The sequence below is a fragment of the Felis catus genome, chromosome B2, assembly GCF_018350175.1.
Source record: "Felis catus isolate Fca126 chromosome B2, F.catus_Fca126_mat1.0, whole genome shotgun sequence".
NCBI lineage: Eukaryota > Metazoa > Chordata > Mammalia > Carnivora > Felidae > Felis > Felis catus.
Window position 1 is genome coordinate 112476583 of NC_058372.1, and position 72089 is coordinate 112548671.

General features: G+C 40.9%; 1 protein-coding gene, 1 long non-coding RNA gene and 1 other non-coding gene across 4 annotated transcripts; 1 reads left to right on the forward strand and 2 right to left on the reverse strand.

Annotated features, from left to right (window-relative positions):
* Positions 1-1853: 1853 nt before the first annotated feature.
* Positions 1854-27416, reverse strand: HDDC2 (HD domain containing 2). Of its 2 annotated transcripts, none has more exons than XM_023254322.2 (6): positions 27274-27416; positions 25907-26028; positions 24041-24143; positions 18538-18606; positions 5803-5941; positions 1854-2219 (listed from the first exon to the last, which is right to left on the reverse strand). In XM_023254322.2, exons 1-6 carry the CDS (start codon positions 27340-27342, stop codon positions 2122-2124), a joined length of 600 nt encoding a protein of 199 aa, XP_023110090.2. In that variant the 5' UTR covers positions 27343-27416; the 3' UTR covers positions 1854-2121. The 2 variants fall into 2 exon arrangements, with proteins under 2 accessions (XP_023110090.2, XP_023110089.2); XM_023254321.2 differs by having other exon boundaries at positions 27259-27416.
* On the forward strand, positions 27405-42266 carry LOC123385537. The gene is made up of 3 exons (XR_006598256.1): positions 27405-32137; positions 35758-35868; positions 39672-42266. It is a non-coding gene; the product is annotated as an uncharacterized LOC123385537 (long non-coding RNA).
* LOC111560642 lies at positions 37975-38080 on the reverse strand. The gene has a single exon (XR_002742645.2). It is a non-coding gene; the product is annotated as a U6 spliceosomal RNA (small nuclear RNA).
* Positions 42267-72089: the final 29823 nt, after the last annotated feature.

Sequence of the window (72089 nt, forward strand, 5' to 3'; positions counted from 1 at the left end):
TCAATCATAAATCTCCCCCCCAGAAATCATCCCAATGTCACTTTGAGTATGAAGACTGGCAAATTACTCAGGTAGAAATGCTGGGTACAGAGGATGCTCTTCCACAAGGCACTTTATCAGCCATGCATCTCCAAGCACACATCACCACGAGACTGAGATGAACAGGTTGGACATTCTGGTAGAACTGACAGTTTTCAAATAGAATTATGTAACAGCTGGTGAAATTCCAGTCCACCAGGGAAAAACAAAGGAACTATTTTTGAAAAAAGCCCCCCTCACCCACGCCTCCACGCCCCCAGGATCTAGGTAGGGAGAGCCAGGCTGAGAAGAGCCCCGTCTGTCTTCCCCTGCAGCCCTGCCTTTCCACCCTGTCCTCCTTTTGAGTGGGGGTAGTCTCTCTTCCTAATTACAAGGAGGTAACAAATTCTCTTTTGTTGAATTCAACTCAACAATAATTTTTTGGTACCACATTTTAATTATAGGTTCTCTTATTCAGAAGATCGATTACAGTTCTAAGAGAAAAAAAAAATTAAGCAATGATGCCCAAATATTTGTAGAGTTGGCTGATGAATTCAATAGCTATCTCTTCCTATTGATCTTCGTTGTGTTCTTTATTAAATGATATTTATAGCTCTCTTTTTAAACCCGTTACTCCAGCGAGTAAGGTTTAGGACAAGTGTGAACTTGGTAGGTAGATGGGAAACTGAAATAATGATTAGGTGACCAGTATGAAGTCTGACCCAATACAGGCTGGATTTATGAAAATTGCAGCAGGCAAAAAACATCACAAGTAAAACTTCATGACCACAGAAAATCTTCTGGTTATAAATATTTGAACTTTTATCTGTGATTATTTTATGTGCATATTTTCATGCCAGGAGAAAAAACTCCAAAATACTGATAGATGGAGTTCTGTTTTCCTACTAACCATATCTCTAGTAACGAGCAGACTTGGAATTTTCAACCATTTACCACTTTTTAAATACCGTTGCTATGATGCATCAGTATTTTGAAGCAAACCGCGTTGCTCTTTTCAACGCGGAGCAGTTATATGTACACGTGTGTTGCTTCTGAAGAGATCATGCACTTTGCTTCCTGCAGACTGGGTATCCATGGATACTGCCAAGAGTTTCCAAAGAAACGCTTCCTAGAATACTCTCATCATGCCAGAGTAGCGGGCCTTCTTCAAATGGAAACTGACGTTTGAATTAAAGGGGCAGGCATCATTGCTTCTCACGAAAATACTGGGCAAGTTTGCACAGATGGTCTTCTTTTCCTGACCATTCCATGGTTGTGCCTCATTCAGAGGCAAGCAGGGTAGGTTACTTGTCCAATGAAAGGAAACAGGGGAAGAAACCTGGTCTGATGTGTTCCCAACATAAGGTGCAGTGCCCTCAGTAACATTCTTCTGATTACAGATTTCTTAGCTGGTGATAAATGTTCTCATAATCAAGGTCTGAATATTTATAAATCAGACAGGGAAAAATACACAGAGGAAGACAAGATGGCATTTGAAACCGTATGCCTGAATTTATATCCCCAAATGACAAAAAGGATTAGGGGGAGAGGCAGAACCTGTTAGCCTGTTTACAAGTCTATGATCAGAGGCCTAAGGCAGGTCACAGTGAAATGAACAATGTGGCTCCACGGAGTGATCATCTGAACAAAGCAGCATTTCATAAATGCATTATAATACCTTCCTTTTCTTGGATCCTCACCACTAAGTCAGCTGAAGAATCTGTTCTTAAAAGCAATCGTAACAATTTTCCATCATTGCATGAATCTGGCCTTCAGGGCTGTAGGTTATTAATTTAGAATAAAATGATTCAAAATCTCCAATAAATAGTCCAAAGTTTAAGGTTTTAAAAATTTATTTAGGTTAGTTCATTAAAAAACTCCCCCCACTACCCTCAGGCTTCATCCATGGCATTTTCAGGACCACATCCTGTTCTGTAGCTCCTTTTATTATCCAGATTGTATCAGGTTTCTTACTGGAGTCCAGGCAACGGAAAATAAACAGACTTGCATCTGGGGAATCAACGAAGCAACAGTGGCCAAACAACACCATGAAAGGGAAAAACACAATGTCTGTCACAGGAGTGCAGCAACCCAGAGAGCACATCAGGAGCGGGGCTCACTGGTGGCGGCAGCTATGTTAGCGTTTCTTTCTGCCTCAAGTTCAGAGACAAGTTGGACTATCTCCGGGTGACTGAATTTTCCTGCAAGGCAAGAAGACCGGGAAAGAGGTTGACAAGAGGATACATCAGTTTCTCCAGCTTGATCCTAGGCTTGTCAGGGCCTGGGTTCTGTGATCGACTCCAAGACAGAATACAACTCCAGGTCCCGGACAGAGGACCACTAGGAGCTTATCCTCCATCACCCTGGATGCCACCAAGCATTGGGGATGACAGTCGGGCAAAGAACTGTTCATCAGGCAGAGTTAGGGAAAACTTCACCAGGTAGAGAGCTGGACACAATCTCTGCCCATTCTGAAACCGGAACTCACAGGCACAAAGCACATACATATAAAAAGACTAATAGGAAGAGCAGAAGGTCTAGGCAGTCCCAGGATGCAAATGTGTCTCTTGTACACAACTACACTAAAACCCACTGATCTGTCTTCCCTGCTCCTCAACCCTCCCAGACTTCTGCCCTGGGCAGCAACCTACCTATAAGCTTTCTTAGTTGAAGGTGGTCGGTGTGCAGGATTATCAAACCCACCACTTCTTCCCTGTTTTTTTCTTGCCAGTGCCTTTGTTGTTTACGGTTCAGTCCAAATTTGATTCCATTTATTCCCTATCATCAACCTCTTCTCTGAACGTGCCCTTCACTTTCTGGCCCTGATGTCTGGCTTGTCCTGAGGATATGGCTTTCCCTGTAGCCTTGTCACACGGTGGATGTTTTCTCTCTCACATGGCTCTTTTCACTGGGCCTGGGTCTGCCCTCTATGCTCCCCGTTGCCTCCAGGCCACCGTCTGCCCCACTGTGTAAAGGTCACGCTGTCACACTATTACCGCAATTCCACCAAAACAGCTCTTACTTAGGACACACCAATTAGCAACACGTTGCTGAATCTGATCACTACCCCTCTTGAAGCATTTTCTTCCCGTGGCTTCTGGGACTCCTGACTTTCTCCTTTGAAACCCATCTTTTCCCCACCTTCCCCATCTAGTGGCAACTCCATTCTTCTATGGTTGCTCAGACCAAAGTCCTTGGATTTCTCTCATAAACACCCCTACACAAATTCTGTTGGCCTTTATATTCAGAATATATCCAGAATCTGGCCATTCCTTTCTTTTTCTATCGCTACCAACCTGGCTCAAACCACTATCATTTCTCACTCAGATACTGCAATAGCCACCAGCTGGTCTCCCTGCTTCCAGCCCAAGTGCCCCTTTCAAAACCCAAGACAGATCCCACTCGCCCCACGATCCATCTCCGCGAAGGGGTCCCCATCTTGCTCACAGCACAAGCCAACCTCTTAGGCTGCTCGGTGGGCCTCACCTGCCACCCTCTCCTCTCATCCACCCCCACGAGCCACAATGGCCTTCATGCTGCTCCTCACACACAAAGTTTCAAAAAGAGAAGAGAAAAAGAGAGCCCTAAGTATTGACTGAATTAGAGAAATAAAATTGTAAATGTTATCAAACTAAAGCCTTTAAGTCCCCTTCAAAATCCTAATAAAGGGGGGACTGGCACCCGGCTGGCTCAGTTGGTAAGCATGAGACCCTTAATCTTGGGGTCATGAATTCGAGCCCCACATTCGGGGTACAGTTTACTTAAAATCCTCATGAGGTTTGCCATGTACATCTTCATTGCTCCCGAACTAAGCCTGTTGTTTTCTTTAAGCATTTTTGAGAAAAGAAACCACTCCTTACATCACTTATATTACTTAAAATTCTTAACTTTTTTAAGCGTAGTGCACCAGAGTGGAAAGTGAAGTGAATTTTAATCTCAACTCAGCTGCGGGCACGTCACCCTCTTTCTCACCTCATTTCTTCCTCAGTGAAATCTGGAGTTTAAACTAGATGACCCTTCCAGTTCCCACATTTTTTGATTCTACTAGTAGTCTGATGTTTCATTTTCTACTTTTCATTGTGAGTGTATCAAAATAGAAGATGATAGTGTGAAAATGCAAAGCACTACATAAACATGACTTGTATTTTAGAGTTACGTTATTGGTGACGCAGGCTATCTTGGAGACCGATCATTGCTCACAGCGGGTTGGCAAACCTTTTCCGTAAAGAGTAAGACAGTACATACTTTAGGCTTTGTGAACTATGTGGCTTCTTGCCGACTACTCAATTCTGCCACTGTGGTGTAAAAGCAGTATAGACAATACATAGAGAATGAGTGTGGCTGTTTCAATAAAATTTATTTATACAAACCAGCACCAGTCCAGCTTGGCCGATGAGCCAGAGTTTGCTGATCCCTAGTGTACAATGCTACTCTATTTAGCTGAAGTCAACCATTTCTGAGCACCGTCTATATCAAAGATAGATGAGACAAACCTGGTCTTGGCCCTCACACAGCTTAGTACGGGATAGGCTGAGCAACTGGGGGTTTTGGGACAAGACCCAGTAAGAAACATCCTTAAGGAAAATGCAAATCACACGGTCACAACATTATGGCAAATGCAGACTGAGCAAAAAGAAGGGAATACCTCATGTTGACAGGGAGGATTCAGAAAGGAGACTAGGGATATAAGTGGCCTCAGACTGCAGAGCTCTTTAGGCCACTCCAAAGTGTCAAGATCTTACTTTTTAGGAAGAGGAAAGCCACAAAATTTCAAAAAGGAAGATGCGATAGTATCTAGGTCTACAAAGGAGGAAAACGTTGAGACCTGCAGGATGAACTAGTGAGCCTGGCTGGCCGAGTGAGGAGGCTATGATACAGAAATAACAAGCAGAGAGAGGCAGAGAGAGAGAGGCAGAGAGAGTGGGGCTGGAAAAGAGGAACCAACCTCATGAACACCAGCCATAGCCTATGCAGCTTCACTAAACACTGTTATCAAAATGAAGATAGTGAAGGCTTCTTGCCAGGTATCATTCTAAGCACTTCACTGAACTAACCTGCCATGTCTTCAAGTAGCCCTATAAGGTTGATTTTAAAGACTTAAGTAATCTCTACACCCAACGTGGGGCTCAAACTCACAACTCTGAGATCAAGAGCTGCACACTCTACTGAGTCAGCCAGGCGCTTCTATAATTATCCTTATTTTAAAAATACAGAAACTAAGGCCCAGAGCTACGTTGAGTAATTTGCTGGAGGTTACATGGACTGTAGGTGGCAGAACCAGAACAAATCAAGCTCCCGGCCTGTGCAATGGAGCACTATAATGACACTGGTGACTTCAACTGCCTGGGGTTTCCTATTTTTACATCTCTTTTTCTACCTTCATCTCATATGACTTTACTCCTATGAAGACCTTCAGATTACAATGTACTTTCACATATATTCTCTCTCTTGAATCTCAAAACCCACCTATGACTCAAGCAGGGTCAGTTCTGTGCTTTCCATTTTTCTGGGAGGACACAGAAAAGCCAGGAGACTGCCCGGGGGGGGGGGGGCACACAGGCAGGTGTGGACGTGAACCTGGCTTGGTGCTCAGATCCAAGGCGCCAACGCTCTCCCACAACAGACCACCTCTCACCATGAATCCCACCCTTTCCTATTTACGTGCCCCAGGTGAAAGTGTCAGAAGAAGGTAACAACAGCAGATTTCGCTAACGTCATGTCAGTCACTACGCGAGGGGTAAAAGCCAAACTAAAATGGTGTTTACTGAAAAGAGCACCGAGTACCTGCTGTGGAATCATAGAAGTCCTGCAGCCTCCCCGGTGTGTTCTCAAGGTCTTCATACTCGGATGCCTGAAGAATCATCTCACACTGGTCCAGCTGCTTCACAAATTTGGCTTCTGCACTAGACTGGGTCTCATACTCCTAAGTGAACGGACAATTAAAGCAGCATGATGAGAGCCGCAGGACAGGGTCCTCCAGGAAAATTCAGACTCTGGTACTGACATCAGAGCCACATGTAAAAGCACACTGTGAACTGGCCGCCCTTCTCGACCACGTACAAACCCTTCCCAGAGAGGCTTCGGCTGTAATTTCACGGCTCACCATCAGCACTCCTTTCGAGAAGGGTGTGTGTGCCAGTCCATGCATTGCACCGGAGGCCTCAGGAGGCCCATTCGTTCACATCGACGCTCCAAGCATTTCTCTTCCTGTCTGGTACCCTGTCTGCATGTCAAGATCGTTACTCTTTTTTTTTTTTTTTTTAATTTTTTTTTTTTAGCATTTATTTATTTTTGAGACAGAGAGAGACAGAGCATGAACGGGGGAAGGGCAGAGAGAGAGGGAGACACAGAATCAGAAGCAGGCTCCAGGCTCTGAGCCATCAGCCCAGAGCCCGACGTGGGGCTCGAACTCACGGACCGCGAGATCGTGACCTGAGCCGAAGTCGGACGCTCAACCGACTGAGCCACCCAGGCGCCCCAAGATCGTTACTCTTTAACCCACCCGAGTGCTGGAGGCCTTTTTAACTTCAAGCTAATATTTCATCTCACGTTTCTCAAATGATTTCCCTGCCCATTTAAAAAACAGTCAGCTTCCTTTTCCTTTTTTTTTTTTTTAATTTTTTTTTAATGTTTATTTATTTTTGAGACAGAGAGAGAGCATGAACAGGGGAGGAGCAGAGAGAGAGGGAGACACAGAATCTGAAACAGGCTCCAGGCTCTGAGCTGTCAGCACAGAGCCTGATGCGGGGCTCGAACTCACGGACCGTGAGATCATAACCTGAGCCAAAGTCGGACGCTTAACCGACCAAGCCACCCAGGCGCCCCTTCCTTTTCCTTTTTAAGTGAATTTCTGGCTTTCTCGTTTAATTTTCGCTGTCCCTTTCCAGTGGAAATCTCTGTCCTTGCTATCCATACAGGGAGGATTCAATCGAGTCCCCCTGGGTTATAACTCCTGAGGATACAATCAGGGTCTGGGAGTTCTTCATGCAATGGTGTGTGTGTGGTATTGGTGACAAGGAGGTGGTGAAGGCAGCGGATGGGGAGCAGGGTTTTGTTTTTGTTTTTTCTATCTTCCTCCCTTGGGTCTGTCTCCCTCCTTACTGCAAAACTGAACCAAAAAGCTACAGGAGGGCTGCCTCTTATAGCATGACACATGCCACACAAGTCCTAATTAATACTGTATAGAATCGTTCTTCTATTAAGACCAAAGTGTTCCCAACTGATTTCCCTGCAAAGTTCTCATTTGTAACTCCACCTCAGATGTGTCTGGATAATGAACCTGTCATGCCTTCTTGGCGGGTGATGTGATGTGAATCACTTAAGGTTTCTCAGTTTCTATCAGATGCCTTATTCTTATAAAGGCAGCTATTTGGATTTTGATAGAGCTGAAAATTGTACACGGAAAAACCATTTTAATACGAGACCAAATACATTTTGTTTTAATTCAAAAGCACTTAAAAATAACTCCTTTTACTTAATGCTGATTCACATTTACAATTATATATAAATATAATTATAAATAATTATAAAATATTATAAAATATAATATATATATTTAACAAATTCAAGTTCATTATTTAATGAAAAAGAAATGGAATATACTCAAAGTATAGCAGTCCAGGATTTTTCTCTATTGAAAGTGAGAAGAAAAAGATTTCGAGACCACTAGGAAATACCACATACTGTATAACAAATTCTGGTGAAATTCCATTTCTCTTAAAAATGTAAACTGTTGAGTTTTTTTGGTCAAAAAATAATGGTACAGACATTCTTCAATTTCACTTTCCAACAAGGAGGCAGGGTAAGAACAGTGTGGCCACAAAGCTCTAGAAGTACAGAAGACAAGGCATCTTTGGGAACGTAGTTTCTCACGACAGAATGCAGAATTAATTGCAGGAGGAAGGGAGAGAAGACGCTGAAGGAGGAGGAGGGCCAACTCCCAAAAGGCCTTGTGGTTGTGAGAAGTGGTTTCGGCTTACCCTGCAGCTACTGGACATCACCGAGAGATTTCAGGCCAGAAGGGTCACGATCAGATTTGCGTTTTAGAAAGATCATTCTCCCTGCGGTGTGGAAAATGGCTAGATGGGAAGCAGAGAAATCAGGCTCTGAGACTGTAGTACCAGCAGAGAAGTTTGGAGAATCTGGTCTGGCTTAATCTCATGGCAACGAAGATGGGACAAGAGTGCAAATTTGAGAAATGCTAAGGATGAAGAAGGGAACCAAAATATGAATGTGAACAAAAGACAGAGCTGAGAATGACTTCCTAGTTCCTGGCATGCGTAACTCAAGAGGGTGCAAAAGAGAAGAAACAGACCCAAAAGACTGACAGAACAAAGAAACAGCAAAACCGAAACCTAATGAGCAACATTTATAAAAAAACTAAGGTACATAGCATTACCATGTATCACAAAATATACATAAGTGGGGACAGACAAACCGCCCCCAGCCATAAGCCCCACTTTCTTTTTACATTTTTTAACGTTTATTTATTTTTGAGACAGAGCATGAACGGGGGGGAGGGTCAGAGACAGAGGGAGACACAGAATCTGAAACAGGCTCTGGGCTCTGAGCTGTCAGCACAGAGCCCGATGCGGGACTCGAACTCATGGACCGCGAGATCATGACCTGAGCCGAAGTCGGACACTTAACCGACTGAGCCACCCTACTTTCAATCAGTAGGGCGCCATAAGCCCTACTTTCAATCAGCAAGAGCAACAGGGCATCTGATGCACCTGAGAGCTGGAGAAGCTCAGGACAGCCAACAGGTGTGCTCCAACAGCACCTGACACAATCCCAGCCAAGGTGGATTCACCAGTCTGACCTCCTGGGGATCCTCCAGGACAGGACCCCACATAAACAGAAGCTGCTGGGGTGGAATTAAAACCGAGTGAGGTAAAATGGGGCGCCTGGGTGGCTCAGTCAGTTAAGCCTCTGACTCATGATTTTGGCTCAGGTCATAATCTCACAGTTCCTGGGTTCGAGGCCCACATCGGGCTCTGTGTGGACAGTGCAGAGCCTGTTTGGGATTCTCTCTGCGCCCCACCCCCCCCTTAAAATAAATAAACTTAAAAAAATAATACAATTGAGTTGGGTAAGATAACAAGACGAAGCGAAGAAAAAGTCCAGATAAAAGTGGGGAAAGAGCACAAAGCCAGGGAATATCTGAACATAAGCCACCGAACATTTTAACATCCCATTAAAACACAAACTGAAACAGAAGAGGAAGTTCTGTGAAGTCAAAAAAAAAGTTATCTGGACCAAGTTTCCTTCCAAAAGTTAAGGAAAATGAAGTGCATATCAAAATGAGCAATGTAAAAAACACAGAGATCAAATCCCCTACGAGGCTACCAGAAGATACAGAGAGCAAGGAGCAAAATGACATCTCTACAGATAATTCACCTCAGAAAGACATTCTTCATTTTTTTAAAGGATCAAATCTGTAAGAAACTACTTCAAAAAGAATTAAAAGATGCTAAGAAAATGGTAAGACATGAAAGAACCACATTAAAAAAAATTAGAGATAGAGATGAAAGAAAAAGTCATTTTCTCAGCAAAGGCTAAGCAGCAAACAGGAACACTGGGATATTTTAACACGATAAATAACGCCTTAAGAGAAACAGAAATTGAAAAGGAAGTTAGGCTTAAAAGTCAAAAAGAAACGAACATGATGTAAAGGATCTGAGAGAGAAGGTGACAAATACTGAGTTAAAGAAGAATCAACAGACAGATACGTAGGAGTCTTGGGCGGGGGGGGGGGGGGAAGGAAACTAAAGTAAAAGAAAAATTATATTCAAAAAAACGTTCTTGAAATTAAAAGCCCATACTAAATAGCTAAGGATATTGACCCAGAAGGACCAATACCAAAGCACATTCTAATGAAATTACCATATATATATTTAAAAAAGTCATTTGTACACCTATGCAAAAGGAGCATCTGACACATAAGGAAAATAAAATTATTATCTAACAACAATGCTTTACAACCAAAGAGAATGGAGGAATGTATTTAAGATATTCAAGGAAAGAAACTGGGAACCATGGGATTTTTATATCAAGCAAAACGGACCTTCCAGAGTAAAGAACACAGAGGAACAATTAAAAACAGGCAAGATTTAGAGAATATTGCTCCTGTGAGTCCTTGTTGGAGAACTTACAAGAGAACAAGCTTCAGACACACAAAATGACCAGGAGAAATTGACATAAGGACTGGTGGTGAGCATCAACAGGGACTCATAGAACTTTTTTTTTTTTTTTAAGTAGGTTCCATACTGCTTGTGGAGCCTAACATGGGGCTCAGACTCAGGACCCTGAGATCAAGACCTGAGCTGAGATCAAGAGTCAGACACTTAACGGACTGAGCCACCCAGGCGTCCCAGAACTAAGATTAAATGAGGTGTGAGAGACAGCATGTAATGGTTAAATGTTTTGACAGTCTAGATGGAATTCAACTATAAAAAAATAAAGGGAAAATAAAAACAGCATAGGCAAAACAATTTTTTAAACTGTTTTTAATAATCGGAATTGATGATGGTAGGACATACAATTGTTATTCTGAGACAGGTACATGTGTAGAGAAGGATAAAGCCTGTATAATCAGGGTTTCTTATGTGGAAGAAAGTATAATATAGAAGAGGTTAAGACATAACATAAGAGGTTATGTGAAAACCGTATAGTACTGTATCTGAATTGAAAACATCACCATGAACTCAGGAGGCACACACACATATATATCCTAGCCCTGTCCATTAAAAACATGAAAACCATAACCAACTCAGTAGCAGGAAGCACCCTAGTGCACATATTGTGGTCTTGAAACAACATAACCCATTTAAACAAAACCAAACAAACAAACAAAAAACAGGAAGGAGGTCTAGCTGAAGCGCGTTCGAGATAAGTGAGGCTACAATATCCTGCCATTCCTGCCATCAAGGAAACAACCAAAGTCAAGTGTTAACCCACCTTTCCTTTGTGAACTGCAACCAAAGAGCAGATGAGGAAGAAGCCTCTGCTAATATAATTACTTCAACTACTAAATGAAAATAAAATAAAAACAATAGTGTCTTACAATTCTGCAACCCAAAGGGATTAAGGGATAGAAGCATCAAGAAAAAGGATGGAGGAAGGGCTAGATGGGTGACTTAAGAGGGGCACTTGTGATGATAAGCACTGGGTGTTATAGGTAAGCAATGAATCACTAAATTCTACTCCTGAAACCATTATTACACTATCTGTTAACTGACTAGAATTTAAATAGAATTTTGAAGAAGAAAAAGAGAACCCAGACATCATGCGCCTCGTGATGAAAGAATCCAACACCACCTACAGTTTTGCCAAAAAGATCCAACGTAAGTCTGATCCAGCCTCTGGATCCAGCTGCCACTCTGCAGAAAACAGGAGAACAGAGGAACATGAACTGCATCATGAGTGTGCAACTGGCAAAACCCATGGCAAAACTATGGAAAACTCTGCAAGCCACATGGTCTGAATTCTTCAACAGATAACTTGCAAGAAAAAGAAAGAGACGGGGTGGGGGTCAGGGACAAACTATAGATTAAAGGAGATTTAAAAGACATATTAAGCCTTAAAAAATGCGCAAGATTAAGCTAAAATGTCTAAGGATGAACACTTTGGTGAAAAAAACATAAAGAAATTCGGGTGATCACTGAAAATCAGGACAGTGGGTTCTTTTGGAGGAAGGGAGGGGCTGGCTTCGGTCAGGGCCTAGGACGGGGCTTCTTGCGGTGAAATGGTCAAGTTCCAAATCTTGATGTAGGTGGTAGTTACCAGGATGTCATCCCTCCAGGAACTCATGCTATACAAAGGTTTTTGAATTTTTTTCTGTGTTTTGTTTTTCAATACAATAGTTTTTAAAGTAACAAAAATGGCTGAAGAAAAGGAGGATGCTGTGAACCTGCTGAACAGGATACTTAAGTGGAGCTCCATTAGGCTGTTGGATTTGTATGTTTGGAGCTTCGAAGGAAGATTTTCAGAACATATGGAATAATCAGAATGTGAACACTGAAGCCTTGGAAGAGTGTGCAGAAAGGACAAGCCAAGGACACAGCCCTGGGAAGACAACATCGGCTCTGACAAAGTCGGCTGAAGAAGAGGAACACCTGAAGAAACTCAGAAAGAGCCAGAAAGGTACAAAGAAAATCAGGAGGGAGCCATGTCGCAGACCTGAGGGACGAGAGGCAACATCTTCTAGGCAGCCAAGGTGTCAGGTGGCACCTGGGCAGAGCAGGACTTGTCAGACAGAGTCACACAGAGGCAGTCTGTGGTCGCTGCAAGAGCGGCGCATGGTGAGGCTGAGTCACACTGGCGGGCTGTGGGGAGGCAGAGGCAGGGAGTGGGGACCATGTCCGACCTATTTGGTGGTGAAGGGAAGTAGAGAGATGTAGTATCTAGGAAGTTTATTTCAAAATACGGTGTGTAAACATTATTTACAAGGCTTACAAAAACCTGAAAAAGTTCCCATCTGGAAACTTCTATGTTCTCGGTGAAGGAGGCAAGATTATTTGCTATAAAGTTGGGAGAGAAGTGCAAAGCAGGTGAGCAAAGAGAGGGATGGACAGCTGATGTGGGGCCAGAGACAGAGAGACTGTTGCCAACGAGGAGTCCTGCAGCCCTGAGGCTCAGCAGAGCCTGGAGACCTAGATGGGTTGTGAGTGATCCCGGTCCCCAAGGCAGGGGGGTGGGAAGGTCCCTGCATCAGCACTCTGCAGCCTCCAGGTAGGACTCGGGAAGACAAGTTGACTGAAATGACTCAGACTGGGGTTCTGTGGAGCAACAGAAGAAGTTCAAGAAGGAGTTCAAGCTGCAAAGAGATACAAGTCTAGGTCGTGAAAGGGAAGAGAAGGGGACGAAAGGGGACGAGGCCACAAGTCTCCTCCCTCTTCCTTGGGGAGGGGTCGGCCCCGACTGAAGAGTTACTTGAAGTCTCTCTCTTGCACCTCTGACTCCCTACTTTCTGTGACTCTCCCTCTGGGACCCAGCACACTCATGTTGCTCTGCATCAAACTCCCCAATAAAATACTGCACCTGAACTACAAAGTATCCTTTGTAGGGAGACTTTTTAAAAGGGTACCCATTAACCCACCATGTCTCCAACTGATTGGACTTCCGGCAATGGCAACTGCATGAGGGGCAGCTCCTGTTATGCCTTGGGATTCATGGGGATATTTCTTTAAAGTGAAAGGCAGGTGGTGGGGTGAACATCTTTCGGTGATGCTTTGAGAAAAATGAAAATGTTTGCTCTTGACTTACTGATATTTGGTTTCACACTTCTATGGCAAAGATAAATTATAATCAAGGATGTTGAACTGCATTAAATAGATGTGACCCTCTGGGTTCACAGCTATTTATAGTGGTGAGCAGCTATGATTAACATTTCAGAAATCAATCAACTGGCATTTTCTTTTTTTAATTAAAAAAATTTTTTAATGTTTAATTTATTTTTGAGAGAAAGAGAGAGGCAGAGACAGAGGGAGACACAGAATCCGAAGCAGGATCCAGGCTCTGAGCTGTCAGCACAGAACCCGATGAGGGGCTCAAACCCATGAATCATGAGATCATGACCTGAGCTGAAGTCTGACACTTAATAGACTGGGCCACCCAGGTGCCCCTCAACTGGCATTTTCTATGTAACTGTACTATTCTAAGTTCCCTGGGTACAGAATGACCGTATCTTCTTAAACCAAAATCAGAACACATGAAATGGAGACAGAAGAGAGATAGAGCTTACCGTGTGCCAGGCAATATTCCAAGCACTTTACATATAGTAATTAATCTGATTGCCATACAACACTATAAGATAGGCATTCTACTGTTATTGCCATTTTATAAATAAGGATATTGAAGCACACAGAGGTTCAATAAGTTGCCCAAGATCACAATGCTAGTAAACAGGGCATCTGAACCCTGGAAATTGGATATCGAAATCCATGTACTAACACAGGACATGAATTATAAAAATGCTTAAGTTAACATGAGAGTGTATATGGGTTGCATAGTGTTTTCCAAAAATTCAAGTCTACCTGGAACCTGTGGATGTGACCTTATTTCCAAATAATGGAATATCTGGAAGACTGCAGATGTAATCAAATTGAGATAAAGTCACACTGGATTGGGATGGACCCTAGTCCAATGGCTGGTGTCCTTACAAGAAGAGGGAGATTTGGGCACAGATACAGACCCAGGGAGAACAGCATCTGACTACGGAGGCCTACATTGGAGTGATGTGTCTGTAAGGCAAGGGATGCCAAAAGCTAGAAGCAGCATCTATCAGAAGCCAGGCAGAGTCAAGAAAGGATCCTCCCCTGGAGCCTTCAGAGCACAGCCCTGCCAACACCTTGATTTTGGACTTCCAGCCTCCAGAACCGTGAAACAATACATTTCTGTTGTTTAAAGCCATCCAAATTTCCAGCAATTTGTTACAGCAGCCCTAGGACAGTAACAGAGTATCTTATTACTAGTAAGTAACTGACATGGTGTCCTAAATACAACAGAACTATAAATGCTTGTTCAATCAACCCCTGTGCTGCATCATAACCTAAAGACAATGCTGAACTAGGAGGCAGGCTTTGTCACCCACTAGCTAAGAGACCCTGGGCAACATACTGCTCCTCAGCCCCGTTTTCTTATGCGTAAAATAAAGGAGTTGGGCATGGTTTTTCTTCCAGTTTTAAATTTACAAAATTCTAACATGTACAGTAAAGAGTCATAGAGATGGGATCCAGAAATAATTTTAAAATACGTAAGAATATGGTAAAGTAGCCACTACATAGTACCAAAGGTCTCAGAAGGAGGAAAAACACAGAGAGATACAGAGAAAGAGAGAAAAAGAGAGAGAGAAGGAATGAATTAGTTTCCTAGGGCTGCTATAAAAAGAACCACAAACTGGGGCTTAGGTTACAGAAATTTATGGTCTCATAACTCTGGAGCTAGAAGTTGGAAAGCTAGCTGCTGGCAGGACTGGTTCCTTCGGAGGGCTGTGAGGAAGAATCCACTCCAGGCCCTTCTCCTGGGCTTATAGATGGCCTCTCTCATGTTCACATAGCACTTCCCCAATATGCATCTTTGTGTCCAAGTTCCCCTTTGTATAAGGATAACAGTCATATTGCATGAGGACCCACCTGAATAACCCCATATTAATTTGATTACATCTATAAACATCCCATCTCCCAAAACACTTTTTAAATCCTATCTCAAGGAAAAAAAAAAATCCTCCAGTAATCACTTCCTCTTTGAAGAACACCTGAAATGATATAATTATATTTTGACATGAACAATAAAAATCTGAAATACAATTATAAAAAAAAAAAGACCTCCTTCACACTAACAATAAAAAGTCCTATCAATTCATTCAACAAAAATTCAAATATTCATTGCCCACCATCTATTTTATATTTTACTAGGCACTGAGAATAAACTACTGAATGGAGGAGAAAAAAAATCGTATCTCCAAATAACGTCTTATTTGGAGATACCTCTGAATTTTAGTGGGACACAATTCAATCCATATCAGAAAGAGAAGAGGGGAGAGGAATATCTTCTTCTGATGTACTGCCTAGAGCTAGGTTTTTTTGTCATAAGATCCTGTGAGCTGTGAAGAAACATGTGTTGTGGACGGAAGGACAGTGATACTCTAGTTCCTGAAATACAGGCTTTAATAGACACAGGATGGGGAGAAATAGTCAAAGAAATTAGGAACAATTCTAATGTCTAAAACTCTCTTTAAAGAATAATACTAGATACTAGAGAGGTACGTTTTCCTGCTTTGTTTTCATGATATTTAAATAAACTTAAATGTATCTGTGGCCCCCAGCATCAGCACATACGTACACACTCGCCCCCTTGCACAGAGAATAAACACTGAGACTTAAACATGTATGCCCAGCCTGTACCTCAGGGGCCTCTCTTGACCTGAAGCAGCTACTTCATTCATAGGGGTGTATGAATTGGTTAAGGAAAGTTTAAGAGCCATGAATAATATTCTCTATAAATACATTTCTACAATTCTGTCTGAAAAATTTGTTGCTGCCTATTTCTTTATATGGTCCTCATTTTTTCCCCCTCGGGCTCTTAACAGAAAAACGAGCCCAACCCTTTCATAGCATGCAAAGATGGGGTTCATGTCAGAAAGTAAGAAAGTGCAAATGTTCCTCCTCCACATCCATCAATATCCCACAGTGTCACCAACAAAGTAACCGAATCCCATGTTCTCTTCTTTTAAGCTGTCTGCCGGCACAGCTCCAACAATTCTAAAGAAGGACTGTCACATTCCAAGGTGGCCACTGTGTACCTGTCCTGGGACCTTCTTTAACAAGCTTAATTGATTCAACCACTGACTTTCATGAGATCATAAAACTGTCACCTATTTAGGGGTTATCGAGTCCTTTATGCTCTGTATTTTATATTTTTCCAAACCCAAAGTCTTTATGGTGATGTTTTCATTTGGAACCTACTTAAATAAAAGGAAAATTTCAGTAAATGTAAAGTAATTTTTGTAAGTAAATTTTGCTGTAAGCTTTTTTAGCCAGTAGCTGATGGCTGAGAAAATAATTTAACAGATACTGCCACTGTGTTTATAATAACTAGGAGACACAAGGGTACCAATTCTTATGAAAAGTTTTTTGGTTTTTTTTTGTTGTTGTTTGTTTTTTGTTTTTGTTTTTTAATTTACATCCAAATTAGTTAGCATATAGTGCAACAACGATTTCAGAAGTAGAAAAGTTTTAAATTAAAGGAGTCTTTCCTTTGTAAAAACAATACTTGAGATTAGTTTCATAAGCTCAGGGGCCACTTTTTTTCTCTTTCTATGTATGAAATCTCTTTCTATAATGAACTCTATTCCATTATTCCTCAACTCACAGTGTTCCAGAAGTTCACTTGAAAGGACCTACTTTGGCACAAAGGACTCTTTTTCCTAAAGAAACCCTGTTACACCTAGTGACAGATACCACCCGAGCCAGGCTCCGGCTACATACCATGCATATCTTGCCAGATTGAATTTTCACAATTATTTGGCAAGGTAGGCATTAACAGCCACAATCTTTCACCTTCAATCCCAAGGACAAAACTGTTTCAGTTTTCAGCATATTTTTAACTTAGAAAACAATATGGTATATATATTGTACACATTACAGAAAACCTCTAGTGGGGTCTAGGGCAGACTCAGCTGCTAAACAGATGAATGAATATTCCTACATCAAAGCATATTAATTTTCACATCAAGGGAAATGAGTGAGGACTCTAAACAGCCTCATGTTGATTCAGGTAAATTTTGCCGTATGAGGTGAAGTTAGGTCAGGTTTTTTAAAAACGGGCTCCCTGAACTTTGTAGATTTCCTAACTGAGGATTTAGGGCCTGTGGAGCTGTATTACTTTCACGTTCTAGGAGAAATAGGCCAACTAGAACCAAGTAACTCACCCAAGGGAGGTGGGACTCAAATCCAGGTCTCTGGAGGCAAGCCTTGCTCTCTGCATCATAGTGTACTGCCTCACAAGGGAAGGATGCTCATTTCATCCCATAATCCAGCTAACCCACAGAAATGACATCATACTACAGAACCTGACCACTGAGGAAAATGGCATTTATAGGAGAAACATCTAATCAGGGTTCAACCTGGTCACTTCCCAACCTGACCCCTAGTCTTCCCAAGTCAAGGAAAGACCTGACCCAGCACGCTAGGCAGTGGGCACTGGGAAGGGAAGTCCGCCAGCCCTGAGGCTCCTGGGAGAGCTGGGGGGGGGGGGGGCTGTGGTTGTGAAAGGGGGAAGATCGTCCTCTGACAGTGGGAGAGGGGAGGGGGGCGTCTCAGGGCTCACGCAAGGAAGGGCCAGTACAGACTGCAGGGAAGTGAGAAACTGCAGTAGGCAAGGATTTGTCTGCTGTTGCTTTCTCTTCACAAATGAAAACCAGCACTAGGAGGGGGGAGAAACAGGAGCGCGTGGGCTTTCTTTGCTCTTTCCATTCTTCCTGCCCTATGCCGCCAGCCATTCTGCCTCCCACCTTGCCATCAAGCACCGGGAAGGCAGTGAGCACCTACAGGGCCTCCATTCTGTGCCGGGCATCATGGCACCACTTCACTTTGACCTCACTCAGCCCTTAACAGCCCTTCCAGGTTTCACAGGTGGGCAACAGGCTCAGGGAGGGGAAGAAGCCCAAGGTCAGAGGCAGGAGGTGGTGAGGGCCCACATTCTTTTCAAGGACCAGAAGGCTGGGCGAGTGCAGGCTGGCAGGGTGGGGGTGAGAGCAGCGCAAGAGGAAATCCAGGGGCTGAGTCAAGATCTGCACCAGGCATTATGGTGTCAAGGGAAATGGGGAGATTGGAGGGAAGAAAAATTTCTATTAGCCATGAGAAACCCCTGCAGCAACCAGGAGGTGAGAAACAGACACAAACAAGAAAATAATAAGTTAGAGACAGCTTGTTAAGATAATCTAAGGCAACTACAACATTGAAGATCCATATAAACTCAATCACAGTAAATAAAAAGCAACTCATCACATATACTTACTTCCCAAAGCCCATAAAGTTCCTTCCTGAGATCTTCTGGGAGGAGCTGTGTTAGCTGCTTCATAGCTTCCTGAAATACCAAACTGTTATTTTACTCATGATCACATTTATCTAATTAACAATTCAACTACAAAAGCCAAATAGTGGGCTCAAACTCTTACAAACAACTCCCCAAAGGACAGCCAAATGTTGGACAATATTTATAGATTACAAGGAGGGCAGTTGTATACTTTAAAGAAACATGGGTACTTATTCATATGGGGTTCAGCAAGCACTTATTTTGTGGCCTGAAGCACACCAGACACCAAAAAAAAAAAAAAAAAAAAAAAAAAAAAAAAAGACAATAAGGAAGGTGTGAGATGATTACAGAGATATCAGAAGCGAGGCCAAGGTTTTACATCTTGTGGATGAATCACATCTTGTGATTTCAATCATAAGCATCCTGGAGTTCAAAACTAACCTGAGAACAAGAACAGGAAAGTAACGCTGAATAACAAAGCTCAAAGAAATTTCCTGTGTATTATTATATTCATTTCCCACTGTTAATATTTTTATTGCATAACATAAAGCACTACACACATGGGCAGTTATTGTCATTAACATAAAGGAAACTACAGGATAGTATTTTGTGGGGTCATACGCACAGGATGAAAGAAAGGGATATTAAAGCATAATCAGCCATACCACCCGTGTAGTATCTGAGCCATTCGACAGCATCACCAATCACTTCTTGCCCTCCCTTCATAAACATGTCCAGGCCTGGGACTCTAGCTCCTCCAGAGGCTGCCCAAATGGGCTTTAGGCAGCACTGACAGAAAATACCTTCTTGTACCAAGTTGAAAGCTATCCCTGCAGGTCTTCCACCAGGCCTCACCTCACCCCTCGCAAACACAGCATCGAATACGTGGGCAGTGACCCAGCTGGGCCAGAATCACTGCGGCCAGAGTGACCGGTCCAAGGGAAGGCCATGTACCCAAACCAGCCACTTGAGGGACATCTGCATGATCTGTCCAGCAGAGGGTAGGAGAGAGAAGGCACTACTCTCTGAAGTCCCCGGAGCCACCCTCATTCCTTCCTCCTTCATTTCTGTGTTGTTCCAGTGTCTTTCTAAAACATCATGTCTTGGGACACCTGGGTGGCTCAGTCAGTTGGGCGGCCGACTCTTGATCTGGGCTCAGGTCATGATCCCAGGATCGTGGGATCAAGCCCTCTGTTGGGCTCCACGCTGAGCATGACACCCGCTTTAAGGTGATCTCTCTTGCTCTCTCCCTTTGCCCTTCTCCCCCACTCACGCTCTCTCTAAAATATAAAAAAAAATTAAAAAAAAATCACATCTTGGGGGGCATGAGGTCTACAGCTTACTCTCAAATGGCTTCAGATCCCTTCACCCTCCTCATCCTACACCTCTTAATTCACTTAAGTTCTTCTAACCGGAGGTGAGGGTCCTTGGCCAAGTGGCAAAGGCCCCATATAAAATCAAATAGTGAGCTGGGAAAAAGCATTAAAAATAAAAATGGGAGGAAAATGTTACAGAACACAACCACTGGCAGAGCGAACGGCATATGCCAGTGTCAACAGTGTGCTCTCGTAAGTAACATCACCATCCTGAACGGCCCGTAGCGTCATACCACCCTCAGTGGTATCAAATTTAGGGTATTGTGTATCTGCATCCTCACTTGTTTCTTTTTCATAAACTGCAGAAAATGCCTGAAAAATCTTTGCATTTTCAAAAATTAAAGGCGTCTTTACAAATAGATCACCTTTCTCTACACTATTCCAAAAACACACGTTTGTCCACTGTCTTTGTTTGAAAAGAATGAACTGAGTAATATGTATTTACAGGTATATAAATATCTAAACTCTTGGATTAATATATTCCCTTTATGGTGACATACCCAGCACCGAACATAGTGAATGAGGTGTGGTCTGACCAAGGTGGGAGAGAATGGGGCCATTGCCTCCATCGTGCTGGATGCTGTATTTCTATAAAGGTAGCCTGAGACTGAATCAGCTTTTTGGAGATCAAATCCAATAAACTTCCAGTTGATTAAAATCGCCCTGTCCTTTAAAAAACAAACAGATAACAAATATGTTGTTGCTCGCTTCTTGAAATTGAACAAAGATTTTCTGGATCTAAAACTCATTGATATCATGTTATTACACAATCAAAATCTGTATTTTGAGACCTTTTAGGTGGTCAATATTCCTTGTTCGGCAACATATGCCAAAGAATCATGCCTAACTTTTTAAGTGAACCCTCCAAAACCACCTTTGCTAAACTCAAAGGGTACATGGCTCCAAAGGCCAGACTTACCCTCCCGGTGGTGAGCTCTGCCACTCCCACTTCTATACTGAGTTTTGCCTTGTTCACACACAGATTTAGAGTGATAATTTTCCTTTTTTTTTTTTTTTTTAATGTTTATTTATTTTTGAGAGAGAGAGAGCGCGAGCAGAGAAGGGGCAGAGAGGCACGGAGTCACAAAATCTGAAGCAGGCTCCAGGCTCTGAGCTGTCAGCACAGAGCCCGATGCAGGGCTCGAACTCACAAGCTGTGAGATCATGACCTGAACCAGTCAGACACTTAACTGACTGAGCCACCCAGGCGCCCCCAGAGTGATATTTGTCCTAACTTGACATGCTTCTTCCTGTGAGTAAAGCATGTCAAAAGAATTTGCCTAAAGTCCTGACCTGAATAAGCTTCTAGCAAATGTCTTAGGTCAGTTTTGTGACCGTACCTAGAAAGCATTCGCATCTTCACACATCACTGGTAAGGCTGAACAGTACAAAAGTTCACTGGGGTTTGAACAGGGTTTGACACTTAACTCGCCCATCACTGACTGTGGAACCCTGAGGTTAAAGGTTATTAACCTCTTTGTCCTTCAGGTTTCTCATCTGTAAAATGGGGGTTAATAACGGCATCCACCTTAATCGTTGTGACGATTAAGTAGGTAATATATGTGAAGCTTCAAGTATCTGGCACATAAGGAGCACTCTATAAAACGTTCACTACTTTTCAGTTTCACTATTTTGCCGTGTTCATTTCCATCATAAAGTTTGGTTCTTCCCCTTTGAACGTCCCCATTCTCAAGCAACTTTTAGCAACTTTAACCCTAGAAGATACATACATACCATGATTCTGCCTTCTAACTTAATGTTTTCTCTTTGCAAAAGAATATAACCTGCTATTGCTGTATTCCAGCCTCAATTTCCATCCCACCAGTTCCCGATGATCCTTACTAGGCATCATTCACCAACTGGGGTTATGAAATAAAGTCTGTTTTATCTTGTTTAGGAAGAGGATCAGACAACACATATTGCTTTTGGCCCTAAATTTTCTCTTCCATGCCCTCATTTTCCTTTTCATCTTAATACCTACTCTCCCTCAAAGCAATCAGCCTTCCAAGTTTGTCAAATATGTTCTCTCCCTCCTACTTCAGTTTAAGCCTTCCTGATGCAGTTGGCTAGCCTCTGGGCGAATAACACTGCCTGCTTCTCATTATGTGCATTCCACCTTGAGCCAAGAAACCCTCATTTAATTATCTTAATGCATGGTTCAGACATCTAAATCTTGTTCATAAACACCATCTGCATAAAGAATTGTTCACCTTCCAGATCTTTCTCTCTGTTCCCAAATCCTAACCAGCAGCAGGAAGAGGTAATGGAATATCAGCACTCTTCCAAGCCTTTGGTTTCTTGTCCAAGAACTTGTGGTTCTTCAAGATGCTTCCCCTGTCCCTTCTGATTATGGCACTGAGTCCCCTGGAGAACACTGGAGTGGCAGCAGCCAAGAAGTACAAGGAAACCAGAAAAATTCTCATCATTGCCAGGACAGGACGTCCAGAAAGGCAGCGGCACTGATGGTTCACCTCTCCACCAGGCCCCTCCACAAGGTGTCACCAGCCAGGCCTCACTCGTGTCAAAACAGTAGCACGTTTTCTCTCATCTTCAGTGGCTAGAGAGCCTCTGATGGGTTCTTTTTTTCTTCCAAAAGGCTCTGGTTTGCTCCTCTGTGGAGGAAGCCTCAAATTCATTATGTACCTTCATGGGGACAGTTTGTCTTTTCTCCTTGTTCTGTGTCACTTTATAGTCTCTGATGACCCTCTGGTACTTCAATATACCATTTCTCCTCCACAAAGTCCAAATTTATCATCCTGAAATGAACTGCATAATTAGGGAGATTTTTCCCTATCCCCTCTCCTTTATGTCATTACTCAACATGATCTGGTTCAGGGTTCATTCCTCTCTGCGACTCTGTCTCTTGAACTAATTGGTTTCTTTTTCTATAAATTCTGCCAATCAATCTAGGAATTCTTTATTCCCAACAGTCTAGACTCCTACAGAGAGACATCTCCTCAGTTTCCTCCCTTTTTCACAAGCTGTCATGATGCTGAGCCTGTATTCTGGATCTGTATTTTGGCAGGAAGAAAACATTCCTTACGTGATTTTCCTTGTTCCCATAATGTTAGAACTCCTAAACTAGGATTCCTTGTGGATCTTCTTGTTTCTGGAAGGATAAAAATACTGTTGGCTACTGAACTCCAGTCTCCCTCAGCTCTGAGAACAGATATTCAGGCCCACCTACTCTGTTAAACCATGTTGATGAGGATCCATCCACTTAGGAATTTATGACCAAACTCCTGTAATAAAAGTAGCTTGCAATAATCCCTGAGTGGAGAAACAGCTGTTCAATAAAAAAAAAAAAAAAAAAAAAAAAATCCTGGATTTTCCAACCTCTGCCTCAAATATGTGTCCTTCTTTGGTCCTGCACTTTGGATTTAGAGTCCAAATTAATACAGATTTAATATTTTATTGCTGTTCATTTCTTACTATTGCCAAGTATTTTTCTTCACTTCTGACCAATAAATTAAAATGCTAATGGAAAATTCACAAATTACTATAATATTGATTATATTTGTGATTTACAGAACTTTTCTCCAAAGAGCTTAACCAGCATGGAGAATTCCTTCAAGATCTAGCTACTTCCATTGTTCTAATGAAAGCCATACCATCTATGTCCACATACTAATGAGAACAGAAACCAACAGTTTCCTGTTCCTGTGTTAAACAAGGCTGAGAATAGGCATACTTTTCTGATCTTGTGTTAAACAAGGTTGAGAACAACCAAAAACCAATGCACTGCTTATTCCACGGAATCCTTGCTTCTGGAAGAGAAGACTGTAAACCACCCAAAACAGAGTAAACACTAACAGCTTACTCCTCAAGAATTTAAGACTTTGCCACACCAGTCCTACCAATCCAAGGCTGTTTTGCCCTAAACCTTGTGCAATCTAACTAGCTGCCCATCTCGTTAAGATCCATCTAAGCATCCTCCAGCCCCGGCCCTAAAACTCGATAAATATTCCCTCCTGACTTCCCTTTCCTGAGACACTACTAAAACACTGCCCAGGTACTCTCCCTTACTGCAACAGGTCTAATAAACTTAGCTTTGCTTCAGCAACAGGTTTCTCTGGTAGTCTCTTGTGGAGTCAACAGTCAACACTGACCTCTTCTCGCCTATGTTTTTCTTCTTTGGGGATGTTATCTGCTGGTGCTATGTCCCCAACGATGCATTCTGCCATATCGTGAACCAGGGCTAGACGAATACATCTGACCAGGCAAAAAATGGTGAATAATTACACAAAATTAGATTCACTACAAGTTCCTTCTCTATACTATTTTGAAGTTGCATATTTTTTTTCTCCACCCTCACAGGGCATTTAAATGCAGTATTTTCTAAGGTAATTATATTCTACCAGCCCACAACAGTTTCTGATTCAAAACTGCTAGCTAATATTCAACATAATAATACATGATTGCAGAGGAAACGGTTAATATGGATTTTTTTTTTAATGGCTGGTTTTTCAAATTTCACTTTAAAAGGTTGATAACTTCAGAATACAACGCCAAGAGGAGATGATCTGGTTATAGTATTTACTTACTGATACAAAATTCAGAAACAATCATCCCCTGATATACTAGTTAGATGTCAAAATGAGTTGCTTTATAAAGAAATGGTGGAGTTGGACAGATCTAGGTTCAAATCCAGCAATCATTTATTAGCTGTGTGACCTTAATTTCTTTAAATGCTCAATTCTGTCAGCCTTCATTTTATCATCTGCACAAAAGGATAATAATACATCATAAGGTTGGTCTAAAAACTAAATTTGGTAATTTATGTTCCTGATAATGATTAGTGATGAAGATAATCACTGTCAAAATAATAAAGGCAGGTCATAATATAAATGCCCCAGAGGGCCATCTGTTTCACGTACCCACTATCTCCAAGGTGGCACAAGGCCTAACAACCTCCTCAGGGGTGTCCCATCCACAGTCTCTCTCTGTCATCCAGTTCAAATCTCAGACTACACTTAGGTTTATCTCTATTCGACACCATGTTCATCTTGTACTTTTTGCCAGAAAATCCCACTTCCACACCATCTACAGAATAACAGGGCTAATGAACGCTCTCTAATGGACCTTTGCTACACTTTGATTTACTTATTGTTTCCAAAATGTACCTTTACGTTCCTACCATCAGGGCCTCGGTTGCTAAGCTGTTCTCTCTGCACACTGTGCCATCTACTCCTCTACCTCATCAACTCTTCAGAGCTCACCTCACATTCCACTTCTTCCACTTCCCCAAGAACACGTGATCTCGTCTGTCAGAATAACTTGCTAGTTTTTTCTTAAACTTTGTATTTATTTATTTTTAAAGTAATCCCTACACCCGACGTGGGGCTCAAACTCATGACCCCAAGATCAAGAGTCACATGCTCTGCCAACTGAGCCAGCCAGGAGCCCCAACCTTGCTAATTTTTTAGCATAACTTATTTTGTTCCTTTTATAGAAGCCAGTTGGGGCCCGGGTAACTCATGGGAGACTTATTTTACTGTCTTAGCTACGAAACTTTGTCCCGTGTTCAAAAAGCATTTTAAAACACTTGCTGACTGATTGAAGGACAAAATATCCCTTTCTTAGCTACATCCTGCACATTACCTCTCTAAAAAGTCACCTCACAAACAGGTGCTAGTATTTATGAAAGGGGCTAAATTAAAGCACATGGTGTACTAATACAATAATAGAATTTTAGACATGCCATACGCACTCTCCAGCCCTGGAAATCCTAATATCACACTTGTTTTCTTGAGACCAAGGCAGGCTCTATCACTTGCCAGAGAAAACCCAGAATGCAGTTTACAATTGAAACAATCAACACCCATAATTCCCCCTCCTACATCCTGAATCTGTATGGTTTATCTCTTGACAGATAAACTAACCTGCAAGAATTAGACACAGGCCTCAGTCAAGGGAAGTGGTGCATATGCACAGACCAGAGATCTTAACAAGCATCAATGTTCACATCAGCTTACCGGTCTTTGTTAAGATGCTCATCCTTGGTCACCAGAGCCATAATTGCCATTCTGTACATGTGATCTGATACGCTCTCTGGACTCTGAACATTTCTGTATACCCAGCCAGTCCTTGGGACTCTCTAATGAAAATGAAGAAAAGAAAGAAGTTTATAAAAATAAATATTTAAACTATCTGTTATGCTCTTCGAGACAAGTCCAGGGAATAGGGTATAGAAGCAGGGTCATGGTTTCAGAAAGTAGTAAAAATTTCTCAACTAACCTCAAACCAGGGAGGTCAGAGAATGAGAAAGAGAGAGAGAGAGAGGGAGAAATAATTCACAAGCATACCATGCAAAATTCCAATAGTCAAATTACTCTGTGTTACTAATGTGTAAATTAAGGAACTTATACAAGTCCTTTGGACAGAAAAATAAAGCTGTAAATTACTGTGTTTTTCCTAACTACAAGAGTTGGGACTTTCTGCCTTCAGACAATACCATTCCACACGCTAGAAACTCTTGTGGTGAAAGCTTTCAACTTGAACAAGTGACAGACTTCCAAATTCTGGAGCAGAAAGGAGTAAGGCATTTCTAATCGTTCCTGCTACCACCTGTCATAATTCTTCCTTTTGTTCAGATCAGGATGTGATCTTGTGAGACTGCATTTTCTCCCCAAAAGTCCACATTTTAAAAGGACTGTATATAAACAGTAGCAATGGTGGCAGGAAACGTAATCTGCCTTTAACTTGTAGAAATTCTGCAGAAATTATGGAGTGGGGAGGACGCACAGGATACAACTCCAGTATGTACTACAGAAAATATTCTGTTAAAAAAAAAAAAAGTATTTTTATCTCTAGAAGGAGCTAAGAGATTGAAGGCACCCCTCTTCAAATCTGCCGGACTGAGGGGCAGCTCCGCTCTTGCCATCTGCTGCTCGGAGGGCCACGCTCAACCGCGCAGCTGAGCGGTCGTGAGCCCCGCCTGTACCCTGGGCGGCCTCGGGCCAGCGGGGAGGGTCCCGAACATCCGCGCGCCGGCGGTTCGCCGGGAACCGCTCGAGTGGCTGCCCGGGCCGGTCCCCGGCCGAGCACCAGGCCTGCCTCCCCACACGGGGCTCTCGCGGTTCAGACTCCGCCGGGCCTGGGCTGGGCCTGGCAGCCCGGCCGCGCCTCCTCCGCTCGCCATCCGGACGCGCCCCCGCTCCCAGGGCAGTTTCTGGGCCCAACCCTGCGAGGCGGGAGGGCGGAGGGAGGGTGAAGGCCTCGGCCCGCGGCGAGCAGGAGCTCCAGGGCCCCCGCGGCCACCCCGGCCTCTCCCCGCGCGCCGCCCGCCCGGCCCCAAACGGCCCTGCCCGGCCCGGAGCCCGTTCACCTTGAGCTGCCCTACCAGCCGCAGGAACTGCAGCAGGTTCTGGGCCCCCCGGCCCGATAGCGCCGCAGCGGAGGCCGAAGCCATGCGGCCACCGGTCTGGCAGGTCCGAGCAGGCCGCGAGGCCGCCTCCTGAAGCTCCTCCCCGTCCTCCGCCTCCTCCTTCCTCCTCCTCTTCCCCCCCTCCTCCTCCCTCCCCATCCTCCTCTTTCTCTCCAGACTCCTTCACCTCCCTCGCCCTCCTCTTCCTCCTCACCCAGGTTTTCCCAGACCCTTATGGAAAAGAAGTGTTCCACCTTCCTGGCCTTGATGGCTGTGCCTCAGGCACTGAACCATCCGTGGCAGGCATAGTGTTCGGTGCATACTAGTCACTCACTACTTGTTTGCTAATCTCCACTCAACTGAACTCTGTCAAATTTTTAAATGGATTGCATTTGGGTAGGGGAGAGGCAGAGGGTAGTGTGCCTTTGGAGCAGGAGGGCTAGGCAATATTGCAGGAAAATCTTACCCAAATTAGCAACTCAGTGTCCGATTGGGGGAAGAAATAAGAGTTCTACTAAAAGGTGGGCAGTCTATGAACATTTTAACAGAGGCACAAGGAAAGTAGTCTGGAAGGGAGAAGTAAACTAGGAGACACAAAAAAAAAACACTGGGAGAACTTGGGACTAGCCATAAAAGGTTAGGGAGTGAAAGCAATCCCATGATGCAATTACAGCCTCCCTAACGTGTGAAGAATCCCTACTCCAAAAAGTTGTCTGTCTGTCTCAACTGTCTTAATTTCATCAACAACCAATGATACTAGTTTTTAAAGACATTTAATGGACATGCATACAGAAGGACTCAGGGAGAGGCTAATATGGAGAATAGACTATATGGGGCAGGGAGGAAGTAGGGAGATCATTTAGGAGACTATTGAAATAATTCTTTGAGGAGATAATTTTGGTTTGGTCCAGAGTGGTAATGCAGGTGATGAGAGGTTGTTAATTTTGTATACAAGTTGAAGGTAGGACTAACTAATAAGATTTGTGACAGACTGGACATGGAGTATGAGAGAAAGAGAAGGATGACTCCACAAAATTTGGCCTGACCAACTGGAAGGATGGAGTTGATATTTAGGGAGCTGGAGAAAACTGCAAGAAGAGTATGTTGTGGGGAAGGGTAGGAATCAGAGGTTTGGTACCTGGGGTACCCAACATTTAGAGTTTGGGAGACGGAGAAGAAGCAATCAGTGAGGTAGAAAGAGAACTAAGAGATGTGTTCTAGAAGCTGAATGAAGAAAATATTTCAAGAAGGAAGGAATGTGGTTGTTGTGTATTGGTTTGTTGTGATTTCCAAATCTCCGCATTTATGACAAAAACGAGATTGTTTTTAAGAGTCAAGTTTTGATTAAGAATGAAGTAAGCTGCGACGGGCTAAGGACATCGCGTCTGTTGTTGTTTATAAGCACTTAGGAGCTCAGGTGCTGGGGGCTTAGCAGTAAAAACGTATGAAGGAAGAAGCAGCTATGGCAAGGGGGACATTAAGACTCTAAATACGAAGAGTTTGTAAGGACTATCAGAGGGTGTTTGCTCTGTGCAAGGTGACTGTCTCCGCTGACCACAGTTCCCGGAAGACCTTGGGACAATTAACGCCTGCTGCTGTAAAGACAATTCTTACCCTCAGTGCAAAACCCAAGTAATGGCAGACCAAGGAGACCTTGCTGATCAGCAGTAACATGCTACTAGCAACAGGGGATTTTTAGTTTTGCGCTGCCAGCGGTTGATTGGCTAAGCCCGCTCTCCTGAGTATCAACTGGTATAAAGGAACACTTCAACTAAATATGGTCTTTCTTTCATCTTCCCTTGCCTGGAACAATAGTGTGATTAATCTGTCATGGGTTTGGAGTATGTTATTCTTTACTGGGTTATTAAGAGACATTATCCTGTATGCCATTGTTTTATAAAATTCCTACAGCGAACCTGTGAAAAATAAATTCCTGGGACAGACAAACTCAGTCTCTGAGGATTAATTTGCCTCCCCCCAAAAAACCGTGCTCAGCCAAGTCAATGTTATGTCGAATAAGGATTGAGATTTGATTACTGGACTTAATAGATTCAATGTCATTCGTGATGGTAGTAAGAGCAGTTTCACTGTAGACAGGCAAACAGAACCCTAACTGGAGATCGTTCCAGAGAAAACAGGAGTGAGTATTTCAACTCATTTCAAATAGAGTGGGGCTACTGGAGGATTTTTTTTTTAAGACTAGAGATATTATAGTATGTTTACTGATAGAGGTAATCTAGTAAGTAGCCAGGGGAAAAAATCATGATATAAGAGACAAAGGAGAGAAATGCTGTAATGATGGCCTTGAGTAGGTAAAAGAGGATGCAATCTAGTGTATAAGTTGAAAGATTAACCTTAGGAATATGGAGAATTCATCCATAATACAAGAAGAAGGAAAGTGTACGGTAACTAATTTATGGCAGATGTGGGCATCGGAGATTGTAGCATTCTCTTCTGATTGCTTCTGTTTTCTCACTGAAATAAAAAGCAAGATCTAGACTAGGTTATGTTGTAGTAACAAACAACCTCCCTCTGTATTGCAGCAGTTCAACACATCAAAGGCGTGTTTCTCTCTTGCTAAATGTCTATTGCTGATCAGCCTGGGAATGCTGCTCTGACTCATCCATGGGGCTAGAGGGCTCTCTGTGCTCCTCTATGGCTGACACTGAAAAGAGAAGAGTGGCATACTGCCACTTAGAGCCTCTGTCTGGAAGTGTTATGTCACCCTTCTACGTGTCACTGGCCAAAATAAGCAACACTGCCATATCTAATTCAAAGTGGGGCTATGGGTGCAGTCTTACCATGCTTCTGGAAGGAAAGGAAACCAGAACATTTGTGAGTGGAAGAGGAGGCTTGGACGATTATGGAGAGTGAAGGCATAAAATAATGTTTTGGAGAGTGGGATAACAGGTGTAAATATGACTAAGGACTGAATGAATGCCAAGGACGGGGGGGCATATGTTAAAACCGGTTAGGGTGATGGGCTAGGTGGTGCCAGATGAAGGAAGGATCAGAGATAAAGTGGTCAGGTCCCGTGGAGGAAAACAAAACTAAACAAACAAAAGGTCCAGTAGAATAAAAAAGAGGAGGATGTTTGATTTGCAGAAGTACATAATGAGGAACATTCTAGAGATGGGTGCCGTGGAGCAATGGGACTGCAAGCCAGATGGTGGATGTGCAGTGCAACCTGTAAGTTCTCTTTTTGAGCGGCCCTGCCCGCTTCTTTTGCCAACAGTGCCTTGATTTCCTTACACAGGGTTCATTTAGTCTTCATGGGTACCTCTACATGTATTTGCAACTTGCTTTACAAAATACATGTGAGCTCTCTACTTTGTGTAGCAAGCTATAAAGACTTTCTCCAGTTGCCTAAATTATCAGGAGTCAGAAGACATTAAGTTGACAAGAAATTGGGCATATATTATTTTTGAGAGGCCCTATTTTAAAGATCATAATGGATCTGAGAGGATTTTATTATCCAAAAATAAATTGTTATGACAATTCAAAAAGTACTGTCACCTTATTACTTTTATAAACTGTAAAGATTGGTCAGGGCTTGTAACAGGGCTTTATTGCTTCCTTGTCATCAAAAACACCAACAAGAAGTGACTATGGTGCATAGAGTAATGGCCTCCCAAGGACGTCTGTCTGCTAATCTCCAGAGCCTGTGCATATGTTATAGTTCATGGTCAAGGGGAATGGCAGCACATGAAATTTAGTTTGCTAATCAGCTGGATTTAAAATAGGGAGATTATGTTGAATTATCTAGACGGGCCTTGAAGGTTGAAGAAGGGGACACAAGAGTAAGTATCATAGTGATGCCATGTGAAAAAGATTCAACTGGCCATTGCTGGCTTTGAAGATGGAAGGGGGTCATGAGCCAGGGAAAATGGCAATCTCTAAAAGGTAGAAAAGGCAAGGAAATTAGATTTTCCTCTCAAACCTCCAGAAAGGAATGCAGCCTGGCCAACATCTTTCTGTTGGCCCAGGGAGACCTGTTTTGGACTTCTGACTCCCAGGACTGTTAGATAATAAATTTTTGCTGGATGAAGTGTGTTCTAAGTTTGTGGTAATGTGGTAAAGCAGCAATAGGAAGCTAATAGAGTGACTAATCATATTGGACGACCGACCTTGACCCTTTTATCTTCCCCCAAAGAAGGGAAATTGGCAATCCCAAACCTTGGTCCCTACCAAATCACTACCAAACCAGTGACTTATTTCAAGGACCTGTTGGTTAATCAGTAGTGTTGGAGGAAATATGAATCAACTTGTCTCTCCAGAAGGATCGCCCGTGTTAAGCAATGGGCAAGGAAAACTATTTGGCACCATTTACTTGAGTCAGTTGGAAGAAAAGATGAAATTCGCAGGCTCTCTCTAGACGGCTTCTTCCCTTGGGCTCACTATACATTTCAGGTGAATCTGTGAATATCCTGAAATGGTCTACAAGTTGAGTTGCTTCTGAGGACTTTTCTGGTGAACAGATCCTTCCAGAGATCTGTGACCAGAAAGTTGCTAGCTATGCAGCTGTGGTGTCGCACACAATGCTGTGGTCTTGGTGTTACAGTAAAAAAAAAAGCTACAACTGATGGAGCCTCTGCTATGACGTGTGTTGTCACACAGCCCACCGCGCTTTAACCCTCCCAGCCTCCCTCCTAGCTATTAATAATCCTAGCTATTAATAATCCCCCATTTCACATGAGAAAATTGTGTTGCACAGAAGCTGACGAACTGGCCTCAGTTTTGTAGCCAGGGAACGGTGGTGCCACCTTCCTCCACCTCTTTCTTTACATGACATCCTGCTGCTCCCCAGCCGGCTGCCTATCCGTACCTGTTTCTTATTATTGTAAGTATTAAATGAGACTCTATGCATGAAATAGATTTTGTAACTACTTAGGTAAAGAATTGGGGGAGAGAATAGAGAGCAGTAGATCAATTGAGACAATCTGCCTTGAAAACGATCATAAGTATGCTTTAGCAACTGACTGAACAGAGTAGAGACCAAGTCTGACCGAGATCCAAGTTCTTTTTCTCCCCCTTAAGATATTCAAGGAAGAAATATTGCTTCTGCCTGCTGTATCTTCATAGATTAAAAAAAAAAGTTAATAGTTGATCTACATCAGTGGTTCTCAACCTCAAGGTGATTTTGCCCCAAGGGAACACTTGCAATGTTTGGAGACATTTTGGGTTGTCATAAAGTGGGGGTTGCACCTAGTGGGCGGAGGCCAGGGCTGCTGCTAAAATTCCTGCGGGCATACGACAACCTCCCACAGCAAAGAATTACCTGGCACAAAATGTCACCAGTGCCACAGTCTGTGGGGCCAAGGAGAAAATGCTTACAATTAAATTCCTTATATTGTTGGTGAATTATAAGAGGCAGAAAACTGATGTTAGGTTTATATTAAAATGAAGAAGGAAATAGAGGCGCCTGGGTGGCTCAGTCAATTAAGCATCCAACTCTTGATTTCGGCTTAGGTCATGATCTGGCTCGTGGTTTGTGAGTTCGAGCCCTGCATTGGGCTCTGCGCTGACAGCATGGAGCCTGCTTGCGATTCTCTGTCTCCCTCTCCCTCTCTCTCTCTCTCTCTCTGCCCCTCCCCCCTCAAACATAAATAAACTTTGAAAAAAAAAATAAAATGGGTAAGGGAATAAAGAAAACAAACAAGTTTCACATGTAACCCCTCTTTCTTCAGCAGCACAGAAAAGCTCCTGACGGACGCCGTGCAGAGATCAGGGAAACTGGAGGAAGGTTTTGATCATTTCTGTAACTAGGTAAAAGCAGAGCAGCTCCTCCCACAGACCGTCACTGTGGGATAGTAAGTGTGGGAGCGAAGGAAGTGTGTACGAGAGGAATGCTTATTCGCGAAGGAGATGGGGCTCTGTTCTCTTTTGCCACTTCTCTTGCCTGCAGCGTAGGACTGCAGTGCAGGAGAGAAGTCAGAGCGTGTACCTCCCCTGTAAAACCAGACTGCAACTGAAGAGCTCGGGAAGACTTGCTGCTGAGATGGGCAGCAGCTGAGCTCTCCAAGCCTGTGGTGGCTGAGGGTGATGGCAAACACATTGCCAGGAACGAGGTGCCTTCTTCCAGCTAACCTTAAGCAGAGCAAGGACGGTTTGGCTCCAGGCCAACCGCCATCAAGAGGTGTGATAGTCACCTTTGCACGTATCTGGATTACAGGGTGAAGGATTCCTACGTGTACAAAGACAACATTACTGTTTTGTTTTATTTTAAATTAGCTGAGTAAATAATTCCTTTGCATCAGTTTTCTGGTAAGCCCTCACATCTTCTCTGTAGATGTCCATCTTCAGAGACTAAAATATAGTCATAGTTGTACAGGTACCTTTAGCTGCTCTGTCACCCCATCTTTATCATAAGGAACAGTCTCCCGACTTTAAGAATTCTTTTACTTAAGAAGTCCATATCTGAGCTCATGGAATATTTCTTCGTTTTATCATGACGGCTGACACTAGACAGAAAGATTCTTATAGGTAGACACTGTCCAAACCATCTTTTATCCACAGAACCTAAAGCCTAGCCTGACATTCCCCTAGATACGGTGACAAGAAAATGGCAAGTGGGAAGGGAACGTAGAAGGCAGACCCATTTGGGGATAGAATCCTCTTGCCCAAAGGCGTTCGTAGAGCGGCACAAATCAGGAGCTTAAAATGTTAATTTGATGAACAAAACCAGTCTCTGGGAGACGGTTGCCAACTTTTACCAGAGGAGATGCCATTGATCTAAAGACTCCAGATTTTGTGTGAAGCAAGAGTACCCTGGGTTGGGAGACACGTGTGCCCCTCTTCTCCTGTGCCCGGGTGAGGCTGGGGTGGCAAGGAGTTGGGGAGGAAGCTGTCAGACTTCCAGGAGATCCTTCCTGTCTCCAAGCCCACGCACGGTCCACCTACCACCGCAGCCACGGCAGCAGCCACATCTGTTCTGCTCCTGCTGCTTCCTATTCTGTCTTTTGAGCTTGTAAACTGCTTTCAAATGGGAGCAGCTATGAGCCTGTATGTGCCTTCAGCTGTTTCTAATTCTCTTCCAGGCCCACTCTCTCCCAGTAAATGACACATTGTAGAAGGTGTTTTATAGCTCCACTTGTTAATAGAGCCAGACAGTTCTGTAACAAAACCTAGCACAGTAATCAAGGTTAAAACACAAAATCATATAATAGGAGTAAGATAAATAGAATTTCATCTATAAAAGAAGGAGCTGGACCATCTAATTTTTAAAGTGCCTTCCAATTCTAAAATTCTAACCTATAAAACAACATTTCCTCAAAGTCAAGGTATATGTTGTTTTGTGCTTGGGTGGTTGGAACACTCCCCTGTTAGCGGAGTTAGCTTGTCTTCACAGATTCTACTATAAACAAGTGAATGAATGATAAAGGGATAATTGAATCTGCCCCTTTTCTCTGTGCCAGAGATTCAGGATTGAATGTCTATATAGGACTCCACATTGCGTTTAAATATACATTTTTTTTTATGTGATAGAGAGTGTGAGCCGGGGAGAGGGGCAGAGGGAAGAGAGACCTTAAACAGGCTCCACACTCAGTGTGGACCCTGACGCAGGGCTCAATCCCACATCTGGGATCCCCATCTGGGATCATGACCTGAGCCAAAATCAAGAGTTGACTGCCCAATTGACTGAGCCACCTAGGCGCCCCCTTAGTTATTTTTTTCTTTTACTTATCATTGTGTTTAAAAGATAATAATTGTCAGTAAATAATTGCAGGCTGCACTATCAGATAAAATATTATTCTTTAAACGTTCCTTATTAATGAGCATTTTCTTCCTTCTTTTTAGATGAGAAAAAAATTTTGAATGGGTATCAAGGTCTCAGTTTAACTCAGTTAATGAAAAATTAATCCATCATCCTTTGTTACTTTGTGATTAATGTTGGTCCATTGCCAACTAGTTGCTACTGAGTTGACAGAGAGGATCTATTAATGAAGAAGTAAAGTGCTGTTGAACAGATCTGTGTATACTGTCCACATCCCTGTTCAGGATGGGTGAGAGAGGAGGGTGTGAGAATAAGCAGTGCGTTCTCGCCTTCTCAGTAAAGACAAGAAGAAATACAAACTTCTTGGAGTTTGGCTCCTTTGGCAATTATTTCCCGGCCGTTTACAGACACCGCCTGTAGTATTAGAAGATTCCCACTAGGTGGCACCATGTAATCAGGGTTCCTTTTCATCAGCAGACTGAAGCCTGCTGGGCCTTTCTGAATCATGAAATAATTTATTGTTCTGTGTTAATTTGGACTTACAGAAAGCTTTCACCTCTCTCCACACTTCTGTGACTTATTTCTATCTTTCTACTTTCCTGTATTTTATTTTGGTTCTTGGGAATCTGGGTCAAAACCTAGGGATAGGCATAGAGTTGATGGCCACCATGGTAGTGATAATCATGACAGATGACTTAGAGACACTGATAGTGACCTTTTATTGAAGACTTATGATGTATTTCTAGGTATTACTTCCAAGACTCACAGAAACTCTGCAAGGTTGTCTTCGTTTTATGAACAAAGAAACTAAGGTTCAGAGAACTGAAGCAAATTTCCCAAAGATACTCAACAAGGAGGTAAAGAGGCACAGCATGAATCCAAGTTTATGTAATTGCCAAGGTATTAATGATCCTTGGGTCATTCACAGAAGTTGAATATTGGTTGCAATGAGATAAAACAGGAGTCTAGCCTTTGTGAAGTTCATAATCTAAAAGAGAATATAAAGTAAAAATAAGGGAAACAGAGCAAATTATTTGTAATACAAATGAAAGAAATATGTATATGTATATATATGACATTTATAAGACCATAAGTTTATAAGGAGTGTGAGATTGTTGGTAACACTTACTAGGTGTGGAGTCAAGAAGACGTCCTGAAGTCGATTCTTCTCTTGGAGTAGAATTTTTCTGTGGGGACAGTTCTGAAGACAGGAGTGATAAAGGCAGAAAAAAGAGCAGATATTCTTGGGTTTGGCTCTCAGACTCAGGAATCTTTATTGTTAATGGTGGGTTTCTTTTTTTCATGACACTCAGATTTTCTCTATGCCCTTGGAGGTGATATCTCAGCTAGAGCTCTATACATAGATGAAGAGACCTAAGGAAAACGTTTTGAGGGTTAAGAAACCCAACTATTCCAGATTCTTTACCCTGTAGAACCATAAGAACAGCAAGAGCCAGGAATATCATAATACTAAAATCAATGAATGTTTATTTGCTGGAGGCTGGGCATCCCACCTGGTACCTTGCATGCATCACTGAACTTAATCTTAACCCAACTCCATAAAATGTTTATTAAATTAGTATTCCCTCAGAATGTCGAGCTTAGGCAGGTTATGTAACTCACCAAAGAGCGCACAGCTAGTGAGTGATGAGGCCGAGATTTCATCCAAATTGGCAGATCAAAGAACCCAGCTTTTAACCTTTAAATACAGTGCTTCCATTTAACATGCATGCTATATGGCAGTGAGCAAATGCTCTGGCCATCATAATACTAACTTGATTTTGATTTATAAGATTGAAAGAGCTTTCAAGGATGTTATTGGATTTGAGGCTAGCAGAAATCCAGTGAGAAAGACAGTTTAGATTTTCTTACCGCTCCCTTCCCTTCCACTGTCCTTCCTGCCCCTGCTGATGGATACACATGCCTCCAACAAAGAGTTTAGTAACTTAGGTTAAGTCACAGAGCTACTAAGTGGCAGATACTTGAACCCAAAATTCTCATCCTTAGCCCATTGCCTTTCTCCTCCAATAGCAGCACCCCTTTATAGTAAATAATGTATTATTAGGTCAAATTTCTGCCATTGGCACTGAGAATACATTATCTCCAAGAGTTTCTGTTAAAAGTCAAACAAGCTATGTAGGAAAAACTGCATGAATATCAAATAATACATAATGGTATATATTTTAAATTACTTAAAACTCCCTGCAAAGGAAGAAGAATCGGAAATGCTTTTCCAAATATTATACATGAATGATTTTGGAGACATATGCAGTGATTTATAAAACTATTTGCAATCAACATCTGTGTTTTTTATGTGTTATAAATAGAGAGGTCTGTACTTTATTAATACAAGCAGAACATAGTAGAGTTTAAAGGTAAGAAAGCTGTTCAGTTACAGCCTAAGATATTACAGTAAGTTTTTATACAGTCCCAATATTTCCAATACCCTCTAAGCTGCAAAATTCTGTGAACTCAAGTGAGGGAAGAGTGGTCCAAAGGAAAGGACCCTAGGGTAGTCATCAGTTGGGTGTGGAGTCAACAAAGGAAGTGTATGATGTAGTCACTACACCACTCTGGACCCCAGGCTCCTCGTCTGTAACAGGAGAACCCCAGAAGACCTCTAAGATCCCTATACTTCTAAAGAATAGTTCTTAATCTGAATCATATTTTGATATTTGTGTTATTCAGCAGAAGATCCAGAACTTTTAAGAATGGTCCGGGCTGAGAAATAGATTGTGGACTTTCCATTATTCTTTTAAAATTATTTTTTATTATTTATTCATTTTTATGGAGATTTTTTTTTTCTTTATTGAAAAACTTAAGACTTGGGCACATCAAATAAAACCAGTTTCTGGGGGAGAAAAATCAAAACCCACAACAGAAAAAAAAAAGTTAACACTGTCTGGGCCACAGCAGAACCCAGAGGACATATTCTTTTAATTGAAAAATTCTAGGTGCTTCCTAAAAATATGGAATGCTTCATGAATTTGCATGTCTTCCTTATGCCGAGGTGATGCTCATCTTCTTTGTGTTGTTCAATGTTAATATATGTGCCGCCAAAGCGAGCACCCATTACTCTTTTTTACCAGTGAATTCACGGGTGGTGAAAAAACATTTTGACATGGGAAGCTCAGGTTTTATTTTCAAAGCACCCACCTGGCTGCTTCCACTGCAACAGGCAGGATGGATGTATAGTCTCAGGTCCTTTGCCATTGTTGGTAGAAAAAGTGGTCAAATGCTGTGCAAAGAGGAAATGCTAATGAACACAGATTCACTCCTCTGGTTGACAGTTCCTTTGACTCTGGCCCCAGAGAGGCCATACTGTTTTCTGATGACAGATGGCGCACTTCACCAAAAGATCATCACCACAACCTGACGGTTGGGCGGGAGGCTTACCACTTTATTCCTTCATTTTAATGGGCTACAGATGTTCAGTATATATGAATGTGGAATGCATGAATATCCAAAAAGTGATTATCAAAGCATCGCATTCCTTTGGATGATAAACTTCGTTCAGCACTGAAAGAAGAAAAAGGGTAAAAAGAAGAAGGGTGAGAGTGGGGGAGGGGAGAGAAATCTTGAAAAAACTTCCAATGTTTCAAGAAATGTTTGCATTCTCTTGTGGGCCACCTGTAAACTAATTTAAAAATTTGGGTTGCAAATTAGTGCGCCAACGAGGTAGGCTTAGGTTTGATTCTGCAGGTAGAAGGAATTGGGTTTTTAGGACCCCTAAGCCACGGCATTGAGCTTGTATGTACCAGACCAAATTCTTGCAGACTTTCAAAGGTATAAATGCTATTCTTAGTTAGAAAAAAAAAACCTGAAGGATTGCAAATAGAAATTAAAAACTTAGGATTTAATAAACTATGGTTCAAATGTAACACACAACTCCCAGAAAGCAAGGCACAAGTATTTGGTCCCCTGGTTTGAACTGATGGTATCACAGGATGCATCTTTTTATACCTTTCAAGTAATGAATATCTTTGTGTTCATGAAATAGAAGGCGTTGGAATTTTCCTTGGCCTCCTAGCCGAGTTGGCTGCCCCTGTGTTAACCTCCCAGGTATGGTCAACTGTCTAGCTTATGTACCAGTGTCCCCGTTTTATGCTTGAATTCCTCCAAAGATGGAGAACTCACTGTCTCTCATGATGACCCACCTTGGACAGTACTTCTTATTAAATCGTTCTACTTATGTTAAAATTAAATTTGCTTACCCGAAGTTCTTTTTTTTTATTCCATCAGCGAAACAGTAATTCAAGAAGCACTTCGTAGTATCTGCTACATGTCAGGCCCTGTTAGTCCTTAGGAATAAAAAGATGAGAAAATTATATATGGTTTAGCTGATCTTGTGGGACTTATAATCCAACTGGATGGATCTCTCCATTTTTTCCATCCTAATTCTTCTAGAAAATAGGTCATACTCCTGTGGACAACAGTGGTACTCTACTGTAGGTACATCAGCATCTCAGTAGAGAAAGGGGCTATAACCTGAAGGGGTCCCTAAGTGACTCTATTTACCACCACAGCCCTGTTTAAGAGTCATTGCTCTAATGCTTTTATATTCCTCCAGAAGTCCAATCTTACTCCAGCAGGATGTCAGATCAAATATCTGAAGAAAACTGTCATATTTCTTTCTTCCCTCCATCATCATTTCTTCCAGTTAAACATGCCACATAATTCAAACTATGATTATTTTATTCTGAAGAAAAGATGGCCTCAAAAAAAGCTGTTGAGAGCAGCTCTAAAGGCAGAAGAAATCTGTGAGAAGTGAACCTGAATCCATCAGGCCAAAGCAGCAGCCGAGGGAGAAGAGAGGTGACCAGCAGGGAGAAGCCTGAGCTTTGTGTGATGCCCTGTAGATGTGGTCTTTCCAGAAGAACATCGTCCACAGTGACCAACCAAAAATGTGGGGAGCACGGAGAAGAAAAGGCAAGTGGATGCACTTAGTTCCCCATCTTCTTGTCTTCTTTCGTTCTGAGGCACAACAGATTGTTCCTTGATGGGGGTTAGAAACCAGGTAGAAGAAAGCATATTCTGTACCGTGAGCCACTTAAGATTTAGAGACAGCTACAGAGAAGCCGGGAAAGACAGAGAGAGAGGGGGGAAAGAGGAAGAAGAAGAAGAAGAAAAGACAAGCTAAGATAAAAATCATTCCCACTTATATAGCTGGAATGTTTATAATGTAAAGAGACAGCTGCATTAAAGGATTAGGCCCCACTGCCTGATTAACATCATTTGATCTTTTGCTATTGAAAAGACCCTGTGTATTTTCAAAGGCAGTGGGTTTCTTAAATAAAACCAGGAGTCTGGGTTAGCAGAAAGCTGTTAAAAAACAACGCACTTTTAGTTTAGTAATCTTTTTGTCCTACCTGCTTCATAATCTTCAGTTTCCTTCTTTGTGTTCTTGGGGGAGGGGGCTGCACCTAAATCTGAAAATTGGGGCTCCAGGAAATACGATATGACAAAAATAAGCATGAAAAGTCATGATGACCTAAATCGGTCAAATCAGATTTTTCCCATGAATATCATCCTGGGGAGCTTCTTTTTCTGTTTTGTTCTGAGTTTATTTTTCTTATCCTTTACTCTCCATTGCCAACCATCACCACACAGTGAGAGAGATTAGCACATCATTATACCATACCATTTTCATGTTTTACTTTCTATATTATTAATCTGCTTTTCTTTCTTCCTCCCTCCCTCCCTCCTTTCCTTCCTTCCTTCCTTCCTTCCTTCCTTCCTTCCTTCCTTCCTTAAAAGTGAGATCGGAACTCTTAACTGAATTAGATAGAAATTGATTGTGAGGAAGTCAAAATTTTCCATTAGCCAACTTGTGGGAGGAATCAGAGCATCTCCACATCCATACTGTCATCCCAGGGTGGCCGGGCAAAGAGGTGGGAGGGCCTCTGGTCATTTGAGAGGACCAAGCAGTCGTCATAACTAGTTCAGTCTCTGTGGCCCATTCAGCTCTTGGCATAGTTGCCAAGCCAGCCAACAAAGGAGCATTGTAATCCTGACAGTTTCCCAGCATTGACTGGACAGGCACAGACCACCAACCAGCTCCCTTCACTCCTACTGTTCACAAGTGAGACCATGAATGGAAAAAAAAAGTCAGTGGCAAAAATCCCACATCCTGCTAAGTTGCTGTGCAGATGCTTTTCTAGCGAGTGAGTCTCCCTCCAGGCTGGTGATGCTCATACCTGTTTCCTTTTTCTTTTTTGTTTGTTTGTGTTTAAGTGTATTTAGCTGAAATGGTGATAACATAATTCTCACTGATCCCTACCAAAAAAATTAGGTTCGACTTTTGATAAATGAGCATATGGCACGCAGTAGTATGGAAAATGGGAAGTGTAACAAAAATAAAATGTCATAAATGTAAAGAAGATAAATTGAGGTAGGCTGCTGCTGAGTTAAGAAACTAGTGGTACAAGCCACTGTGAATCTTAAGCAGTTGAATTTGGAGATAGAAGAATATGGTTTTCAGGTATAAAGGGGAATCATTTTAACTCAATTTTGAATTTTGAATATGTGCCCCAAAGTCTGCCCTTTCTGTAGACCAAGCCAAGGACGTCTCCAACTCTGGTTTTAAAAATAGCAATTAGTGAAATAAAATTTTTTAGAACCGTGTAAATTCAAGAGATATATATCATGTATTTATTACCGATTAAAGGTCAGGAAGTATTTTTAACAATTAGATAAAATGATCTTTTAATATGTTTCAATGGTCAATGTGGCATAATTTTATCTATTTAAATTGCCTTTTTAAAAATAAGTACAGATTCCAGTCACGGGATGCCATATTTACGTACCAGTTTTCAAATATTCAAACAACTGACAGTGTGCTCCATGCTGACGGTGGAGGTAGAAGAATATGGTGTATAAATTGGATCCACAGATTTAGACAGCAATTTAGCAGAATCTTAGTAGTACTCTGTCCCTTTGACTCAGTTGTCCTACTTCTTAAAATATATTTATGTGTTTATATATTACATACGTATGTGAAAAATATTATACTGAAGGCAAAATAAGGCAAATACAGTATTATTCATCAAGGAGAAAATAAAAGCAAAAACAGAAAGAAACAAAGCCCCCAAACAAAATGAAAATAGAATTACCTTGTTAACCCTAAATAAATCTACATGATAGGATACTATGTAGCTATTAAAAATTGATGTATCCAGGGGCACCTGGGTGGCTCCCTCGGTTCAGCGGCTAAGTCTCCAACTCTTGATTTTAGGTCAGGTCATGAACTCATGGTTCGTGGAATAGAGCCCTGCCTGAGGGTCCATGCTGACAGCAAGGAGCCTGCTTGGGTTTCTCTCTTCTTTCTCTGCCTCTCCCCTGCTTGGGCATGCTCTTTCTTTCTCTTTCTCTCTCTCTTTCTCACACTCAAAAATAAATAAGTAAACTTAAAAAAAATAAAATTGATGTACCCAAAGATTCTTAATAGTATGGGAGAATGCTTATAAACGTTAGGAGAAAAGAGAAGCTGTCATTGAGTGACTGGTTATGGTTTTAGCATAGAAAAGTGCAATAAACACTAATGATCGTTGTCTTGTTGGTGGGGTTATGGTTGATTTTTCAATGTACATTTCCACATTTTCAAAATTATTGACAAAGAGCATATGCCATATTTCGGAATCATTAAAAAGTTTATTTTTAAAAAAATTTCTTCTGTTGTAAAAAGACTAATAAAAACCTCTAAATATTCAGCTAAGGGTTATTTTACTTAAAAACAATATAAATGAATCAATACCTCTAAATATCCATCTAAGGGTTATTTTACTTAAAAACAATATAAATGAATCAATACCTCAACGTGTTCCCAGGAAGTCCTGCTGAGACTATTTTTGGTGCTGATTAGACTGACTTTCACTTCCTTTATTTTCTTCTTGAAACCTCCCCCCCCCACCCCGTAAAAATATACAGCAGGTTAAGCAACATAACCTGGGGTTATTCTTCTCCTATTACCCCAGTATTGCCTCTGGGCTTGTTTGAGATGGCTTATCATGGGGAGAATGTGGAGTCCTGAACTCTGATCAAAAATCCAGCATGCTGGAACCTGTGAGCTAGGAAATAACTGCCTTCATGGACAGCTAAGCTGCAAGATACCCCTCACGGAAAGTCTAACCGAATGTCACAGGTTTGAAAACTGGTGATGATCAGAGTTCTTTTGCTTGTATAGCCCAGCATTTTTTCAATTTTGTTTCATAGGTAATATTCAAGTCTTACTCATAAAACTCCAGGTACTGGGCCTCTTGATACAATCACTCATTCAACTAGCAAATTTCAAATACCTTTTGTGTTCTATGAAGCTAGGTAGCCTCGTGGTTAAGAGCATAAGCTTTGGAGTCAGACCCAGTTTGGTAGCACTAGCCTCAGACCCAGGCAGGAGGTGGAATAGTACGTGGGGGGTCCGTACCAGGCTCCACGTCCCTGTTCTGGCTGCTGGGGTTGGGATTGAGGAGTATGCACGGTCAAGGGGCGCATTCCTGTAGAACCTGTGCTCTTTGTGGCCACCCTGCCTTTTAGGCCATCATCCAGGTTCCAGGAACCCTAGAAATTTCTGCCTCAGGGCCCAAGCCTAATTCCAGTCTGCTCAGGCCTCTTCCCAGGTCCTTTTCTCTGAAAGTGCATTATAGCACTAGGGGATCACTCTCAGGCTCAGAGAGGGGCAAAGGACAAACATTTGGTGGGGGGGGATGTGGAAGGAGTTTGGCTGCACAGACTGGCACAGAGTCATTGTGAAAATGGAAACTATTTAACACAGTGCCTACCATGCAGTGGATGCTTGACAAATGTTATTTTTGACAAATCCCTTAGTATCTTATTACGTGATATTTTCTGCTTTGAGAGAGAGAGAGAGAGAAAGAAAATAACCATGAGAATAAAGCTTCTATAGGGGGACACTATTTGTTTTATTATTATTTTTTAATGTTTATTTATTTTTGAAAGAGAGAGAGAGAGCAAGCAGGGGAGGGAAAGAGAGAGAGACACACACACACACAGAATCTGAAGCAGGCTTCAGGCTCTGGGCTGTCAGCACAGACCCCGACTTGGGGCTTGAACCCACGAACCATGAGATCATGTCCTGAGCCAAAGTTGGATGCTTAACCGACTGAGCCACCTAGGTGTCCCTAGGGGGACACTATTTTAATTTTTGGTATCCAAAATGGAATCTTTTTTTCAGTAACTTGGCTATTGTGCTGGCCCAATTCCAATACTCTATATTCAAGCTAATTACATTCCTCCCCCACTGGATAAATTATCCTTTACTTCCCCCATAAAAACCATCATGTTATACTTGTGAAACAAGATAGCTTCTGTGTCCTACCACACAGGCAAAAAATGGTTGCATTTCAATACATACTGTATTTCTCTGTGTGACTAATCTGAGGGCTGCTTGGGATATATTACAGTGATATGTGAGTTTAATTTAGTGATGCGTCTGAATAATGATAAATCCCATTTAAGTGGAGCATTGTAGGGTCTCCTGGGTGGCTCAGTCGGTTAAGCGTCCGACTTCGGCTCAGGTCATGATCTCACAGTCTGTGAGTTCGAGCCCCGCATCAGGCTCTGTGCTGACAGCTCAGAGCCTGGAACCTGCTTCGGATTCTGTCTCCTTCTCTCTCTGCCCCTCCCCAACTTGTGCTTTGCCTCTCTATGTCTCTCAAAAAATAAATAAATAAATGTAAAATAATAATAATAATAAATAAATGGAGCATTGTCACAAGATACCTTCTCCTAGTGACTTAATATGAAACACTTTTTTAAAGCATTATTTGGGTTGAGACTAAGCAAATGTAAGCTATTGAGTCCACCTCTAAGTCACTGCATTTGTAAGCAAGTCATTTATTCATCTATTTGACTTTTTTAATGCCAGAGGCCTCAGCAGTCATGAAATGGCTTACCAGGTGTTCTACTTTTATCCTGAATAATTCAGAGAGGTGATTTTAAAAAAAATTAATGTTTATTTATTCTTGAGATGGAGACAGACAGAGTGCGAGTGGGAGAGGGGCAGAGAGGGAGGGAGACACAGAATCTGAAGCAGGCTCCAAGCTCTGAGCTGTCAGCACTGAGCCCGATGGGGGCTTGAACCCACAGACTGCAAGATCATGACCTGAGCTGAAGTTGGATGTTTAACCGACTGAGCCACCCAGGCACCCCATCAGAGAGGTGATTTTAAGATAAAACTGGAGAGAAAACTGGTAAAACTAGAGAGGAAAATATTGGAGATCGTTAAGAATGACTGTCCTCTTTCTCTCCTTTCCCCTGAGTTTAGTACCACCTAGGTTTACAATCCTCTCCTAGTGTTTGATTTAGGAAGGAGAGCTTCATTTCCTGAGACCACAGAGCATGAAGCGGGTGGGGGGTGGCTATGTCACACTGGCCAGTGTTCATGAGGAACGAGCAGTGTAGGACTCACGGCTGAGAACACAACAGGCTCTTCTTTGAGAAAGGTCCCAAGAAAGGTCGTCCCTCAATCTAAACCATTCTAAATACAGGTGTCCCCCACGACCCGGAAGGCTGCAGTATGCCACTTTGCTTTAGCAAAAGACCTACTTTAGTACCTGCTTTCGATAACCAAAAGAAGTCTGAAGAGGGTTTCAGTGTTTAGGGAAAAAAGTGAAAAGCAAAAATAGCCTTCAGCATTTGTTTTGTATCAGGTTGTTACAAAGCAGCACACAGCTCAGCACCTCCCACCCCCAGGAACTCTACTCAACAGGCCAGGCCTGTGAATTGTGTCTGTGAGCATCTGTGCTTTATCTTGATTCATTCTGTGCATCTATTAGCAAGATATATATTAAGGTACCAGAAAAGCCTAAGAGAGATTCTTTATTGGGCCTGGGAACACTTAAAATATTTTCCCTAGAAGTTAACTAGAAGTACTTTTCAACTTTATGTCATTTCAACTTACAAGAGTTTCAATGGGGATGCTCTCCTTACACAGAGTCAGGGAGGGGGGGACTGAACTTGGTTTTGAGACTTCATGCTAGAGACAACTCTCACTAAGAGAGTTACCCTTTCCTGCACTGCGCCTGTTGGGAAGGGATCTTGTTATGAAGGAGGAGTTCATGCCTCAGGACTTATTTACACGGCTGCGGTGCTCTAGGCACTGTGCTGTCACCATGCTGTGCTCAGTGCAAGGAGACAACAGTGGTCATCAATCTCTCCTGTACTTGTGGACTTGTTATTATTGCCCCTGCTTCAGGCAGAGGTCACTCAGTTCTGTGATGTTTCCCTTCTGGCCTTATCTTCTAAACCTTCAGCCTGAAGTGTTTTTCTCATTCTAAGTCTCCGCTGCTAAAGCAAAACAGATCATTGAAGCAATTTACGAATCGTTCAGGCCCAGGCAACATTTTGGAAAAGGAAGTATCTGAATGATTCAGTGAAAGATAGCTGTTTCATCTGATTCTGAAAAATGATCTCAATTATTTGTATTTCAGTTTGTATCTATCAAGGTATAGGTTTTTTTTTTTTTAAGTTTTTCAAGTTATTTTTTGCCTTAGTCACTTTGCAAGCACTGGCAATGGAAATAATTTACATTAGATTATTATACCAATTATTGCTGTTATTTGCCTACTAGGTACAGACTTTTCTCCAAACCGGACTCAAATTGGTGACTCCAGAATAGAATTCTTTGTTATCGTGCCAGTCTAATTGGGACTCTGAATAACGTTGCCCTGAATAGTTTTGGAACGCTATACCTTATTTCTCAGGGTATGTCTCTCCACATATGATAAACTTCAGACAGAGAAGGAAAGCCTCTGTGTTCACTTTGTGCGGCAGACTGATGTGCTGGGCACATGGGAGAGTTCAGTCAACTTCATGCTTTAACAAATAAAGAAGGAATTAGAGATGCTGAGTAAACTGACTAGCAATTCAGTTAAACAACCAATGATTAGGGTCTAGTTAAAAAAAAACGCCTGTTAATTTTGTAGAACCCCCACATGAGCAAAACTTTTGACAGGAGAATGCTAGACGCTAGGAAAAGAAATCAGAGCCAGTATGAACACCACTTGTAACCACGGATAAAACAAGTTGAAGTTAGAACCCGGTTTGAAGTATGGGTTGACTATTTAATAGCCACGTACTTTGCAATAAGTTTCTTAGCTTTCTAAACTCCTCAGTGCTTAAATTTCCTAATCAGCAAAATGAGGACAGTAGCAGTCTTTATAGCACTATTGTGAGGGTTTATTACTGCAATGTGCATAAAATGCTTAGCATAATGCTTGGAACAAAATAAGTACTCAAGAAATAGAAACATTCTTATTAAGAAACCCATAACATTTTCTGTTATGCTTAATAAAGAGGAATATGAATAGATTGTATGTACATTACCCTAAAAAAAAGGTCTCTCTCTAAATTAAAAAAACATGAACCTGAGGAGAAGTTACTATTGAATTTTTAGCCTTCACTCAAGCAGTGAAGGTAGTGTAGCAGGAATTTGAAATTTCATTTAAGTTTTGTGTTTCACTACACTGTGATGCTTCAGAAAGAGGGAGAACAATTGTCTACTCTGAGCAACCATCTCTAGAAAGAGATGTGGTTCCCACAGCTCTCTCAGTACCACTATTGTCATTGTTTTGGCTCAAAAGTCTCATTTTTAATGACTCCGCCCCTTCATCTCATAACCAACCAGTCATCGTGATCTCATGGCAAATCGCTTCTTTCTGCTCCCATATCCACCACCGTTAGTGGTGCTTAGATCACTTATGCTTGACTATTGCAGGAGTGCTTTCTGCCTGCAGGTGCAGCGGGAAACCCTTCTCTCTCCAGTCCCTGTCCATGAGAGTGTGAGGAGCACCAGTAGCAGGGGTGGGATTGTCGAAAGTGGGCATGTGTTAATCCCGTCCCAGGAGATGCTCTGGGCCCTCTTGCTCTCACAGCTGCTTGCTCTCACCTGTCTGAGCTGCCCTTCTCGGACTACTCTTGTTTCACCATGAGAATGGTAGGCTGCTTAGGGTGAAGAATTATGTGACTTCTTGACACTTTTTGGTCTGAGCTCTTGTCCTGCCCCTAGTCAGGCAGACAGAGTTCTCTACACAATTCATTTGTCAGGCTTCAAGCAGGAGACATGCTTTGCTGGGAGTCAGGACTCCAAAGTATTAAAGGACATGCTTTTGCTGGCTTGGTCCTCTGCACACAATTTCACTTGGGAACTGCTCAGTACTGTGGTCAAAAATAGTATTTGAGGATTCTGGTTCCTGGCTCAAAGTCATCCCCTTTAAATTCATCCATCCCTCCCACCCCCTGAATCTCAAAACAGATCTTCTATCTTCATTTGGTTCTTTCCTCCACTTTCCAGTCTAGCTTACTATCATTTCTTAAACATGACTTCCACTTATTACTACTTGCTCAAGAATGTTTAAGACCTACCACTGATTAAAGAATAAAGACTAGATATCAGATATATGATTTGCATGGCATTAAGGGTATTTCTGGAGCTGACCCCACTTTAGCCTTCTGACTAATCTCAGAAGCTGCCTGCCCTTCCCTCTCTTGTCCTCGTGAATAGCTGGCATGACTCCCAATATCTTAAACCACCACCACTTCTGCCTAAGCAAACCCACAGAGAGTGGAGCATTGTAAATGAAGGCTATGGCCCCTCAAGCCAGGCTTCCTGGGTTCAGATTCCAGCTCTGCCACCAACTCACTGGGCAAACTTTAAACAAGTTACTGAACTTTGTACCTTAGGTTCCTCATCTGTCAAATGGGGAAAGAATAGTGCCTGCCTCTTAGGGCAGTTCACAAGATCAAATTAACTAATGAATATAAAGTATTTTATGCCTGTTGTGTATAAGAGCTCTACAGATGTTAGATATCGCCATGTGACTCGATTTAAAAGCTCACACACTCATTGCAGGATAATTCTGCCCTTATGAGGCACTTATTAGATCCTGCCTTGTGACACTAGTCAATTTGATTGCTCTTACTAAATATCAAACACACAATAGCATATTTGAGAGGCATAAAGACGAACGACAACACAAACATCTGTATCTCCACGACCAAGCTTTGGAGACAGAATATTACTAAATTTCAGGGTGGCCCTTGATTGCTCCTTTCAGATCTCACTCATTTTCATCTCCATCCCCATAGGTAATCTCCATTCAGACATTTTTCTTTAAGTCAGTAGTAATTATCAATGTTGATGATTCAATATATAGTTTCAAGTTTCTTTTTATTGGGAAATCTTTCTTGACTTATAGAATTTAGCATTTGTCCTATCCCATGACTTGATTTTTCCCCCCTTGGGGGCTTCTATCTAGGTATAATAGACCTATTATATTTTCATGAGTTTTTTTTATCCCATCATTTACTTTTAAATTTTAAAATACTTCTTAAAATCTAATACTCTTAAAATATATTTTGTAATGGTTTTATTGGCATATAATTCATATACCACACAATTCACCTGTTTAAAGTGTACAATGGTTTTTAAAATATATCTACAGAGTTGTGCCATTAACATCACAATCAATTTTGGAACATTCCATCACCCCAAAAAGAAACCCAGTGCCTATTTGCAGTCACCTCCCAATTTCCTTAATCCCCCCAACCCACCTAACCCCTGGGCAACCATTAATCTACTCTCCATTTCTACAGATTTGCTTATTATGGACATATCATGTAAATGGAATAATAAAATATGTGCTGTTTTGACACTGGCTTCTTTCACTTAGCATAATGTTGTAATGGGTATCAGTTCAATTGGTTTTATTGCTGAATAATCCATTGTATGGATATACCACATTTTGCTGATCCATTCATTCATCAATTGATGAACATTTGGGTTTACTCCATTTTTTCCCATTATGTATAATGTTGCTATGAATATCTGTGTACTAGTTTTTGTATAAATATATAGTTTTGTTATTCTAGGGTGTATACCTAGGACTAGAATTTCTGGGTCGTATGGTAAATTTGCAAAACCTTTTGCGAAGTTGTTATTCCAAAGTAGCTGCAACATTTTACATTCCAACCAGCAGTGTATGAGGATTCCAATTTCCCCACATCCTCATTTAATTTACACTTTTATTATCTTTCTGACTATAGCAATATCAGTAGGTACAAAATGATATGTTATTGTGGTTTTGATTTTCATTTCCCTGATGGTTAATGCTGCTGAGCATCTTTTCATGTGTCTGCTTTTTTTTTTCCCATTTGTATATCTTCTGAAAAATGCATATTCAGATCCTTTGCTATTTTTAAATTGAGTTGTTTGTTTTTTCGTGTTGAGTTGGAAAATTTCTTTATATATTCTAGATACAAATTCCTTATCAGATCTATGATTTGCAAATTATCTTTTAATCTGTGGCTATCTTTTCACTTTCTTGCTAGTGTCCTTTAAAACACAATGGGTTTTAATTTTGATGAAATTTAATGTATCTGTTTTTCTTTTGATGTTTTTGCTTTTGGCATCATATCTAAGAAACCATTGCCTAATCCAGGGTCTTCAAGATTTATACCTATGTTTTCTCCTAAGGGTTTTATAATATTAGCTCTTACATATAAATCTTTGATCAATTTTGAGTTAATTTTTGTATATTGAGTTAGGGAATGTCCAACTTTATTCTTTTGCAGTGCAGACATCTAGTTGTCCCAACATCACTTTTTGAAAAATCTATTCTTTCTGCCATTGAATTCTTTTAGTACCTGATTGAAAATCAATGGACTGAATGGGAGGATCTATTTCTGGACTTTATTCTATTCGATTGCTCTTTATTATGATTCTATATATATGTTTTTATGATTCTATGTTTTTATGATTATTGTAGCTTCCTGGAATGTTTTGAATCAGAAAGTATGAGTCTTCCATACTCTTCCTTTTCAAGGTTTTTTATTTTTGTTTTTTAATTTTTTCCATCCTGGGGTCCTTGAATTTCCATAAAGATTTTAGAATCAGCTTGTCAATTTCTCTAAAGAAACCATCTGGGATTTTAATGTCTGTATTCCTTGATTTTTTCATCAGTGTTTTGTAGTTTTCAAAGTATATAATTTGGACTTTTGTTGAATTTATTCCCAAGTATTTATTTCTTTTAATGCTATTGTAAATGGAATTGTTTTTTTAATTTCATTTTCAGATTGTCCCTCGCAAATGTACAGAGATACTATTGACTTTTGCATATTGATTTATATCATGAAACCTTGGTGAACTTGTTTATTAGTTCTGATGGTTTTTAAGTGGATTGCTTAGGATTTTCTCTATACAAGACCATGTCGGCACACCTGGGTGGCTCAGTCAGTTAAGTGTCCAGCTCTTGATTTCGGCTCAAGTCATGATCTCATGGTTGGTGAGACTGAGTCCTGTGTCGGGCTCTGTGCTGACAGCTTGGAGCCTGCTTGGGATTCTCTCTCTTCCTCTGTCTGTGCCCCTGCCCAGCTTGTGCTCATGTGCACGCACATGTGTGCTCTTTCTCTCTCTCTCTCTATCTCTCTCAAAATAAATAAATATGCATTAAAAAGAAAAAGATCATGTCATCAGCAAATAGAGATAGTGTTTCTGCATTTCCAGTCTGGAGGGCTTTTAGTTCATTTTCTTGCCTACTTGCCATGGCTAGACCCTGTTCACAGTCTTGAACAGAAATGGTGAGATCAGGTATCCTTACCTTGTTTTTCACTTTAGAGGAAAACCAGTCAGTTTTTCCCAGTAAGTATGATCTTAGCTGTGAGTTTTCATAGATGCCTTTCATCAGGTTGAGGAAGTTTTCTAGTTTTTTGAGTCGTCTGATTCATCAAGGATCTTATCTGTTGTGTTTACTTGCTCTTTCATTCATCCTGGTTTAGTCTTAAATTATATCAATTTTATTTTACTTCTTATTATTTAACAACTTTTGTCACCTTTCTTTTCAAACTTTACTTGTCTCCAATCACTTCATTGTTGAGTTTTTCCTTGTTCTCACTTGTTATTCTTTTATCTTCTATCATTTTGTTCATATCACTTATATCACTTCTAAATATTAGGTTACATTTTTCATCTTTTGGTGGGCATCTCTTTTCCATTATTTTTATTGTTTGTAAGGACCTTATTTTGCTCCCCCCTCTTTCTCTCTCTCTCTCTCTCTCTCTCTCTCTCTCTCTCTCTCTCATTTCACAACTTTGCTTGGGATCAAACCCTGATATTTTTCTGAAGCTAATTTTTAAGGGAAATGAATTTTCTAGTATTTTTAGAGTGGTGGTAGCAGTTTGGGATATCTTTTCTAGTTTCATGAATCTTATGCTCCCCCTTGTTTTTTTCATGACACTTATCAGGACCTTCTCTTTCTTTCCTTTCTGTGCCCCTGCCTGCTCAAATTAGATTTTATCCTAGCAATTTCTTCTCATTGTGAGGCTTTGTCCTGAAGGAGTGCTTTGGTGAGACCTCCAGCCTAAGCCCCTCTCTGAGATGACTGTGGGGCCTTCATTGAGAGCCTGTTGGCGTTCTCCCATTCTCAGGGTGGCCAGATGTCTTGCTGACTTTCTTTTGCTTCCTTCCGCACTAAATACGGTCCCACATGGGTCTCGTAACTATGGGAGCTCTGGCACCTCATATTTTGTGGAGATATCTTGGCACCTAGGTTGCCGCACATGTTGCCCGTCGGTTTTTGGGTTTTGTTGTTTAGTTGCTCTGCCAGTTCTTTATGAGGGGATTCAGGAATATTTAAATACCATGCTTCTGCAACTGCCATCTTCACAGAGTCATTGCCAGCCGCTTAACAATCCTTTCGGATGTGAAGCAGGTTATAAAAGAAGCAAATAAACAAAACACAAAGTTCTTCATATACTTTATAAACTCCTATGTTACATGTAAGTAATTCATACATACAGATATACTGTAGTCAAAAGAGAAATATAATTCTGCTTTTGCAATTTCTGAGAAGCTGCTTGCGTATTAATTAGCTCTTGAAAGACAGTATTTTGGTTTTTTGCTCCTCCACATTTCTAGGGAGGACAACACTGCCAATATTTCCAGAAGATGAGACTTTGGTCTGATCTCAAACCATTTCTTGCCCATTTCCCTCACTCATCTGCTTTTCCTCACCCATGTGTACTTGAATCCATCCTCCGTGGAAGTGGAGGATGGTGCTTGGAGTCATGCTGTGAATATACTCGGGGGCCTCTTGTCAGTCATTTCTAAGAGACTTAATAATCTTAATATCACAAAATACAGACATATATGTCAATGTTGCTATCAGCGTCAATGTTTCTTTCAGTGGGTGTATCCCAACTGAATGGTATGCTTTGGTAATACTATGTGAGTGTCAAGCAAGAATTAACCTTCGGGTTTCTAGAGCCTATTATGCATACTTCGAGAAATGACATTTCTGCACTGCTATAACAGCCATTTTCTATTCACTCCGAGTTCCAGACTGGGTGATATTTTTCTGTCATTCTTTCACATAAGAAATCATTCTCAATAATTTTATTTGCACGATGCATTTTTTCTACTTCTAAATTAGCATGCAATTTTTCTCCGTGATTTTAATCAGTTTCTATCTGACCGCATTCCTAAGTTACCATGATCACTTGGAATTCAGAGCGCATCCTCAAAGGCAGTAAAAAATGGTTTGGGGCCCTATGGATTGATACGCAGGCTTATATTCAAATATTCAATCATCCTGCTGATGAAGTTATTACACAATGCTGAATCAGAAGTGTTCAATTTTCTAAACTTAACCATATATATTTGCAATTTAATACTACAGTTTTATGAAACCCTTTAATGGAATAGTTGTGATATAATTGTAAAGTTGATTTTGGAATCTGTGTAGATAATGCCATGATAGGCATGTAATTGTTGCTGGTCAATACTGTTGAAGGAAGAGAGACCAAGGAAGGAAGGAAGGAAGAGAGGGAGGAAGGAGTTCTTATTTACTGGTATATAGATGAGTGCTAAGTGATGATGTACTGGAGTCCTTGCAAAATGGCCTTAAGGAAAAAATTTAATAACCTATTTTTTTATTCCCTTGCAGGAAAACACTAAATGAAGGTAGCAATATTTTATTTAAGCAAACGACTTAAGAACTCTCATGGTACACAAACAAATGCAAAATCAGCAAATAACCCTCTGCTGTGGAGGAAAAACTGAGAAAACCAGCTTTTTCAGAAGAAAAGCTAAAGGGTTAAAACTGTGCTTTTATAGACTACCGTGTTTTTAGATTAAAAGTAAACATTGATGGAAATACTTCATGAAGTTTACTATTTCCTTTTAAGTGGATTATGCAGATGTTTCTAAAGCTAACACATCTTCAATTTAAAAACCTTTCCTGGGATTCCTTTATTTTATAGATTCCCTGGGATTCCTTTATTTTATAGCTCATCTTTGAAAGCTGATTTAAGCTGTAATGGCTGTGTCACACAGAGCTCTGTTCCTGTCAACAAACACTAAATCAAAAGATAAGATTTTTATTTTCAATGACTTTTGTTTATTAAGATTGTATAAATATAGTCAAATCTCATTGTGTAATGGCTTATCCTTACATGGATTTGGATACCTTGGTGGCCAAAGAATCATTTTATTTGATAAATTGATTTCATAAGTTAGAAAGTTTGTTTCTTCCTAATCCCAATGAACATTATCCTAAGGTTCCACTATAAATATATGTGTCTGTCCTTTAGTTTTCAAAGTGAAGAGCTTAGATATAAACCTTGTAGATGGTCAGTTATTGTATGATTTATTGCCCAGACAGACTCACGCTATCTCTCTCTGTCTTTCAAAAATAAATAAACATTAAAAAAAATTATTGAGCTTTCAGTACTATTTAGCAAACTGAATATTCAGCTTGCCACATGTGGTGGTTCTACCGGGTATTTTAGACAATCTTAAGTATGATAGGTGACTGACATCTGGGTTCCTAGTGCAACTTACATACATCTACGTCATAGTTCCTTGCACACTGTGCAAATGTGGTTATTGGTTTGTCTCTTGCCTCCTTGAGATCAGTGACCAGTGTGTCCATTTCTAAGTCCCCTATGCCTAGGACTATATCTGGTAGAAAGGAGGCACTCAATAAATATTTGTCAAGTGAAATAAAAATTTAAACTTTATGGAACACACTAGAACTTTTCTTCAGTCATGACCTTGACTTTTATTATTATATACATTACAAAGAGTATGTATTTTCTCTCTCCTGAACACTAGAATATCATGAACATTGAAGACACTAAAGTGTAATAAACATATACAGATAAAAGAAGATATTTCATGACTGTTGGTGGACACGTTATTTGATGGTCTTTGTAGAAGGTACTCTTTGTAGACTGGCATGCAGCATTGTTTATCAGTGTGCACGTTACGTGCTGACAAGTCACTGTGATGACATTATGAAGGTGATAAGGCTAGGAGAATGACTCAGCAGTGAAACATAGACATTGCTATGGTAGGTATCATGTGACTCTAAAGAATGTCACAAATGGATGAAATTATTGCTTTTTTCAGGCAGAGTTTACAATGGTTTAATAATATGTTAGGCTTGGATTATTGTATCCACTGTGGTCGTAAAATAGGATGAACAAATCCACATCTTATTTCCTGGATATTTTTTTGTTTCAGATTATATCTAATATTATAACTATGGTATTTTTTTAATGCCTGTATCACCATCATTTCATCTTGAAACTTGGCTTTAGATCCTTGGAGAATGAGAAATAACTCAAGTATCACAGCTTGAACAAACATAGCTGCCTACCACTGTGATGGATTTGTTGCACAATATAACTACGTTCTGACCAAATATCAAAACAGTCATCTGGCTAGTTTTATGTGGCCATTGGCACAGGGAAACAGATAGGACTTTGAATTTTTCTATGAACTGGTTTTCAATGATACCTTACCAATTCTATGGATTTTTTCCTCTTTCTAGGAGTAATGAGAAATATGATACATACATTTTGACCCAGAAATTCTAGCTTAAGGTAATTTCTTCTACAGATATAAAGGTGCCTCTCTACAAAGCTTCATGGTTAAGGAAATTTCCTGGAACATTGCTTGTATTCACCGCAAACCGTCCATCTGCAGAGCAGCGTTTATACAAAATATGGTACATCCACACTACAGATATATACATTTATAGACAAAATTAAAAACAGAGTTATATGATACATATCCTTCTTTTTCTTTTTTAATTAAAATATACCTTGGGCATCCATTCAGGTTAATACACACAGCTGTTTATTATTCTTTTATATATCTTTGACTTGTTATAATGAACATTATCACTTTTGTTGTTAAGAATATAGAGTTTAAAATGTGATGGTAAATGTTCATTCAAGGAGGCTGGTTTAAAGACAAAGAGTTTTAGAACTAAGTCTCTGAATATGATGAATATTCAAAGATGATGAAACAGTTTGATGACAATTTTAGGGTGTGACCTTTGCTTTTGCAGTCAGATCCAAAAAAAAAAAAAAAATCCCCACGACAGATATCATGGAACTACCTATGTTTTCTTGTATGAGTTTTATGGTTTTGGGTTTTACATTCAAGTCATTAATCCATTTTGAGTTAGTTTTTGTGTATGGTATAAGATAGTGGTCTAGTTTCATTCTTTTTGGGTTTATTTCTGGGTTCTCTAGTCTGTTCCATTGGCATATCTGTCTGTTTTTAAGCCAATACCATACTGTTTTGATTACTATAGCTTTGTAATATAGTTTGAAATCAGGAAGCATGATGCCTCCAACTTTGTTCTTTCTGAAGATTGCTTTGGCTTTTCAGGGTCTTTTGTGGTTACATACAAATTTTAGGATTGTTTGTTCTATTTCTGTGAAAAATGCCGTTGGAATTTTCTTAGGGATTGCATTGAATCTGTAAATTGTTTTGGATAATATGACATTTGAACAACATAATTCTTCTAACCCATGAGCATGGAGAATCTTCCCATTTTTTTTTGTATCTTCAATTTCTTTCATCAATGTGTTATGTTTTTCAGTGTACAGGTCTCTCACCTCCTTGGTTAAATTTATTCCTGGTATTTTATTATTTTTTATGCAATTATAAGTGGGGTTGTTTTGTTATTTTCTCTTTCTGATAGTTTGTTATTAGTTTATAGAAATGCAACAAGTGTTTTTATGTTGCTTTTGTACTCCACAACTTTACTGAATTTATTCATTAGTTCAAACAGGTTTTTGGTAGAGTCTTTAGGGTTTTCTCTATATAAAATCATGCTGCCTGCAAGCAGTAACAATTTTACTTCTGCCTTTCCAGTTTGGATAACTTTTATTTCTTTTTCTTGCCTAATTGCAGAAGCTAGGATTTTCATTGCACAAGCTAGGATTTTCAATACTATGTTGAATAAAAGTGGTAAGAGTGAGTATCCTTCTTACTATGGAAAACAGTATGGAGGTTTTTCAAAAAAATAAAAAGAACTACAATATGATCTAGCAATTCTACTTCTTGGTATTTATCCGTGAAAACAAAAACACTAATTTGAAAAGATAGGCGCACCCCTGTGTTCATTGCAGCATTATTTATAATAACCAAGATATGGAGATAACCTAAGTGTTCACTGATAGATGGATGGATAAAAAAGATGCGATATATAATGGCATTCTACTCAGCCATAAAAAAGAATGGAATCTTGCCATTTGCAACAACATGGATGGACTTTGAAGGTATTATACTAAAATGAAATAATTCAGACAGAGAAAGTTGATATGATCTCACTTATATATGGAATCTAAAAAGCAAACAAACAAACCAAAAGAAAACTCTTGGATATGATGACAGAGTAGTGGTTGCCAGCAGGGAGGAGGTTGTGTGGTGGGTGAAATGGGCAAAAAAGATACAGACTTCCAGTTGTGAAATGAATAGGTTATGGGGATGTGGTGTGTAGAGTGGTTACCATAGTCAATGGTGTAATAGTAGTACATATTTGAAGGTTGTGAGAGAGTGATCTTAAAAATTCTCATCCTGAGGATAAAAACCATATTTTTGTAACTTTTTATGGTGATGGATGGTGACTAGACTTATTGTGGTGATCATTTCATAGTGAATACAAGTGTTGAGTCATTGTGATGTACACCTGAAACCAATATAATGTATGTCAGTTATATCTCAATCAAAAATTAAGATGTAACGGGGCGCCTGGGTGGCTCAGTCGGTTAAGCATCCGACTTTGGCTCAGGTCATGATCTCACGGTTCGTGAGTTCGAGCCCCACATCAGGCTCTGTACTGACAGCTCAGAGCCTGGAGCCTGTTTCAGATTCTGTGTCTCCCTCTCTCTGACCCTCCTCCGTTCATGCTCTGTCTCTCCCTGTCTCAAAAATAAATAAATGTTAAAAAAATTTTTTTTAATTAAGATGTAACTACAAAATAATGCATGTGATTTTTGTTTTTAGTTTTCAGAAATTAAATTCAATGGTATTTCTAAAACAAAAACAAAAACAAAAACAAAGCCTAGTTCCATAAGACTGTTCCAGTACTACTGGAACAGACACATGCTTCCTGGATTAAGAAAAATAATAATTTGGAATATAAGTTCTGGACATTTTTTTTTTAATTTTTTTTTTTCAACGTTTATTTTTGGGACAGAGAGAGACAGAGCATGAACGGGGGAGGGGCAGAGAGAGAGGGAGACACAGAATCGGAAACAGGCTCCAGGCTCTGAGCCATCAGCCCAGAGCCTGACGCGGGGCTCGAACTCACGGACCACGAGATCGTGACCTGGCTGAAGTCGGACGCTTAACCGACTGTGCCACCCAGGCGCCCCAGGACATTTTTTTTAAAGTCAATCTCAACACTCTATGGTCACATTTACTATGTATTTGTATATATGGATGTATGTAGAGAGCGGTCTTTCTATATGTGAATTGAGCAGCAGAAAAAGAATGAATGCAAATGTGGCGTATTGACCAATAACACCCACCATAGGACAGCTAAAATTCATCCTAATTTACATCATTCTCTTCCATTCTTTATTCATCATATTAATTTTAGTCCTATTAATGCATCTTTTTCACTGTCATTTATTACTTTGGCTAGACAGTCTTATGATTTTTCGCTATTCAGATGTCACTTAAAAAAAACTATATTGGCATAGTTTCCCTTATCATGCTGCCCTTGTGAGACAAGCATTTTAAGTGTTACAAGGAGGTGCTGTTACTATTACAAAGGTTATTATAGGAAGGATAAAAGTACTTCGTTGGGAACAGTAGCCCCATACATGACAGAAAAATGTAACACAGTTCCAGAAGCATTGTAACAAGAGTGGAGGGTACATAAATGATCTCAGGTTACCAGATTAGTGCAGATAATAGAAGGAAGCATGTGAACCCAAGTTCTCCTCTATGGATATAAACTGGGAAATACAGAGGAATCTGCAGCATGGTGTAGTAGGAGCAGAACAGGGTGCAAATGTACCCTGTGACCTGGTTATCTGCAGAACTCTGGGAATGGGTCCAGCTACTTTGATCCTCTAGAGAAGCAAGGTGGCTTCCTCATGTAAAGCTAATTTGGTGGAGTTCATGGGGAGCACAGAGTTGGGGCCTAAAGTAGGCTGTCCAGGTGACCTCCCTGCAGGGCACACAAGGGCTTGGGTGTCTGCCATTCTCCTAATCAGAAATCCTTGATATTGCTTGTATGGTGTTGTTTCTTTCTGGGATGGCATTTTGTCACTCACTCCCAGAACAATTCTAAATCTAACAATACTAATAATAGCAAAATATACTGTGTTCTGATCATTTCGGGGGTTCTGTTGCTGATCTTAATATCCTGATATAAGCAGCAATCCTTGTTCAAACAGTAGTCCTCTGTCCCTCCCAGCAGATGGTACTGTGGTTGGAAATCTTTACAGCATTCCAGTGGAACCATTATGCCTTTGATGCGTCACTATACCAAGGCCCAGAGCTATGGAACATATTACCTTACCGAGAAAGGCCTGCCTTATACTTCTTTGGCACTTGCCAAAACGGTCTTCATACTGAGAGTCCCAGAGTGTGCCTTACAGAGTAATAAATTACATTACCAACAGCCGTTATGACCTCAGTGAGAAATGCGTGCAGCCAAGAGCAGCTACATGTTACTGTCAGTTAATTAGTGTTGGTATTCATTAAAAGTGGGAGTGAGAGCCCGGAAACAATCCATTACTCATTGTGAATGGAGTCATGGGACAGCATAAAAGCTATCCAAGGAACCAGTGAAAGCAAGGACCAGGAAGCAGAATAGAGATCAACGAATTGGTTACTTGGTCATAGTTCTTTACTATGTGCATGCACACTTAAACACACACACACACACACACACACACACACACACACACTGAGCCCTCTCTTGCACATTTGTGCATGCATTTTCACTACCTCCCATAGTTCACTCTGTCCTTTGAATTGTGTGCCCCCTCAAAAATATGTTGAAGTCTTAACTCCCAATGCGTATGAACGTGAACTTATTTGGAAATAGGCTGTCTGCGAATGTAATAAGTTAAGATGAGGTCATACTCAATTTGAGTGGACCCTAATCCAATATGGCTGGGGTCATTATAGGAAGGAAAAAAAAGAGGCTCAGAGAGGAAAATGCCACGCAGACCTACAGGGAAGATGGCCAGGTGCTGAGAAGGGCAGAAATTACAGTTATCCTGCCACAAGCCAAGGAATGCTTGGGGGCATAGCAGGAGGCAAGGGAGAAGCCTTGGGTGGGGGTGGGCTGGTGGTTGGAGGGAACACCTGGATTTCAGACTCCTGGCCTCCAGAAGTGTGAGACAATAAATTTCTGTTGTTTTAAGATACCAGTTTGTGTATTTCGTTATGACAACCCTAGGAAACTAATACTGACTTCTAGAAAACGGACACCTTCGCACTCACAGTACTTCACATGTGCATCTTCAGATACACTTCCACACTTATGTCTATGTCTCATGTAAGGCAATTTAAACTAAAATGCAATAAGCTTATGCACTCCTAGTCCAATCAATTCTTGTCAGTCTGTCCAGTTGTAAGATGAAAGGTGAGTTTAGAATTGCAGGGAGGGCACCTTCTGAACTTTGTGAACTACTCCGGAAGTAAGGAAAAGGTACCCTTTTCATTATGATTCTTCGTCTCAGAAAACAGTGGTGTTAGAATTATATTACAAATATTCATTTAAAAATATTTGTCTCAGGGATGCCTGGCTGGCTCGGTTGGTAGAGCATGCAACTCTTAATTTCAGGGTCATGAGTTCAAGCCCCACATTGAGTGAGGAGCCTGTTGAAAAAATACTAACAGGGCGCCTGGGTGGCGCAGTCGGTTAAGCGTCCGACTTCAGCCAGGTCACGATCTCGCGGTCCGTGAGTTCGAGCCCCGCGTCAGGCTCTGGGCTGATGGCTCAGAGCCTGGAGCCTGTTTCCGATTCTGTGTCCCCCACTCTCTCTGCCCCTCCCCCGTACATGCTCTGTCTCTCTCTGTCCCCAAAATAAATAAACGTTGAAAAAAAAATTAAAAAAAAAAAAGAAAGTAGCCATTTGGGGAGTTTCTAATGTGGCAAATTGTAACCAGTTTAAAATGCTAGTAGAAGGGGCGCCTGGGTGGCGCAGTCGGTTAAGCGTCCGACTTCGGCCAGGTCACGATCTCGCGGTCCGTGAGTTCGAGCCCCGCGTCGGGCTCTGGGCTGACGGCTCAGAGCCTGGAGCCTGTTTCCGATTCTGTGTCTCCCTCTCTCTCTGCCCCTCCCCCGTTCATGCTCTGTCTCTCTCTGTCCCAAAAATAAATAAACGTTGAAAAAAAATTTTAAAAAAAAAAAATAAAAAAAAAAAAATAAAATGCTAGTAGAAAAATGTGAGTATTCAGAGCAAAATTAGAATATCTGATTTCCCTGTCATTCACGGTTTCTTTGCTATATCTTAAAAACTTTTCCAAGTGAACATTTACTTTGCTTCTTTAAGATAACCCGTACAGCACCTTTATACATATTTACTAATTGCAATGAATGCAGGAGCTCATATGTACGTGTTAGACTCTATGGCAAGTATATATGATACAAAGTGGTCCTTGTCATCAGAGTGTTCCTAGGCTGTAGTCAGTGCTCCCTACAGTGTACTCCTGACCATCATACTTTCCCTTTGAACTTCCTGCTCCTGAGTCTAGCTCTCTACTTCCACATCTTCACATGGCTATCTTAAAGGAATTCAGATTCAACACACAGGAAACTAAGCTTTTGATATTTCTTGTCACACTAATTTTCTTTCATCTTCCCTTTGGTGCCACCACCCGAACAAGTATGCATTGCAAGTCAAAAACCTACACTTCAGGCTTAGTATGTCCATCTCTCCCCAACCACCATCACTCTGGCTTTATCTAATTAAACAGCACTATTTATTTTACCTCCTAAATATCTCTGGAGTCTGTTCCAATCTTGCCACGTCCTCCACCGCCAGTTTCATCTGGGTACTGTGATCGTTCCAGTAGCTTACTGAGGCAGCCTCCTACTGGCAGGAAGGATAGTAGCCACGTCACCTACACCCAGCCTTTTCTTTACACTGCAGCCCATATGATCTTTTTAGAAAGCCAATCTCAAGATGCTATCTGCCGGCTCGAGTGTACCATGGTTTCACAGAGCCCTCGAGTAAAGGCTGGAATTCCTAACTTGGTCTAGAAGTTTTTAAGTCTCAGTTGACAGTCCCCTTCTGATTCCTTGTAGTGCAAACACGGTCCCTTCTCACGGTGTAACAAATGTGCTGTGTCCCTCCCATGCTGGGTTTCTACACCTACAGTTTCTCTTGTCTGCAGTGTTTTTCTCCCCTCTTCCCTTCCTCGAATACTTCCAGTTAATTACCACTCATCATTCAGGATTCTACTCAAACAACACTTCTTCAGGAAAATCTTTCCTGATGTCCCACCACAGATCAGGGCCCCTGAGAGTCTATTTATTGATTCTCTGATTCATTAAACAGATGTCAATATCACTACATGCCAGGCACTCTACTAGGCCCTTATGCTCATCACTGGGCATGAAGATAAGGTCTCTACTCACATAAGCTTATGATTTAGTTGGAGGAAGAGATAATATACAAGTAAATGAACGAGAAAACACCAGGTAATGATCAGCTCAATGGTAGAAATAAAACTGAGTGAGGCATCAGGCTTCTCTGAGAAGGTGACATCTAAACTTAGACGTGAGTGTCAAGAAGAAGCCAAGAGTATGAAATTCCAGAGACTTCTGGAGAAGAGAAAGATGACTAGGGCATGGGAATAAAGAGGATTAGGTTATGTCAAAGAGATAATCTGGGTGAGGATTTTACAGGTCAAATTATAGTGTTTGCATTTAATTTCTAATGTAATGGGAAGATAGTTATGAGCTTTAAGCAATAACACTATTTCCTCCCATTTATATTTCCAGAAGAGCACCATAGCTGCTGTGTGTAGAAGGATTTCAAGTGTGTAGACATCTAAGTAGAGTCATCAGATGGGGGCTTACTGCGATGGTCCAGGTGAAAGATGGTGGTGGCTCAGACTAGGAGAGTAGCTACAGGGTTAGAGAAAGATAAACAGAGGATGTTCATTGGAAGTGGAGGTAAGAAGAATTGCTGGTGGATTGGACATGGAAGATAAAGGGGAAAGAAAACTCAGGGATGATTTTTTGATGGAGCATCTACCCGAATGGTGATAGCAAATATTGAGATAGGGGATGCTGACAAGGAACAGGTTTGGAGATGGAGAATACAACAGTTCTGTTTCAGACATGTGAAATTTGAGATATATATTAGATGGCCAAGTGATGTGTCAAGTTGGCTATGGTTTCTAAGAGTTTGGAATCTAGCTGAAAGGTCTCAGGAGTCACAAATTGGGAAACCATCAGACTATAGATTTTATGAAAGCCACATGTCTAGATAAAACATGAAGGACTAGAAATGAGCTCTGGGACATAACGTTATTTGGAGGTGAAGCCAAGGGCAAAGGACTGGTAAAGAATGCTAAAAGGAGCTGCTCGTGAAAAGAGGAAGACCGAAAGGTGTGGGGTCAAGAAAGCCAAGAGTAAAAATGATCCCCATTAACTGAATTCTGCTGTGGGTGTTTTATTACTGTTGCAAGTTCAGCAAAGAAATCTAACCAGGCCCTTCTTAATGTATTTGACAAAAATATGAATCCTACTTTGACTATCAAACTTAAATTTATTTCTGCTACCAATAGGAGATTATCACTCCCTTTGAGTAACAGATCTCATTCTCATTAATTCGTGGACACAGTAGTAGAATTTCCTCCAGCTCTTAATCCATAGCCTTGGTTGGTTCTTTCTTCCTTTCTTTTAGATTTCAAACACTGATTAGGTAAAAGATTGATTCCAGACATCTAAAAATAACAAATGTCATTTTGTTATTTTTTGTCATATTTGTCATGGTCAAATATATTCCCAAGAACATGTGGACTCATCCAATGTGGAAGGTAGAACGCAGCATGCCCAGTATGTAGTTGGTAGTTTGACAGCTTTTCATCAAATATGTGTGTAGCTAGATACAGTTTAAAAGGCTCGGGAATCTCAAAAAAAAAAAAAAAAAAAAAAGAATTTGGGGAGAGCAGGGACCAGAGGAGAGAGTTAAAAGATAGCATAAATTATTTGTGTTATCATGCATTTTCAACCTTGGGGTGTGTGTTTGCATAAACTAGTATGTGTGTGCTTAAGGGTCAAGCTCCAGCATGCTCATTTGGGGTAGCAGCAGCTTGCATCAAAACATTCATCAAAACACAGGCTGCATTCCATTTCCACAGCCCAATATCAAGATTGCCCAGAATTACATCTTTATGCCATTAGACATCTAATGCAAAGCCATCTAGGCTTTCAGCTTTCCCCGGGGACCCCTCGAGAGGAATTTCTGCAGAGAGCCGGCAACTCAGACCTGATGCTTGTCAGGAATGAACCGTGGTACAAGCTTCAGGGAGGGCTTCCGTTGTCAAAACAATAATAGCTGTAATTTTCTCTCCCTCTATTTACAGGAAACAAACTCTTCCTTCCTGTCCTGTGCCTGTAGCAGAAAATAGACAAGCCAAGCAGATGTCCAGGGATGGCGGAGGAGTACTTGGGGCTGTAGCTTCCTTGGACAGAAAACAAGCACTCAAGAGAGCCTTGGGGTGGAGGGATGGGGTGGGGAGAAAGAAGGTGATCCGGTATTATGTCCTGATTCTTTAATGCAGGCAACACTACTTGCCTTCTTTCTCTTCCTCCAACTCCCTTTGTCTCTTTCTAGCTCTTTCCTACCACTGTGAGACATGTGAACTAAATATGGCCAGGGAAGTCTCCAGCAGTCACAGTATTTTTAAACTGTTGTGCCTCCTGTTTGCAGACTCATGTGACGTAGATGAACCAGATCCGGAGAGTTTCTCATGGGAATCCAGGATGCTTCACCATAACCGCTGGCTTGGGCTGTGCATGCTTTTGGCCTTTGTTAATGCAGCCCTTGGGGTTTCATTTCACATCTTTGAGACTCGGGAAGCAGCCAACGCTGTGAGTGCAGCAGGAACGTGCCAGGGAAGCTATCTTTGTGGTTCCTTGAAAGAATGGCCACCTTGGGCCTGTGAAAACTTGCTGGCTGTGTAACTGGAGCCCAGCTCGGGTTGGAGGGTAACCCAGGCATCTTGATGCAGACGTGGGCACTAGCAAAAGAGATTAATTCTCACAACATCATAAGAGCCCTTCATGGCCAAATCCTCACTGTTGTTTTGTTTTGTTTTGTTTTGCTGTCCTTGCACATTAGCCAGCTTTAGTTATGGTATTCTATACATGCCCTTTCCTTCAGCATTACTGTTTCCGGTGACTGTTTATTTCTCTTTCCGATGCTCCTGTTGAGATCCTTCTCTCCACAGCAAATATGTTTCAAAATGTCCTGGAATAGAAAATATTTTGGTTTGTTTAAGAAATATCTTTGTTTTCAAGCAATTTCTTTATCAGCATTCAAGTATATTTGAGGATAAAATGCAGATAAGGAAACCGCTCCTATACTTACTGAGTGAGAAGAATCACCTTTAAAACAATGACAGAATAATGAAATTGTCATTATAGGTGTGGTTTCTTATCAGAACACCAAGTGTAGTTAGTTCTCTAAGTTATACATTACAAAATTCTATGTGTCACCATCCACACTATAGATTTAATTTAATTGAGGATTCCTGAAAAGTGTCAGTCAAGTGTCTTGAAGGAAGGGTGCCTGTTTCTGTTTTGTGCAAAAGGACCATATGAACTAGCAGTAACTACTTTCTTAGTGCACTTTACCTACTATAATCACTGCTATTTCACTGGGTTCTGACTTTGTATCAGATATTAGTATAAGCAGTGTTGTGCTTATAATACGGCTCTGAAAAAAAGAAGCCCCGGATTGCAGTGTTTGCCAATTTCCATGGTGTAAATATTCCCCCCAAGGTCAAGTTCAAGCTACCAAAGTTCTTGAAAGTAAATGTGGAATAAAGAAGAGATGACTACAGTTGGCTTTCCTGAGCCAGCATCCTGCTGTCCAAAAGTATTAACTGGTATTAACTGCCTTAAGTATTAACAAGGGTTAGTTACTCTATCAAGTGATATGTTGTTATTCACTCTAATACAGATAAGGAAACCGAGGCATTGAGAAGTTATGTTGCTTTGCCAAGGGTGAAAGAAACAGTAAGCTGTGGAGCTGGGTTTTGAGCCTGGCAGCTAAACACCAGAGCCCACACACTTAACCCCTACACTGTATTGCGAGTGGTAACACAGGCGCTCGGCAAATTAGTCCTGAATAAGGAAATGTTGATTTCAAGAAGTGACTGCTCCTGTAAGTATTGTATCAGTCAGGGTTCCAACAGAGAAAGAACTAGCAACATACATATACATATTAATTATATTAATAATATAAAATATGTAAAAAATATATATATTAAGAGATTTATTGCAAGGAATTGGCTTAGGTGATTGTGGGGGCTGGCTGGGCAAAGCAGAACTGTGGAGGACAAGCTATTAGGAAGGGCAGGCCAGAAATTCTGGAGCAGAAGCTGACACTGCGGTCTATAGGTAGAACTTCTTCCTTAGGGAAGCATCAATTCTGTTCTCTGGGCCCTTCAATTGATCGGGTCAGGCTCGCTCAGATTATCTAGGCTAGTCCTCATTACATAAAGCCAACTGATTACAGACTTTAGTCCTGACCTACAAAAATACCCTCACGGCAACATCTATACTAGTGCTTGACTGAATACCTGGGGACGATAGCCTAGCTAAATTGACACATAAAACTTTATGCTTTGGATTGCGTTCCTCAAAAAGTAATATTGAAGTCTTAACCCCTGGTGAATGTGACCTGATTTAGAAACAGTGTTTTTGAAGATGTAATCAAATAAAGATGAGGTCATATTGGAGTAGGGTGGGTCCTTAAGTGAAAAAGACTGGTGCCTTGTAAGACAATAAAAAGTTGGACACAGAAATATAGCGAGAAGGCCATGTGATAATGGAAGCAAACATTGAAGCGATGTACCTAGAAGACAAGGAATACCAAGAATTGGTGGAAAAACACCAGAAGGTAGGAAGAGGCAAGGAAGAATCCTTCCTTAGAGTTTTCAGAAGGAGCATGGACTTGCCAACACCTTGATTATAGACTTCCCCCAGAAGCAGAAACATTACATTTCTGTTATTCTAAGCCACTTGGTTCATGGCTTTTTTTTTTTTATGACAGTCCTAGGAAACTAACCCAAAAGGGATCTTAAAAATAACACTAAATGATAATAAATTCAAATAATGTCCACTTCAATAACACCTAAAACTTCACTGCTACTAAAAAAAAGTCGTATGCTTACCAGCATGTGGCATTCTCAGCTGTAACATCTTTGTGGATTATTTCAAGTTTGGTGTGTATCTACAAACTAATTTGAGTAGCTTTTTAAGAACAATATTATATTAGTTTTAGCTGTACAACGTAAGGATTCAACATTTATATACATTACAAAATGATCACCACAATAAGCTTTTATTTAATGAAATACATGATGGAATTTATACACATTTCTCTCAGAAAAAATCATTTGAGGAAATATTTCACTTAAGCCAATGAGAGTGATATTGTAAAAGCATCCTTAGTAGTGCATTGAAATAAATATTTATGGATGAATGAGGAATGAGTTCACTCATTGTTTTCAGGACCAGATATTCATTCTTTGGTCTTCTATTAGTGTTAAGAATTTCTTTTAAAGCTAAATATGATTTGGGGGAATAGTCCCAATCAGTGTCAGATGTGATGGGAAACTAAAATGGACTCAATTAATTTTTTCCAATAGCCTCTAAATTGAGAGCCTTTCCCAATCAGAAGAACCAAGAACATTCTCAGCAATCATAGTAACATTAGAATAAATGTATAGAAATATCTCACAAAGGGATAACATTGAAGGTCACCACTCCTTGGCATAGCAAGGTTTGGTTTCCTTTGTTTGTTTTTTGTTTGTTTTTGTTTTTTGGGGTTTTGTTTTTGGTTTTTGATTGATCCTACAATTTTATACTCACATGTAATGTCATTGCAGCAGGCCAAATGAATGATCAGACTATTTGATGTAATCCAGTTAAAGATATTTTACTTAGTTCTATATGGTTGTGCAAGACTGAATTAGACTTATTCCAAAGTCTAAGTCTCATTCACATGCAGAGATTAATTATAACATTGGAATTCTTTCCACATGTACAGCAACGGAGTTTCCATTCTACACATTTGATGCCTTCTGCTATATATAATCAAGTTTATTGACAACTTGCTATCTATCAATAGAGACTATTCTTTTCATCCCCATTTGTTACACATGAGGAAATAAATACAACTAGGTGAAGTAACTTTTCCTGATCATACAACTCGTAAGTGGCAGATCTGGGATTCAATCCTAGGCTTTCTGACTATAGAACCTGTCCTTTTAAACTTCTTGGTATGTGAATAGCATGGAAATCATATCCAACAAAACTTAATGCACTTCATATGTTTATTTAAAAATAGTTTTCAGTCATTAGCATCAAAATATTAACAGCTATGGAGACTTTCATTGGTGAGTATATGGGTCTAAATGCAAAGTGAAAAATAAAAAGGATTTTATCCACTTAAACTACTACAAAGTATACATTAAAAACTAATTAAAATTAAACTTCACATATCCTTTAATGTTCCATCTTAACTGAGTGCCTGCTATGTGCTCTCCCCAACTATGGCAGTACATTGGATGAGGGCCAAAGCAACAACAAATGACTAGGCCAGGTTCTGAGGAAGTGCTGCCTCCCACTGAGTTTTGTGGATGGGATGATTTCGGAGGCTTTATAAATTCTAGTGGAGGACCCTGTAGGCTTAGAGTGAATGGGTGGAGAACCCAGTCCCCTTTCTCCAGCTAAGACTCCTTCGCCTCATGACTCATTCGCTGTGTCTGGAAGGAAGTTAAGCAGTAGGACTACTGAAAAAATGGTGATTAAGAAATTGAGCTAGGTGGAGGTTACAGACATGACTGATAACCGTTTCTGTTTGTGTGTTTCTTTGATTCAGAAGACTGGGTTATCAAACATTTTATTTCAGAAATGAAGGGAGAAAAGAAAGCCATGACGAGCTCTGTAAGTGGCCATTTTTAGGATAGTAAACAGCTGACTTTCTCCGTATTTTATTCTATCTTATTTGCTTCAGCAACATGCCACAGCACAGGGATGATACCAGAAACACTTGGACATATTTCAAATTGAATTATCTTCATTCCTTTTCATTTGAATACACCATGAGAAAATTGAGCTCTAAAATGCTCCTCCTGGGTATGCCTTGACAAAGAGCATTCTTGTTTCCCTGCAGCCAAGAGGACTGTGAGAAAGGGCAGGAAGCGCCTGCTCTATTTTCAGGACGAGCGTTTCGCTGCGAGAGTGGGTTTTCTCATGGCTGTCAGTTGACAAGGGAATTCCATGGGTCAAGCCTATAGTTAAATCAATTGCATGCCTATATGGGAAAAGCTCTGCTTATCAAATTTTCCAGAGTGAATACATGAGTCTGGACTCTTTCACATACATTCAGGTATTCCAATTATTTCAAAATATATCTTAAGATTATGGCCACTAAATATTTTGATCCCTTCTAAGGATAAAATCAATTGCACACTTTTCTAAGACACTAAAAAATTAGTTACCACCCAGACTGCGTCTCTACCTGTCATGGTTCATGCCTTTTAGACCTGTGATGCTTCTTTCACGTGTTACTTTACACTGCTATACTTAGAACTAATATACCCCCTGGACCCTACTGTCATACTCCTATGGTGTTGAAATGTTCTGTTTTGTGACTGAATTTCCCTTTGGTCTTAGAATTATCAACCTGCAAAAGAAACAATTTGAATTTTTTTTTAAATAAGGTAACTGTTTGTGAAGCGTCTGGGTGGCTCAGTCGGTCAAGCGTCGGACTCTAGATCCGGGGTCAGGTCACGATCTCACAGTTGGTGAATGTGAGCCCCGTGTTGGCTTTGCATTGCCAGTGTGAGCCTGCTTGGAATTCTCTGTCTCCCTCTCTCTCTGTCCCTCTACTGCTCACACTCTCTTTCTTTCAAAATAAATAAATACACATTTAAAAAGAAAAAAAATAAGGTAACTGCTTCTAAATTAACTGTCTCATTCAATCCAATCACTCTTTTGAATAATCTAGTAGTAGATAAAATCCAGCCATTTACCCCCTCAAAAATAGGCTACTGAATAAAAATCACATGTCTTAGTCTGCTAAGCTCCCAGTTTTTCCTTTTTTTTCTCTTGCTCCAGAAAAACCCATTAAGCCATGGACATCCTACATGTTACTGATCATCTGGTCTCTGCTTTATCCAAAGGTAGACTGCTGTACCTCATATCCCTTGTGGAGTAAGTGAACTAGAGAAACAAAGGCTTAGGTGTGCCAACCTATGCAAAGTATTTTTATTTTAGAGTGTATGTTAAGTTAGGATTAAGTTCAGCTGATAATAAAGGAAATTCCTAGAGTGAATTAGTTTAAGAATCTTTTGCTTTGCATTTTATTAATTTTTTAGACGTTTATTTATTTAATTTGAGAGAGACAGAGACAGTGCAAGTGGTGGAGGGGCAGAGAGAGAAAAGGAGACAGAGAATCCCAAGCAGGCTCCATACTGTCAGTGCAGAGCCCAACATGGGACTCAAACCCACAAAACCATGAGATCATGACCTGAGCTAAAACCAAAAGTTGGACGTTTAACTGACTGAACCACCCAGGCACCCTGCCTTGCATTTTGAAAGTACAGAGATATTTGGTAGAAGGTGGTGTGGATCCTAAAAAGAGATCAGGGACCCAGGCTCCTTCACACCTGCTGTTCTGTCATCTGTTCTCAAGGTTATGAGAGGGCTGATGGAGCTGTTGCCATTCACTTCACATGAGAGCAAACATTAAGGAGGCTAGGGATGCCCCTCCCTTCCAAAGAGCTACTCAAGTATTGCCACCTCCGTCTCATTACCCTGAACATTGTCACGTGGCCATGCCACGCAGGCTAGGAAAGGCAGTGTTTCAGCTGAACACACTCAACTTTCTGTTATAAGTAAAAAGGAAAATGGATATTAGAGGCAATGAGCAAGTTCCTGCCACAGCTGGTATTAAAACAAAGATCTAGAAGAACATTTTGGCATTCATTCAAGATTCAATAAACCAATATTCATTGATTAAGACACTGACCTGTGCACTGAAGACACAAAGACAAAAATGACACAGTTCTTGTTCTCAAGGAAACTATACGGTCTAATGAAGAAGATATTCAGGTTCATGATCACAAGATAGAGGTATGCAGAGATTTCTATGACAACAACTAGGATAAGCTTCCTATTCAGACAAGGGTGAGGGAAAGGAAGAAGTCTTCATGAAAGCTGTGAAAGAAAATTTCTGGAAAGGAAAAAGTAATCCTCAGGGATAATATGTTGTGCAGAGGTCAAAGAAGACAAAGATAGAAAAGATGTCAGTCAGGCTTGTTAACGAAGGAAATCTTTAGTGAGCTTAGAAAAGATCATCTAGTGGGGTGGGGAATGAATGGTTAATAATGAAATAGAGAAAATATGGAAAACTCTTTAAGGAACTAAAGCTAAAAAGGGAGAAAAGGGATAAAGCTAAAGACGTGCTAAAGAGGTCTAAGGTAGGGAGAGGTTTTTGGATAGAAAAATAAGAGTATTTTAATGCTACTAAGAAAATGCAAATGGGGAAG

Bases quoted from the DNA above. Each gene is read 5' to 3' on its own strand.
- HDDC2 (XM_023254321.2), bottom strand. From the start codon at position 27,342: ATGGCTTCGGCCTCCGCTGCGGCGCTATCGGGCCGGGGGGCCCAGAAC. The intron at 26,029-27,258 runs GTGAACGGGCTC...CATTTTCATTAG, and splicing joins GGCTGGTAGGGCAGCTCAAG to AGAGTCCCAAGGACTGGCTG. The intron at 18,607-24,040 runs GTCAGTGTTGAC...TTGGTATTTCAG, and splicing joins AAAAACATAGGCGAGAAGAG to GAAGCTATGAAGCAGCTAAC.